The following is a 60,948-nucleotide window of genomic DNA, read 5'->3' as shown; positions in this document are numbered from 1 at the left end:
GGGTTGTTTCCATTCTTTTGGTCAAGGTCCTATGGTCATAACTCTTTTATCTCATCATTATACACATGCTACCCATTCCTAATCCTCCATCCATTCTTGTTTAGATTCAATTTTTGTGGTTGGATATCTTTTTATTATCTTTATATCTTTGTTGTTTTTTGTTAAATAGAAAATCAATCTCACAAAAATAGTTAGATCAAGCATCATCAATGGGTAATTTCTTGGGAGATGGATCATAAAATACATGGATCCTTATCAGGAAGACTCACTGGCAGCTCGATGATTTTCCTTGTTGGTTCTTGATGACGGCGCAACAGGAAGTGCAGTCTAAATCCAACATTCTGTTAAGCGAGCTGGACCTCAAACAACGTCCCGACTTCCTAAAGATTAGGTACTACACTTTCAAGGCGGTTGTGGGTTACAAGGGCGCATCATGGGACATGCAGGCTGAGTTTGTGCGGGCAACATAAGAGATATGAGAAAAAAATTTGAAGGTAAGTCGGATCTTTGTGTTTTCTACATTTACAGTTGCGTAAATAATCCATGATAATTTTATAGAAAACTCCATTCGCGGCGGCGTATTACCACCAAGATGACCCCCACTTCTCAAAGATCGTATACTTGTACGGTTGGGCAACGTCAAGAAGGAAGGAGAAGTGGATATCGTAGTCCTTTCTGACTGCACAGAAAAGATCTCTACTGATGAACCAAGCTGAAACGAGGTTAGTGAATTCGAAGCAAATGTGAACTCTCCGAGATTATTTTTCCAATTCAAACGGTTACGATTTTCGGAAGAAGACAAACCTCCAGCTGATCGGGAGTCAACGACTGACGTGGGCATGTATTTCATAGACTTTGGCCCTAATGGGAGGCTGGTTACTCGGCTTGACAAGGGCCGGGTTTTTGGCGAAACCAATTGCAACGATGAAAGATGAAGCATGCCCCTCTACTCGCTCCCCTAATGCGAGTTCCGTCGCGTCAAACTCATCGATCCGTTGGTGGTCACACATAGCCAAGCGACCCAATTTCTAACTAAAATTTGGGGATGAGTAGGTCTTGATCTTTGCTACGCTAGCAAATATAGTAATGCCATAGAATTTTATCTCATTTTCACAGACCTACGTTTTGTGTGTTTTAGAAAAATCCCTCAAATTGTAATATGCATATTAGGTGTTGCTATTGGCTAAACTTGTTGATTTATATATGTCGATGACAGTTGGTATGTTATAGCAATAGTAGCATACCCTCTCATATTAGTATGCATCATTAGCAACCAAATGCGAAACAGACACCATGCATTAAGAGACATAGTTGTAGCAGGGATGATTTACCCAAATTACCAAAATAATTACATAGAGTTTAAATTCAAATCCTAAAGCACGCTAGTTACATACAAAATATGCGTGTCACCTTACTACAAACTATGCTAATAGAAGGCCAACCAAAAACAATGACATCAGCCATGACATAGATCAAAAACCCCAGCATTCAAGATCCATTATGTTTCTCTTCGATTAGCATCAACAGGTATCCAAGACGAGCGGCTACAGGCATTCCAATGAATACCTCTAGGCGCTGTGATTTATCGCCTAGGATGTTGCACAGTTCATAACGTTGTCGAATCGTGAGGCCCTCCACTGTGCCAACTTATAAATAAATATCTTGTCTTGCCTTTCCAAGGTCAAATATCACCTCCAAAAGAGAATTAGTCTCGGAGTGCAGATTTGCGAGAAATTCCATAAAGGTTGCATTAAGACCTTCATGCTTGCGTTTCTTACAAGAGCTGGACTTGTCGGTTGAAGTTTGTTTGTCATAGTTGCCTCAGTTGTTGTCCTCATTCACTACGTGTTGTGACATTGGAAACACATTGTTGGCCTCTTCATCCTCGAAGATTGGGTGGTAGTCTTTTTCATTGACTTCACTACTGCCTTGGAAGTTAGCACGCACCCGGTTAGCCGCATCATCAACATGTTCAGCACCTCCACCGCTCGTACGATCCTTGCCGAAGATGGACTTCCACGTTTCCCATAATGGCCATGGCTTTGTTCACATGAATTTGGCGACCTTATCAGCCTACAATGGTAAACCACAACAAAAGACAACAATGAAGAATTACTTAGTAGAAGGTTCCTAGGTTACAAATGTATACATGAAATTACTACTAAGCACTGAAGACATTGTACCATCATAACTGGACGATTGCCTCCCATTGGTTATCATTGAAATCTATCATGTACTGTCAATCTGAATTGAACCCCACGCCACTCCTCGCTAGTATTTTTGTCAAACTCGTGTAGCTCTTCTTCCACGTTGTTATCTTGGATGTGATATGGGGCGTGCCTTTGAGGTCGGTATTTAAGAATTCCTTATGCAGACTCTCCTTAATCTTTCCCAAATACGCTGCGCAAAATCGTTGTCAATTTCCATCCTCTAGCAAGGAACTCGAGCATTGATGTAGCCAAGATTTCCTCTCCCCGGACTATCCACATCCTCCAAGTTCGATCACCCTTACGAAATTTTGGGCGAGGAGAGCTCGGGCTTTCTACCCGTAAATGCACAATTCAAAACAAAAGTTTATTGTCTGATGTGTACAACAACATTTACCAAAAAAATAGGAAGCTGAACGACTATCAAACCTTCACATGCATGTATTCTTGTCATATGAACTTCGGTACCGTGGTGTGACTCAATCATTATACCTGCAAAAAATCCCATGAACTAAGCCCCATCAAATTGTAAACGTCGTCGATATAGACGACTAAGACAAAGCACATTACCACATTTTGGTACCGATTTTACCCAAACAAAGACAATTATATCAACTAATGAATGCAGGTAAAAAAACAATTGATCTCCAAACCAGAGAAAAAATTTCCTAACACTCAGGAAAGCATACTACAAATCTCTTGAAACTATCAACATCCTCCACATCGCGGTCAGTAATCGAATACCAAATAACACTGAAGTAGCACTGGCCTGAATTTCAAAACTCGAACACTATACTTTTGAAATTCGATGGGGGTAGGGAAAGATTACCACGATATGAAGCTCCAGTCGATTATCTTCTATGTGTGAATTCGATTGGAAGGACCTATATTTAAACCTGCGGGAAATGAATTATTTGAAAGAAAAAATGCCGCGTTTTGTTGATAATGCTCGAGGACGTGAAAATTTTAAATGCTCTTAGGGTTACTTTTGGCAATTCGGTGAGAATGGACCACCCATTAATTTGTTGTGGAATACAGTTTACACCAAAACAGAGCCCATATCTTAAAAGGTGAACACTAGTATCAAATCTTTTGCGGGTGGGCCATGCCCAATTAATACTGACCAAGTATTTATTCTGCCTACCAAATCTAACTTAGTGAACGACTCCTAAGAGTCAATAGTTAACGGTTTCGTGAAGCCTATATGTCTCCTCTCTCCCGATCAACTTTTTATTTAATCATCATCTATTCATTCTCAAACGATAATTGTAGTGCTTTCAACTTCCTATGAATTGATGGGTTTCAATAAACTTTTATCCTTATATAATCATTTTAGTAAATTCTGAATGCGAGAACCATACGGTTCATGCTTATGCAGCGGTAAACATCGAGAGAATGACCCACCAACGACAAGAATATGGGGATGGTGACCAAAGGTTGTGTTAAGAGAGCACTCTGAGATTCAAATAAGGAAATTTGAAACCTCATTCTTGGTCAATGAAGACTCTATATAATTAGGTTCACAATTTTCTCAAGTCCAAGCGAACTTCGCCTATAGCTCCCCTTTTTTCAACATCACTTATTAAATAAGTGGACTAATGTATTACAGTATGGTAAAACATATACTGCTTTTACATTGCAAAAAAAACTTGGTTTAATAGATTCACATAAAACTTAGTTTATTAGGTTTATGGTGATCAAAGTCCATATCAAGCCCTACTTAGCTAAGCTAAATTTTGTATTTTTACATCACAAACAATATTCGGTTTATTGAGCTTATTATTATCATAATTTGTCTGATTGGTGTCCTCAACTTTACTTAACTAGACTGGCAGCCCGATTTCGATTAAGCTCATTGGGCCCACAAGATTGAGAATCTTAAGTCAACTAGACATTTTACTTCCACCCAAGGATAAATATGACTTGAAAATATTGTGAGTATTTTTATATTCATGAAAAATAAAGGGAAAATAGAAAGTTAATTTACCATCATTAAAATGTATTGTTAACTTAAGAACCTTAAACTAGTGGTAATGGAGCCTGTTAGCTTATCCGTAACCGGCCCGACAATATAGTTAACCAAATTTAAGGAGGCCAAATTTTATCATAGTTAAACCCGATGAGAAATATTGTTTGTTGTGTAAAATAAAAAGTTTAGCTTACCCTAAATAGGATTAAGATATGGACTTTGATTACAATAAGCCTAGTTATTGACTTTTGTGTAGTAAAATTGAAAACTATATATGGCCATTGATTGCAATAACCCCAAAACAGGGAAAATGAGAAGTTAATTTAACATTAAAACTGCGTACATAAAACAATATCAGCTACAACGATGATTATCACTAACTTCCCTCCCTCCAGATAATGCAAGAAAACGACATTTCATTCCGTCCCCGAACTGCTATACCTGCATCCATACACTTAGGAGGCATTTAGTTGGAATGATATAATCACTAAATCAAAATAATTCAAACTTGCTAGTCTATCATATATTTGGATGAAATAATTAATTTTGAACTGCTTTAACCATCTTACCTTCAATGCGATTATGCAATCCCTATGTTTTAGGAAGTACTCCCTCCGTCCCATAATAGATATCACACTTTCCTTTTAGTTTGTCCCACAAAAGATGTCACGTTTTTATTTTCTGAAAAAGTTTTCTCTCACATAAATATAAAAATTATATTTTCTCTCTACATTTAACACACAAAATAAAACCTCCTAAAATTCTGCGTCGTCCCACAAGTGTGACATCTTTTGTGGGACGGAGGGAGATAATCGCATACTCAATCTCGTTTTCTCTCTAAAAAGGAACTTATTACCTACCATTCACTAGATTCAGAGTTTCTGGAATCTTGAATAACAGCATGATCACAAGGAGATGGAACAATCTGAGTTGGCATCACCCTAGTTATTGATCCTCCTCCCATTGCTAGAGACTGCTGCAATATCTTCAACATCAACTTTTTACTTAAAATTATTTTCTCATATATATTATAAAAAAAAGAAAGAAAGAAAAAGTCCACCTGATTATAAGAAAGAGGTGGTTGTGGTGGCAAGAAAGAAGAATGTCCCTCTGGAAAATGTGAGGAGAAGTACACATCTGAACGCATTCTCGCTCCAAGCTCATATTTTATTCCACCAATATCTTGTAAAAAGGGTGCAAGACTAGAAACCTGCATCCCTAATTGCAGTTGTTGGGGGTTCATGGCCCACCCATATGTGGGCCAAATTGCGGTCATTGACATCTATGATTCAGAGAGTTAGTCATATGATAGAATTTAATGTTGCAAATATGTCACAAGGGAAGTAATGGAAAGTTTTTTAAAATGATTTTAAAAACGAATTCATTTCCCCCTCAAATAAATAAAGACATTAAATTTGAAACAAGAAGTAGATATACCATTTGAAGTTGAGTTTGAAGGTTGTTTATGTACTTGACGGCATCATCCAAGATAGATGCTTGGCCTCTCTTGAAATGGAAGAAGTTAATTAATCATATATGAATAATATTTAAATTCGTACCCTTTACAAATTAAATTTGAATAAATAAAGATATCAATAAACGCACCTTACTGCAATTGGGAATTAATTCCTGGAGAGTTTTCAATTTTCTATTAATTTTGTCCCTTAGCAACCGTCGACAGATCACCTATTGAACAAGATAATAATAGAATTACTATTAATGTAAGATACATAAATTAACCTCGTTCTTAGCTTAATTTAAACTCTTAGATTTATGTCGAATCATATGAAAAGAATTCTTAAATATTGCAATTCAAAAAAGATGACATGGGAGCTTTTAAGAGGAGTATTTTTTTAATCGAATTAATTATATAGATCTTTAAGAAGTGGTAATACATAAAATAATTCCAATTTTTTCGCAATAGAAATGTAATTTTTTTGGAGAAGCCCTAGACGATCGCACCCGTTAATTACTTAAATTCACATTTATTATTACGTACTAAGGGCATGCTTGATAAGTTAGTAATACCAAGATAGAGAATTATATATGGACATTTCTAATTGTTTGATATTATAGTTAAGCTTAACTCAAAGCCCAATATAAGACCAGGGCCCTATCTAATCTTACCAAAATTATAACATTAACCTTGTTTATGTATCTCACCAATTTATCAAGTTAAGCTATGTTATTTAATATACAATACAAATTTAGATAATTTCTTTTTTATCAAACAACAACGGAATAAAATCATATCTTTGCATATCTTGATATAAAGCCCGTATTTCTTATCTTATTTTACATATCTTCTCATATCCCATCTTTTTTATCAAACGAGTCAATCATCTAAATCCTCAATTCTTGCAGGATATATAATTGTGATAACATATATTGTTATGCATGTATAAAAAGTAATATACGAGACATGCATCAATAAATACGATAAGTTAAAAGTTCCAACTAGAAGTTTCTCCAACATTCGAATACTAAATTAGTATCATTAAACAATGAAAACCCCAAGCAAATAAATCTAAATGCCATATCCAAGATATTATCCGGGGGAGGGCTTCTCAGTTATAACTTGTTTTTATCTTATAAACAATTATCATATATAATTTCATAAATATTTTTTTTATTATTATGGATTAGTTAAGGTCCATACCTATGACGTATGGGCTGTTGTCATACCAAGAATATACAAGTATGCGAGTGTGGACAACAAAGAATATTCTCGCACACGTGGTATTTCATTCTTGATATACATGCATATGTAAATCGAATATATATCTAGATTTATATCAACATATGCAATCAATCTTAATTTACTCACCCTTCTTCGTTGCATTGAACTTTTTCCTTTTGAATGTTTGCTTGTTTCAGGTTTCTCTCCTTCTCCGGTTTCCTGTGAGTAGAATAATCAAATTCAATATTTTGGACATTTTATAAGCTCCTATGGCAAGTTTGATCCAGAATGTTGTTATTGCCAATTGTAATTTTTAAGAAAAGAAGCACCAAATTGGAGGTTTATCGGGGCCAATGCTGCGAGCTTCAGGAATACAATAAATACGATTTTCATAAAGTTGATCTTTACGATGATTTGATTGGGATATTCAATAATAAAAAAAGGAAGGGGTGGATTAGTAGGTTCTATTTGTAACATGATTGTTGCTTATAAGATTATATGTTGGATTAATGAATTTATACTTTAGAAAGCTTATATTAAGAAATACATATAATTATAAATTTATCATCATCCAAACACTGATGATGAAACTAAAAGAAAAACATAAAACAAGAGAAATTCAGAGGACTTACATTGTTTCTTGAAGCATGCATGCTTGGGATATTCATACTACGATATATAGATCCACGGAATCTTTGAGAGATATATTTTGCTTGATTATCTTGCTCAGCCGTTTACGTTTAATAGTTTGAGCCATATATATGGAAAGGTAAATATATATTAATTATTTAGACATTGAATTTGGTCTGACCTATTTTTATTGAAAACAAGTCTTACTTCTATTATTCTATATTTTTTTATTAAACGTCAGTGAATTAATATGTAGTGCTGCTCACTTTGTAAACTTTTGTAACTAATAAATCACAAGTTAGTTATACTTATTATTGTTCAATTGTTCATCAAATGTTTATACTAATAAATTTTTTGGATAAGAGGAAAAAACCTGACGTTGTTATTCGAGAATACGTATTAGATAAACTTGAATTGTTCGCATACCATCAAGTGGAGGGGATAAGGGGTGTGGCACTAATTATTTTGGTTTAAAACTAGGGATGTCAATCGTGTCAAATCATCCGAGTTTCGATTAACTCATTCAGATTATCTAGGGACGTTTTTTCAATTTTATTTCCAACCTGATTTCTTATGTATTTGGTGTGGGATGTGCACAGAACACTTTTATCCAAGCTTATATAATCGAGGACCTTGGACTAATGCAAATAATTTAATTGATTTTTAAATATTACTCCATTTATATTAGCTTCGTTAGCCAATAACGCCAATAACATTTTTGTTGGGGATGGCATGCGTTTTAATGCTAATTTGATAAATTAAAATAGAGATAGAAAAAACATAGTAGAAATTACGGGCGTATCCAAAAATTCAATATAGGAGAGGCAAAATTATATATACATAATAAAATTGTTACTTTTGAGAAGAGCATTTGGTATAATTTTATATATATACGTAAAAATTTGTAATAAATATACAATTGAGGGGAAGAGGTGAAGAGGGGCAAATGCCCCACCTGCTAAAGGGCAGGCTCTGCCCTGATAGAAATATTGTTAATGAAAAATAAAATACTCCATAAACTAATTTGGTGGATGAAAAAAAACCATGACTATTTTTCATGGACAATTAGTATCATAGTATCATTATTAAAATTTGACTTGTTACTATTACAAAAATATTGATATATCTTGAATATGACAATATTTTTTTATTAAAATATATCTATAAATACAGATATAAACAATAAAATATGCACTACTAGTGTTTGCTTTTTGGCAAAATTAATGTTCATGTAGGATAGGAGTATTATTTTATCAATTTGGGCTGCAGCCTAAAAAAGCCCAACTCATCCAATTTGGGTTTCAGCCTAAAAAGCCCAACTCATCTTTTGCGCGTGAACGGTGGGTGCAAACTACAACGGTTATAAATGCTATAGTTTTCAAATTCAAACCGATTTCCACGTGAGGCGCACGTGATCTATCACCCGCTTTTGATCCAACGGTATAGATAATCGCGTTGGCTCAAAGCTAGTACAAATTCAAAAACCCTCCCACCATCTTTAATTAGGGCTTCTCCAATCTCCAATATATACACACATCACACTCACCAACGCTAACCATTTCCTATCAATCTTGAATTTCTTTCTCTAGCTGCACCATTCCAAGTCGCGATTGAATGGTAATGATTTGTACTCTGTGTTAATTTTTTTTGCTCTTCTGCTGTGATTTGTGATTGCGGATTTACGTTTGAGTTGATATGAGCTACTCCATGATTTACGGTTTGTTAATTTGTGATTTCCTGTTTCAATTTTAGGCTTTGCCGAATCAGCAGACTGTGGATTACCCTAGCTTCAAGCTTGTGATTGTTGGAGATGGTGGAACTGGTAAATTTTTACGTTTGATTGCCTCGCACTTGCCATCTTGAATCGTATTTGTCTGATCTTCTCTGATCTCGATTTGGATTAGATTTTGATTTTGTTTAGATTACTGTTTAATTACTGTTTTGAGATCTGAGTTGAGATTAATTCAGTAATTACATGATATAAATTGTGAGTTTTTGGATGGAGTAATGATAGCCTGGAGGTTTTGGATGCAATGTGCAGGGTTTATTGTGTGAGATGTTCTTACTTTTTTTGTTTTAGATTTATTATTAATTTGAGCTGCTGTGTTTTACTCATAATTTTAAGTTCCATGACTGGGAATATGATTTTGCATAAATGGCTTGTGTTTTTTTTTACCATCTTTGAGTTTTTTTTTCCGTGATCATACAGGAAAAACTACATTTGTGAAGAGGCATCTCACTGGTGAATTCGAGAAGAAATATGAACGTAAGATCAATTCTCATTGGTTGTCATGATCATTTGCATAAAAAGGTCTGTTTGCAAAGATTATGTTAATGGTTTATGTCAATGGAATTTTCTTTTTAACAGCAACAATCGGTGTGGAGGTTCATCCATTGGATTTCTTCACCAACTGTGGGAAAATCCGATTTTATTGCTGGGACACTGCTGGTCAAGAGAAATTTGGTGGGCTTAGGGATGGATACTAGTAAGTGAATTGATTCTATCAGTTTCTTTGTATGATTTTGTAATGACTGTTGAACAAGATCTTGATAGACTAACGTTTTGACTTGTTCGAACTGTTTCAGCATCCATGGACAATGTGCCATCATTATGTTTGATGTGACAGCTCGATTGACTTACAAGAATGTTCCAACTTGGCATCGTGATCTCTGCCGGTATGTGTTCTGACGTGTTGGCTGAATTTGTTGCTATAATTCATGTAAACATTGATTTGCTAATTCTTTTCAATTTTAGGGTCTGTGAAAATATCCCAATTGTGCTGTGTGGGAACAAAGTTGATGTTAAGAACAGGCAGGTGAAAGCAAAACAAGTTACATTCCATAGGAAGAAGAACTTGCAGTACTATGAAATCTCAGCTAAGAGTAACTACAACTTCGAGAAGCCTTTCTTGTACCTGGCCAGGAAGCTTGCTGGGTATATAAAGCGAAGACTATTGTATTTTGTCTCAAGTCTTTATATGCTCCATAATATTGCAATTTGAAATTTTTTTTTGGGCTGCAGTGATTCTTCCCTACACTTTGTTGAGTCACCGGCCCTGGCTCCTCCTGAGGTTCAAATTGATTTAGCTGCCCAGCAACTGTAAGTCCTCTGTTCTATCCTTGAGATATGCTCGAGTACCACTTGAAACTCCTCTGTTTGTAATCCATAACTCTTTTTTGTAGGCATGAACAAGAACTTGCTCGGGCAGCTAACGAGCCTCTTCCTGATGATGATGATGAGTCCTTTGACTAAGAAGGATAGCTCCCAATTTTTCCATTTGCGCTTGTTGGGGTTCGTGTGAGGGTTTCGTTACTTGAGTTTGAGGGGGTTCTAATGGAGATGTAGATTCTCTTTAACTGCTTCTGGTGGATCGTTAATTTCATATGGTAGTGAGAAGATACTTTTTTATCTTCTGAAATATGTCAGGGTATTATTTGTTATCAACTTGGCTTTCAGATGAGTAATTGATATAAATATTTGCCGTGTTTTTGTGGAACAAAACACAAATTGATATCCCAACCAAATTTGAGTAATTGAAATTTAATTTGGAAAAATATGCCATTCAAATTTGGTTGAGCCTTGAAAACTGTGATCAATTTAGCTGTGTTCAGAAATCAAGTTGACAAGAAACATCTATCCCAAATTCCTACTCCCTCGTCTCCAAAGAGTATGAATATTTAGTTTGACATGGATTTTAATACATCATTGGTACAATAAGAGAGATAGATAAAGACAATTTTTGAAGTATGGTTAGTGGAGAATGGGTATACTTCATTAGAGAGAAGAGAATTTTTAAAATTAGATTGTTCATACTACTTTAGGGACAGATTAATAAAGAAAGTGCATATTTTCAAGTATGGAAGAAGTATTTTTAGGGAATATTAGAATATTCATAATATTCAGTATTTTTTTGACTTTTTACTTTGTTGCTTAGAATATAAAAGGTACCAATGTTTCCCTCGTAAATTCCTGATTTGTATTTAATTTTGTGTATTAACTTAATTCGCATTAGATACCTTGCGTTGGTTGTATTTCAGCTTCTCTTCGCGGTTGAGATTTAGTAAATCCAGAGAAAAGTATATAAAACATGATAAACAAATTCAAATTTATTAATCATTCATGGCGAGCCTAACACAAGAACACAAATTTTCACATTTAAATTGTTTTTGGAGTTTTTCTTGAGTTTTTCTCATGCTACCAAAATGTTTTTTTGGAGTTTTTTTTTTTCAAATTGAGAATAAGTTCATCGCTAGCTGCCCAAAAACCAGTCTCTGTGACTGTAAACAAGACTCACAACAAAAACTTGGTTGAGCACAATGCTCTGCAGCTCTCCATCTGCATTCAAGTACTAAAATTAGATTGTTTTCAAGGGTCATCTGATCCATCTCAAGCTGTTAAGCAAATGAAGCATGACTTCACACTCTGAGCAATGTGCCTAGTAATCAGACTGGCAGTTATTCATTATTTTCATTTCTCCCAAGTTTAAAATGATCATGCAAGAGTGTGTTCTTATAAAGGCTATAATTTCTACTTCAGAAGATAACTTGTTACACATACAGTTCTAACCAACTACTATACTCCTAGATGGCATGAACAGAAAGTCAGAATCTGCTCTGTAACATGTACTCCCTCCGTCCCAAGGAAGATGACCCCTTTCTTGGGCGGCACGGGATTTTATGCAACTTTATTTTGTGTGTTAAATCGAGAGAGTAAAGTAAGAGAGAGAGGATAAAGTAGAGATAAAGGGGTTTCCATTTTAAGTAATGGGTCATCTTGGTTGGGACAAACCAAAAAGGAAAGTGGGTCATCTTTAATGGGACGGAGGGAGTACTATAATTTTTGTTGGCATGATATACCATTATGGAAAAGGTATAATTTTTTCAATTTTAGTCGAAATGTAATCTGAATCGGTGCACCTAAAATAAATAAGAGGAACTTTGGTAGAAACAATCCTCTTATCATTTACAATACTCAGGTAAAGACACTAACATATCGAGATAAGGCTGGGAGAAAAGGTAAAACTAGATTAGCATAAACTGTGATACCAGGGAGTGGCCACAACCGTGGCATATCAGTGATAGTAGACGACTGAATCGTCCAAAGTTCAATGCCAAGAGAAAGGTTGCAAACTGGCATCATCTTTATACCATTGGAAGCAAATGATACATGCCTCCAACTGAAGCCCTGGAAAATGAAGTACAGGATTCAAGAATGATACAAGAGCAGCCAAAGTCCCATGGAGTAAATCATAGTTACAGAAGTTAAATTATTGATGCATTGCATACAGAATTTATCTAAAAAGCAGAATTTATCTAAAAAGCAGCATCCCAACTTTATAAGAGTCAACAGTGATCAGATTAGATACTCTGTAAGTAAAACTTAAACGTAGAGCCAGAAATGCAACATTGATTAAGATTCCGATATGAACAACTAGCCATTATATTACAGTTCAAAGTCAACTGTAAACTTCAAGATTCAATTTCTCAACAGATCATTAAAAGCAAAGCTGTCAAACTGTTGAAAATTTGTAATGATGTTAGGCAGGGCGCGATACTAAAAGTTAATGGACATATGACACCAAAGGGTGCAAATAGAAGTCTCTTACGTGATCAGACAGAACAATAATTGGCATCTCGTAAACATCAGACATGAAATAATTGGCTGGTGCACCAAGTTTAGGCATGAGCACGAGCTTCACTCCCTTCATTTCAAAATAACTAGAAGCATTAGAAGACAGAACAGATCATCAACCAAAATAGAGCCTTGGGCAAAAATACACTACACTGATCATCAATTAACAATTGACATGTATCTCTTAATTACAAAATGTCAATCCGTGCACAGAAATAGATAGAATATACATCTTATTGCATTCATGTTTCTTCTTACAATGCTGACAAAAGAGCAACTTTTACAATTTTGCTTTAAAACAGGGCAATGATATATGAACATTTTGTACAATCATCTAACAGTAATTGCAGTTTTAGTGGAAATTAGGTGCTTCAGCTCCTTCAAATGTTCGTCATTTGAAATGTGGAGCATAATACGAAGATTTGTCAATAATGCTTCCTGTTCCCAACTTAAGGGACCAGAAGCATACAAAGCTTCCAGAGTGCTGCGATAGGCATGCAACTCTAAGCTACGCATACTGACCTCAACCTCCTCTTTTGGGGGAAGAGAGAAACTCTCCCTCTCAAAGCCTGAACCATTAAACGACTCTGCATCACTATGGGTGTCCGTCTCTTGGCAATGCACAGGCATAAAATAACTAGAATAGCTTTTAAGACTCTGGTTAGTAATGCTACAACTACCAACAGAACAGACATCACTGTCAGAACAATTTAATTCAGAGTTTCTGAACCCTGAATATCCAAGCACAGCATTTTGCTTTTCCCTCTCCATTTGATCATATCCATTTGATATAATATTATGGGAAGCATGCGTGTATGTTTCACCCAAAATTTCTCTCGGGTAAGCAACAGCATGTACCTTTTCAACCATTCGCTGCTTTCGGTCTTCTTTCTCAGCTGCTCTAAATTTTTGTACAGGTCCTTCATTGGCTTCAACAACAGAGGAAATATAAGGTGACATCCTCTTTAAGGATCTTGAAGAGATAACAGCAGATTCCCGCAGTGCAGCTTCATCTTGGAAGCTTCCACAATCATCTCCAGGTTGATATTTAGATTTTGAATTGAACACTGGAACCTGGAAGTTCATATTCGGAAAACAATTTGACTTTGATGGCTTGCTCACTATTACATCACTCCCAGCTTGAGCAATCTGCAAACAGGAATATGGTGATCAGATTGAGTAAATTCAAGATCTAAAAGAACTTGATTGTAGTAAAAGAGAAAAATTAAATGAATATTTGGAGCAAAAATTTATCAAATAAGTGCAATGAAGAAGTTTGTCCACAAATTTCAACAGATACGATGAACATGCAAAGTCAATATGAGAAGAACTTAACAGATGAGGGCAAAAGAAATCCACAAAGCGGCACAAGAAAGCACACAACTAGCTAGAAACAAGAAAGCCTACATCTAAGGTGAAATAGAAACCAGACATACCTTTGTCAATTGAAGCCATTTAACATCATGCGCTGCCTGTCTCGCTCTGACCTTCGTTCTATCAATAGCCAATTCCTTTGAACACCCAAGTAGCCTCACTAGATATTTTTTCTTACATGTCGAAACCTTGTGATGGATCTTATTATTTCTATTTTCGTTTTTGCCTCCTAGAACATTCAAGACCACAGCAATCTTCCAAGAATATTGATGGAAGACCTCAACAATGTCTCCTGTTATGAAACACTTGGCACCTTGTAGCGAAGAAGGGCAAGGTCTCAATAACTTCCTCGAAACCACCTCCACCAGCGGCTTATTTTCCATACCAGGATAGCAAACATATTGGATAGTATAAGTATCCCTGCTGCAAGATAGAATTTCTGCAGCACGCCACGAAGCTAATACCTCCTTACTCTGCATCACCTCAACCGTGTCCCCAGCTTTGAATCTCATAGCCACCTATCTTCTTTAACAGGTATCAAAAGTCTGTGAAATATAAAGAATATGCAAATTAGAATTTAGAAACAGGGACATAGGTTAGAGGATCAATGGAGCCAAATCTCGGTGGTACTAAAGGTATGTAATTCCTGAACGATCATAAAAAATGCATAAAAACTCCCCAAATAACTGTCACTTATTAATCGTTTTACATTCTTCAAACTACAACAGAATTTATCAGAAAGAAGCCTAGATTTTTCGTAGTTGTGGAAAAAAAATGTAAATTTCGGTGGATCAGTTCATCCGCAGGCATATACCTGAAATAATCACCGAAATGACTTATTTTTTCAAAAAAAATAAAAGAAAATAGTACTAAAACACAAAGAAAATACTACTATGCCAATTTTCAAGTGCAAAATTACCAGTCGATTGATGAAAAGGACTGGAAAATTTCCAATACATCCATATTATTAAACTAATTTGACTAACAATGGCAAAAGAGTAGGAGACGCTAAATCTGGAACTAAATCTCTAATTAGGAAACAGTAAACAACGGAATTAGAAAGAAAACTTGCAGATGATGAGAAATTAGACAAAACCCCTAAATTGAATAGCTAAATTTCGATCGATTTAGGGATTGAGAAATAGCATAACTGAAACCTCGCAAACTGAGAATATCACTAACCTTTTCGAGAAATTAGACAGGTACAGACGATCACCAAAGTCCGAATTAGGGAGTTCAAATCTCAGATGCTTGATGAAAAACAGATTTTTGCCCCTCAGTTTTACGTCCTAGGGTTTGTTTTCGTGAGCTTTGAAGAAACAATTGGGGGCAAGAAATTATAAAAAAATAAAAGAAAAAAGAAAAATATATATTGAGGATGGGGGTAGAATTGTCATATGAAAATGTTGGCTCAGAATAAAGTAGGGGGTGCGTAATGCACGCCGAATCGAAGCTACCTAATTATATGTTGATCATATAATCTCACGCTCCTGTTGTTTAGTGTGATTCACTTTCCACATTTTAACTGCATTAAACAAATATATGTACAAAAATTGTTACTACAAATAAAAATATAGAAAAGAAAAGTCCAATTCAATGTGGAGGAGAACGCTTTGTCGTGAAAAAAAATGAAAGAAAATGGAGAATTAGAAGATGGTCAAAGCAATTTTGATCCGATTAGTAACTTATTAATAACTAAACCCTTAAATATTCGACTAAGGTCCATTTTAAAAAAAATATATATAAGAACATTTTATGGGTTTTGTACAAAGCATTATGTTTGTTAGATTGGTCCAATACATTATGAATTGCTCAAACTTTTGCCAAAAAATAACGAACCCATTAAATTTAGATGGTGATAAGGGTTCCAACACAGATTTCGGCCAATATCGACGGCGAAGACAAAAAAACCTTAAGGTTATCTCCACAATTGAACAATTGTAGTATGGATAGTTTCTAAGTGCTTATCTCCATGCATACAAAAACATTGAAATATTACACACATAATATTAAGAGAGAAAAGAAAAAGTGATTGGGGTTAGATGTCTTAATCGAGTCAGATACGAACTAGAATTCAAGTGACTTAATCACCAATAAATACACTTCCTAACTTACCAATAATAGAGTCAAACTAAGATCAAGAACTTCTCAATTACCTTATTGTAGTCTCATCTCAATTATTCATTTTTACCTAATTTAAAGCCCCCAAACCTCATTACCTAATCTCTTAATTGTACCACCCCATAATAAATATACTCTAATAAATAGATCAACCAGGAAATATTACTGGGATTGAAATCCGAAAACTACATTTCGGGTTGGGCCATGACCCGTTTATTTGTTCGATTTTCCTGAGTCGGGACCACTCTGTAAAAGAATATTACCAAAGGCTTTTGTGATACCCAACAATACAAATATGCCAACAATCTTTTTCAGTAAAACATAACCTAAATGGAACACAAATCGTGAATTTTAGTATACATTTTGGTGCAATGTGCTGCGATACAAATAGACAGTAAAATATTACCTAAGTGATGAGTATGTAGTACATCCATACAAGTTAGTACCACCGGGGATCAAAACAGCATTACGGTGATTGATGAGTAAATAGATAATGCAACAGTGGTGCCACGACCCCGACACTCAGACTGTTTCCCAGCAATGCATAACTGCACAGATTGAAAAATATTCTGATCATGTATTTTGTCAGAAGAAATTAATACTTAGTATCTACGGTGGTTTTTTGTAACCGCCACTCTCTTGGACGCAAATTGGCTCATTGTGACCTTATACTGGGGCACACAGAAAGTTCAGGCAAAGCATCTAAGTCACGGATACAAACACATGTGGTAGATGGTTTCTTATACATGTACATGAAATTAGAGCTAATCATCCAAGTTTATGAGAGTCTTTTCCAATGTGTTTCTCAGATTCACCGAAGTCCCAAATTCGCAGCATCTTGAATAAAACCATCAAAATTAAAGGATCATAGTGCCAAAGAAGAAGGAAATCTTAGTAGCATTGTGTCCTAAAGGTTATCGCATTGGAGACTAAAAAAAGGTCTTGTGTCTTAATGTTTATATGATTGATTTAAATTGCAATGAGTAATCATGTGACATTAATGGTAGATACGGAGTATTATGATTTGAAGACAAACTGCACTAGGATGAAATTATTCACACTATTATTTAAAAATTCAAAAGCAGTTGAAGAGGGAACACCTAATTTAAATCACTTCTTTATGTCAAATTATCGTCAATAATTCATTCATCATTTCATTAAGTTCCAGATGAGTGAGAAAGAGGCTCCTCAAAGATGCCTGCTTTAGCATATTATGTCAAACAATGATATAAGAAATGTAAGGCGCACCGTTGACGAAGGCTAACATGTTGTGGAAATTGGAACTCGTCCGGAAAAGAGTGGAAATTGGCGACCTGCAGTGACGTTGGAGAGAAAACACTTAAGAGAACAAAATTTATGTTGTAATAATACCAAAGCCCAAAGAGCTCAGAATTGAAGTGATGCATCAGAGTAACAAATGCATACCTCCCTGGGTGTAAAGTATCTAAGTTGAAGCTCCTGCAAGGAAGGTAATTCAATTTTCTTCTTTCCCTGCATGATATAATAAAAGCATACGGTTGCTTTAATACTGATAAAAGCAAACAACTGTATCTGGTAATATCAGAATCACCAGTACTCAAAAAAACAATGCAGACATATTGTATGTGCTTGTATCTAAAGTAGGAATATTGCAATTAAAATTAGGTGTATACCTGATGCAGACTTACAGGACAGGTAGCCAAAAGGGAACCTGTCCCCTTCACGTATCGAAAATAACTTTTGGTGAAGCAACAGCAACGTCTTGATTCGGGGAAAACAATATCTAAATCAGTCAAGGGAACAATTCAATGATATAAGAGTTACAGAAACAGAAATAAATGTGAACAAATGTTTAAGAAGTATCAAGACCAAAGAGGCGAGCATACCCATGGCACTTCCCCATCTTTCTACCAGGCTAGATGGAACTAAGAATGGATTTGAAGGTTCAACACTAAATTCACTTTCTTCTTCAATACCCTCAGATATTTTAGTTAGGCTCGATTCCAAAATAACTTTGCTTGATTCCAAAAAATCACATATAGGTCGAGTAGTTTCAAGTAACTTATTCCAATATCTATCCGATTCAGCTTCTTCACTTGTTACCATGCTTTCTTCGTACCCAAGTATAGGGCCTGGACCCCAAAGTAGCACATTATTGTACTGGGCCTTCTGGAAACAAAGAGGTTTCCGCTTGGCCTGTAGTTCACAGTGGATTAATCCTAATGCTGAACATTCAATAAGAGGAATGAAGCTGAAGAATATGTACAGGACTTTCTCTATTTGGGCTACAGATTCTATGTATAACTGTGTTAAGATTTCATATCACGTGCTAGGTACCATCTTTACATGTAGATGCACAAGAAAGAGGTGGGCAGAATGCACGTGAATACACTAGATGTACAAAAGTAATTGGATTAAATAGAAAATGTGTGGTTTGTAACAGGGGGGAGAGAGAGAGAGAGGCGGACCAGGCAAAAATAGCGAGGCCGAGAATATGGCACACCAAATTGCAGAGGACTTAGAATGAATTCTTGTGTGTCAAAATGATTTTCTCGCAACATGGTGATCATCTTTTCATGTGTATCAGATGTCTGCATAAAGAAATAGAAACAAATACCAAACTGAATAGAGGGAAAGTATATATGGATGACTTGTTAAACAAAAATGATATCACCTAATTATATCCTCAGGTTTAATAACAATAACAATGATAATGAGTAATAAATACTAAAAAACATAAATATATATCCTCTTGATAAATAAAAGAAAAGACATTGGAAAATAAAAGGAAAAAACATCCACCCACCTACAAATCCAAACCAGAACAAAATTTCTTGGATACATTGCAATTTGCAAGTAAAAGTTGTTTTTTTATTAGAAAGGTGGTTCAAAAAATTCATTACTACAACCATTTTCCCTTAATGAAAGGTACACATAAACCACAAACCTCAAATCCAACAACGTTCTCCACAAATAGCATAACTGGGGGTCGTGAACATTGTGGTATTAGTTCAAGAATCTTCAAAAACGAAGAAGCTCTAGCATCACTTGAACCCTTCTGGAGACCTTAATAAACAAACTTTTAAAAAGCTATAACACAAAAGGTAAATAGGCGCACGTATACAATCTGCATATTGTAGATCAAATCAGAAATCAACCACCTTGTCGTGTATAAGGTTGACAAGGAGGAGACAGAAGCCACGCATCAACCTCATATCTATCGAGGTTAGCAGCACTCAAAGTCTGAATATTTCCCTGCAATCACACCAAAAACAGATGGCCAACACCACAAGCAAATAATTAATTAGCATCAACTTCACACACACATGCACACTAACTTAAATCATCTGTTCAGTAATTAACATCTCTAACTTATAATCATACTGAAAAATAAAGCAAGCAAACTAATGAATTGCTACAGGTATGATTTAGAATTAAATTCAAACACGCACGCACGCACCAACCTAAATCACAATGCAAAGACTAACATCGCTAACTAATACTTATACTCCCTCCGTTTCGCCATAATTGAGTCATTTTACCATTTCGGGAAGTTTCTTTATAGTTGAGTCATTTCCATATTTGGTAATTTTTTTCTCTTTCTTACTTTATTCTCTCTACTTTATTCACTTTATACTTTATTCTCTCTACCTTTTCCTCTCTCTTACTTTTTTATCTATTTATTTAACACACCCAACATTCATTTCTAAAACTCCGTGCCCAAAAGTTCCGCCTCAACTATAGCGAAACGGGGGGAGTAGTAAATATACAAAGCTAGCTAACTAAATGAATTAAACTAATATTTCTGCTTATCGTGATAAGCGACCTGGTACGGACGGTGGCCGAAATTGTGCTCGTAAACATCATTTGCGACGTCGTTGATGTCGAATGCTTCAATTACCACAGCATCCACGCCAGCCTCCATCAATGAATATCTCTATCGGAATCGAAAGCAAAATTAAGCACAAAAAAAGTTGTAACTAAACACGAAAATGAACAATCTTACCAATCCACCAATGCCACTGTAGAATTCGAGTACCCGCCATGGCTTCTCCGTCTCTCTGCTTAAACCCTCCATTTTTTCTGTTGGGGGCGCTATTGTCCGGTTCGTGCAGTTGGTCTTCCTTCAAATTGGATTGGCATAGTTATGGGCCACTTTCAATTTACTGTTGGGCCTTCAGCAACAATATCACCTAATTATGATCCAACAATATTTATAAGAGATAATCTATTAGTCAATATTCCTCCTGCATAGTATAGTATGCATTTTCTGTTGGGCGCATGTTTTAACACATAATTGGTAAAGTAAGAAGTAAAATATTATTAACGGAGAATGAGTCTTATCTCAATAACAAATAAAGAGTTTCCAAAATTAAAATGTGTGTACTATTAATGGATGTTTGGTTGATAAGATAAAATAATACCAAGATTATATCTTGGATTAGTCAAGATTGAATCTTGGATTTAAAAAGGTGTTTAGTTGGAAGGTTAATTTTAATATAATTGAAGATTTTTTTGGTTTGAAATTATATACTAATATCAAGATAATGTGTATTTACTAAGATACCCTTGACATTACTTCTCCCAAATATTACGTCTAATATAGTTTACAAATTTACTCCAGAATATAAATGGCACGTATATTTTTACATCTTAATTAGTTGCATTTTTCAATCTCGCTACATCTTATCATTTTATTTTAATAACTAATATTTATTTATTTTTGTTACATTTTGGCGGGTCATGAAAAGATATGAAGGGGCACGTTATTATTCTTATGTTTCAATGTAAACGAAAATATAATTTTTAATTAAACTCAACATTAGCTCCTAAAATATTCAGAATATTTTGAAAATGAAGAGAATTTTTTTCCAAAAGAAAAAACTGATAAGAAAATATAGGAATATGATAAAAATTTGTAGTAAATAATAACAATAATAGTCATAAATAAATAAATTATTATTATTATTTACATGTTAAACATGGTGAGTGACGTGAGTCTAAACAATAATCAAATTCAAACACAATATTGAATCTTCAATTGTATGGACCTAAGCTCTAATTCGATCATACTGTATTAAATTAGAAACAATTAGCTGCTCAATATAAAGCTTCACTAACTTATTGAATAAATAAATACAATCTGAAATATCGCAGATCATTGTATGATAGAGGAGGGCAGCCTTGATATTTACAGAAAAAGTAAAGGGTAGATATGGAAAAATGATTGATCTTGTCATAAAGGTTTGGCCATGATGGAGTATCTCCTGATTATGCATCATTATTTCAATCTTGTATTGAAACATGGATATAATATTGCCTACCAAACATGGGCTAAAAATAATCTTCAATATAATATGCCCAACCGAACTGGGCCTTATAGGATAGACTAAAAAGGTAAGAGGGCATACTCTTGTGCGACGGAGGGAGTATGATACATTGAGTTATTAACGTTGTCCAATGACGATGTAATCTTTTTCTAGATAGATCGTATTCGTTTTGATTGAGTTATGAATGTTGTCTAATGACAATCGATAATTTGTGACCGTCGTAGCATTTGATTTGCAGCAACTACATGAAGAGAAAATATAATAAATAGAGTACTTCTCAAGGACACCTAATTTTTGGAGATCATGTCTTAAGTAACACCACAATTTGGAGCTTAGTATAATCCATGAATTTTTTTTATGAAATGTAACATAATATATAATCAATATGCATTGTCGCTCTAACTCCCAAGGATGACCTAGTTTTTCTTAAGGTTGGCAGAAAATGCTATGATTGCCACCTCGATCTACGCAAATTATTTTGAAGAAAAAAATGTCAAGCGACGTTATTGTTAGGATTTTTACAGCTTAATTTATGAAATTATAATTTTACCATGTAAAAAACTCATTCCCCTCGTTTTCACCATCGTCCGTTCACCCCTAATTGCCCTCTAAAATTATTTCCTAGATCTGCCATGATCATGAGCAAGGTTTGTGGTATGCGGCCCTCCAATATTATTTTTTAGATCTGCCGTGATAGTGAGCAAGGTTTGTGGTACACGTGATATGAAATCAAAAATTCATAGCTTGCATACTATTGATTCGAATTTATATACTACTACAGTTTTTTGAAATTGCAAAAAATGATGTGAAACATATCAATGTTTGGCTTTGGAGGGGTGGCTTTGTGGTAGGAGTTTACTATACGTACATTTCACTGATTGTTCTTCTTGGAAATGGGCCAATTAGTAGGCTTGTAACAAAGTCACCATGGCCCACTAACAGATTCATTTAACAAATGTCCTTTATATATGTATTCTCTTCATAAAAATTAAAGGGGGATAAGAAAGTAATCTTTTTTGTAGCACTAACAATAAATTGGATGGAAATAAATCCTTTTTAGTTATTTGTGTTTTGACTATAACAGTAAGTGATAAAAATCCACACATTTTTTCCTTTAAATGCACATTTTTGGAGGGCCATACACCACTTTGAAGTCATGATTATAATTTTCCCCCGCCAAGGTTATAAAAGAGCATGAAATTTTGAGCTTTGAATGACAATAATTGCTACATGTATCTTTTTTTCTTCTTTATATTTTGTGGGGTTAAGTATACTTTATGATTTAACATTCGAAAATATTTTTCAAATATATTTGATTTTTTAATTTAAAATACCTCTAACTGAGTTATAACCATTTCAATCTCCATTATTATTTTTAAATTGTCTAGTTTATTTTCTCTCTTAATTTATTATTTTTCATTTTTCTACTATTTCCTTTCAATTATCTACTTATTCCTTTTCTATCTGATACATTAAGGTGGTGTTCACTTTTCTAGATAAAATAATACCAAGATACAATCCAGAATTGAGTTATGAGATTATTTTAGTCATAGGGGGTTAGCTATGACTAATTATCACATGATTATTCATCTATGATTGAATTATGGAATTGAATCAACCAAACAAAATTTAATCCGAGATACAATCTTGTAAACCGAACACCCCGTAAACATCATTTTAATCGTGTGCTAAAAAAAATGTCTCGGTTAAATTTGATGGGAGAGAGTACTATTTCTGCACTATATTCATGGATAGAAACATGGCATCCGAATATTTTGATTTACATTGAGAAAACACATATACGTGTAAAGCCTACTTAAAAAGGAGGCAATAATCTCCCCAAAAGCTATATATATAGTGTAGTGCTTGCAGATACCAATCAAGAATTTGGTTGCTTTTTGACCAATTTATGTTATATCTATCTCAACCTCTCATTAAGCATGCTTCTCAAGAGATGTCAACGAAAACAACATTAAAGATTATATATCACCTCTTAAAGCTTTAATTGGAATCCAATGTGAATGGTCACCAATTTCCCTTCAATTTATTTTATTGCTAAAATTGAATATGATGGAACTGATATGCATAATCATTACAGTGCAAGTTGATAAAATAAATTGCGAGAGAAAGAGAACACTTAATTGATCCTTTATCTAATTGTTACTCTACAAAAGTTTGAATTTTTTTATGCCAATATGTCATATTTAATGTACTGAAAATTGATATAAGTTGTTTGGTGGTCTAATACGTGAACATGATCGAGTTGCATATGATTTACTTCGTCTGCGGAAAAATGCTTCCAACTATAAAAATTGTTTATTAATAAAATCAAAAAATTATATATTGTATAAAATAGGAAGAGTATGCAGGGGGTTGTTTGGTTAGTAAACTTATATCTCATGATTAGATATGTGCTCAACTTTGTTTCATTCAAATAGAATCTTTTTTCTTTTTTTGTCTGTCCAATAAAAATAACACACTTTTGTTTATGATAACTCCTTTCTCTTTAACAAGGTGAGTCTCATTCTCCACTAACAATACTCCAGTTACTCTTTCTTTCCATCCCTCTCTTACTTTGTCAATTATAAAACCCGTGTCGTCCCAAAAGTTTTTATTCTTATAAGATGGAGAGAAATCACACAACTTAATCGTAGATGAATAATCATTTGGTAATTAATCATAACCATCCTCTTCAAGGTTTAAACTAAAATTCTCTTATAATTTAATTTTAGATAGATAATTTATGATAATTAGTCATGACAACTGAACCATATTTAAAGTGTATATATGTGTTATGTGTATGTTATCTCAAGGTCATATAAGGATATGTAATTTTGGTAGTTTGATGGAGTGTCATTTTTACACATAATTTTGAAGTACTCCCTCCATTTTCTCACAGTTGAGACGGAACTTTTCGGCACGAAGTTTAAAAAATAGATGTTGAGTGTGTTAAATGAATAGATAAAAAAAAGTAAGATAGAGAAAAAAAGTAGAGAGAATAAATTAAAACGTGAATAAAATAGATATAATAAAGTAAGAGAGAGTAAATGAAGAGTGAGAAAAAATATTATTATATATGAAACTGATTCAATTATAAACAAACTTTTCAAAATGAAAAAATGACTCAACTATGAGGGAACGGAGGTGGACAGAACCTCCACAAAACTTACAATGACTTGTAAAAGAGGATGGAATATCTTTAATTATGTAATCATTATTTACTGACATGCATATAGATTGACGTGATACATTCGCAAATCTAGCTAGCTCAATCATTGTGAACTTATTATACCACTACTATTAAATAATTTGACAAAAATATTATAAGTACTGTTTATTTATAATTAATGTATTCCGGTTTTTCTTTTAACTGGGAAAATAGACTACGGAAGTTAAGCAACCGTTCCATGGATGAGGTAAATATGGAATACCTATATATATTTTTTCAATAAATCTACAATATTTCTTTACATGAAGAAGGTATTCTATATTTACCTCATTAATTAAAATAACTCTTAATTAATTAGTTGATGGAGGGAGTATTTAATTTGTTTATTGGCCTATCATATATTCCATGCATCAATTAAACTAAAGATTTATTTTATTTCAAGTTCATATACGCCATCGAGTACATTTTATTTTATAAGTATGCTTCCTTGTTAATTGAAACATTTCTTTTTTTATGAAGTTTAAAAATAATGTGTTAAAAGATGGTGAATAAAGTAAGAGAAATAAAGAGAAAATAAAGTAAAAGACAGAATTAATTTTTGCCAAAAATATAAATGACTCAATTATCTTGGAAATTCTCAAATAGAAAAATGACCCAATTAACATGGAACGGAAGGAGTACTAGTTGACGTATAGTCCTCTTGTTAGTTCCAATTATTAACATTTGACCGTCACAGTTAATTAAGACAAGAAATATGAATTTTTTTTGTGACAATACAATATTGATATTATAATTACTCCGATCAGAGCAAGAAGAAACAGGAAGGATGGCTACATCTTACAAAATTCAAATACTACTACAACTTCCTACATCCCATCATAAAAATTGCAACGATAGCTGATCACCTATCTAATGCTAATCCCCTAATTAAGGAAATCAAAAGTAAGAAAAACAGAAAGATAAATTGGGAAATGCAGGCTAATCATAATCTTGAAAGCATAGTCATATATCGTCGTTCACAATCCCATTCATTCGTATCATGCTTCAGTCTTGCTCTTAGTTTCTGTGTGAATATATAAGAAAAAATAAATAAATATTGAGTAAAGAAAATTATAACCCCCATTGCAAAAATTCAAATATAAAAATATGAAAAAGAAGAAAATTACCCTTAGAAGAAAGTGTTGTCAGTGATTTGCCTCGGCGCATTGCACCTGAAGCATTCCATCCTGCTCGCAAAATTGTGCTCGTTGCATGCATACCTGTTCAATATTTCAAATTGAACTTAATCTATTCATTTTTTTTTCATAAAATTTCATCCCTGAGTCATTTACCTTATCAACCATAACATGTAAAATCAGAGACCAATTAAACAAAATTATTGGTACGTAAAGTACCTGGTGCATATCCAGTCGCCGGATTTCCAGGCAGCGCGGCCTCCAAGAGCACGGCCACGCGACAGGTCGGACTCGAATCCTCGTTCATCCTTGGTGGCACCACACGTGAAGCACGTGGAGCGGCTGGCGAAGTTGTGGGCCCCACAGTTGGCGATGGCGCAGTACCAGTCCCCAGGCCGCACGTCCGGCCCCGTGATGAACTCGGCCCCGGGCTTTCGGCCCCCGCATCGCTGGCACGACTCTCTCCTCTGGAAATTGTGGTGCTGGCAGTTCCGACAACTCCAATCGCCCGGCCTGTTCATCCTTTCTCTGATCCTACTATAATTTACACTTAAAACATTTCAATATATATAGTTTGACATGTGTATATATGTAATGTAACGAGATTTAACAAACATACCTTCAAATAGATGAAATTCTACAAATTTTGGGGAAATTAATTAGCGTGGGAGGAATAATAATAAATGTGAGATTTTGTGAGTATTTGGTGTAGGGCATATATATACGGGAAATTGGCTGCAAAATTCGAGGACTGGAATTGCATAAAAAGAACTAAAATTTAAAGACAAATATCAGATTGCCTCCATGCAGATTTTGTATACATTCACTTTTTTATTTATTTAGCACACTTCTCTCAATTACTTTTTCTTTATACTAATAATTGGTCAACTCAGCGCCTGTGGCACTGTCCAGCAAATTACAAAACAATCAAAAATATTTTTGTGTTATAACATGTCAACTGAGAAAAATATTCCATCTTTATAAGTTGGCAAAACTCATTATATTTCATGATTCACCTCCCCATTAAAAAAAATACTTACAATTTAATTTGGTGATTGTTTTTTTAGCAGACATATACTAGTATTTGGGATTATTGATTTTAGTTGGTTTCTTGAAATGAAAGAAGATGGAATTCAAATTTAAAATAGTAGGAGTAGTAGTAGTAAAAAGTAAGGGAAATGGTATTATAATTTCGATAAAGATAGTAGAGAGAATCGGAAGTAGTCTTCGAGGAGCAATTTGACCATCTTTCCCTTTTCTTTTAGCACACTGCTCCTCCCTTTTTTGCTGTCACGTTTTCTTTTTCCCTAACACACATTTTTCCCTTTCTCCGAATTAAATTTACACACATATTCGGCACACTCTTTGCGAGCATGAAACAAAAGTATTGCACCCAGCTATGTGAGTAAGTACTATTTGTTTCTTATTCTAATTGTTTCACAAATTGTGATCATGATGATTTATAGGTTTGAAATCAAAACCCAATCTATTATTTTTATTACATTTATTTTTATTAAACTATCAATATTAATATAGAAAAACGACAGTGACACTGTCATAACTATGATAAAAGAATAATTTTGAAATTAAATTTTATTATATAGATAGATTTTCATATTTAACTTTATCAAGATTCGCAAATGTTTATTCAATTAACTATGAAAATCTTTGTTTTTATACTCCCTCAGTCCCACGTTACTTGAGGCGTTTCTTTTCGGCACTGGATTTAAGAAAGTTTTGTTTGGTGTGTTAAATAAAGTAAAATAAAGTAGATGAGAGAATAAAGTAAGAGAGAGTAAGGTAAAAGATTGAATAAAGTAAGTGTGATTAGATGTTTTATTTTTAGCAAAAAAGAAAAATGACTCAAGTAACTTGGGACAACCTAAAATTGAATACGACTCAAGTAACTTGGGACGGAGGTAGATAATTATAAATTGCAAAGTGATTCAACATGAATAATATTATTGGATTAATTTAAATACAGGAGTGTGTAAAAAAGTAGAGTTATATGAATGATAATAATTACAAGCATTTTCTTTTGCAAAATATCGCTATTAAAAAATGTGAAAACACAGAATACATAAATAAAAATTCATTTTTTTCTTATTAGTTCGGTTTCATTCCTTGTTGTTTATAGTGTTTAGTTTTTGATCAACCAAGCTTAATTTTTTTTTTTCCCATCTAAATTATAAGCATTTTGAATTCGAATTCGATTCAACCACCACTTATTTATTTCTCAAGAATTTAAATCTAAACTTTAACTCCATCCAATGAAAAATACTGTTGCCAAATCTAAATTAAAAATTAAAATATTGAAAATAAAAAAATAAATGATTACTTTCTTAACCAAGCACATTACTTTACTTATTATTATGAGTAGTGTGAATATGTTACATAAATATTGGGCTTATATTGTAAAATGCCCAAATCCGTTAACTCAAAAATAGTAGCGCTCAGATTCCCCAAATTCTGTCTGTCGTCCAAAGTGTAGACCATTTCGGCATATCCCATACATAGGTATATATATTTGCGTAACCAGAAAGAAAAGAAAATTTGAAAACGCATTTAAAATAGCGGGGATAGTTTGTTGGAGCAATGTTTCTCATTCTTACTCGCATGACAACAATTTAAAAAGATATATACAGTCACAAGCCGATCTTCTAGAAGGAAATCAACAAACACAATCTTAGTTCTTGGCAATTTCGATCTCTACCTTGCTTCTACTCTAATCCTTCTCTACCTAGCTTTCGTTAAAACATAAATCAATGCTATAGTTCTGTTTTCCATTCTTTGTGTTTCTGTTCAAATATCAACCTGCCAATTCGGAAACTGAAACTGGTTATATGCATCTCATCTCCCAATGTTGCTTGTATCACTGTTTATATATTTTTCTTATTCTAGATGTTGGTCATGGCTCCACAAATCTTATTGGATGCTTGTTCAATTTGCAGTCGCCTTTTAACTGCAACTTGGGGAGATAAACTTGAAATGGACTTTGCTTGTAATATTATATTGTCGATCAAATATATTCAAGTTTTGTGCTTTTGCTGGAGAGCGAGCTAGCTGATGATGTGGGGAACATTGAAGTTGCATGTCCAAATATGTTAATCCTCTGTTAGTTCAACTCTCTATTTCCAGGTATGGTATTGTTCTAAAGCATCCACAACAGCCTTTGCTGCTTCGGAAGCAATGCCACATTTCACATAATCTTCTTGTGGAATTTTGTAAGCCTTATTTCGATCCATTATCCTACTAATATTTAGTGCTTGCTGTATTGACTTGAAAGAGTATCTTCTTAAATACTCCAACGCACTCAAATCCCACCACAACTCGTAGTTGGCACTGACATCGTTGGCCAGCCAGTTTAGGGAAGTAATATCACTTCATGCGGGCGGGCTATTGCAGTCTACCAAGCTCATTGGAGTGACTAGACTTGCATTGCTCAAGTATGCCATTAGCTATAAGCATCCCGGTCGAGATGTGCCAAGGACAATTAAACGATAATTTCCAACTCAACTCTTCATATATTTGGAAACGAAACCTTTCCCTTCCTTCCTCCAGGCATAGGTCTCGTCTCGATACAGCCTTATTGATTCTAAACTCAATCTGGATCAAGTTTGGAGACTCTTTAAACCTGTATTTTCACAACTCCGACTCAGAGGCGCCTCCATTTCCAGTGTCGGATGACGAAACCTCTAGACGACCACACGTAGGTCCATCCAACACACAGTGCAGAGCGTTTATAAAACATCGATCCAATCACTTTTGCTTTATTTCATCACTTACTTTACTCTCTCGTTATCTCTCATCTCATACTTTCTCATATATCCGTGCCCAAAAGTTTTGCCCCAACTTAATTGGGACGGAGGTAGTACCATTTCTCCAATGAGCTTGAAAATAGTTTGAAGAAATCAGGGATCAAATTTTCACATATATGATGATTAGTTTAACTTTGCATCTTCTTTAGCAAACACAATTACAAAACAGAATCCGTCCATTTGTACACATATTTACATACCCCATTCTAGTCTCCTAGCCGTGGCAATGAGCTACCGATCGAAAAACGTGATTCTAGCTAATTAATAGATACCTTCAAACTCTATATTATTAAGCCCTAAGTATATGAAATCATCGATCAAAGAGTAATTCTGGAAGAAGCTGACCTTTTCGATCGAGTGAGAATTGCCATGAAAATCTAAGAGAAATTTTACCTTGAGATATCACAAATTTTCTTCTTTATTGTGTTACAGTCACTTCTCCTAAATTTAATTGGTGGGCCTGATTAGATTTCAAAATTACAGAATTCTCCCACTTTTAATAATTAGGTATTTCCATTTCCATTTAAATTTTTCGAAATTTATACGTGCTTCTTATTAATTTTTTTTTTTTTTGCATGGATGTATTCATGCAAAATATTTATATTAATTGGATATTAAATACAGTATGCTACTATATAATTCAAATATGTATGGACAATAATATCATACTCAAGTGAAACTTGTTAAAGTTAAAAAGTAGAGTTAATTGAATTTGAGTAAGATTCTGTCTAATAATTTTGATCACCGAATTGAATTACTAGAATTAAATATACTAGATTTATGGCAACGTTTTAATAATTGTATTTAATTTACAACAATGATTGGGATTGTTACATTTATAAGAAATCCAATTAATTGTCTACAATCTACATATATGTCTGAAGAAAACAAGACATGAAAAAACATTTGACGGTAAGACAGGGACGTGTGTTTTGGTAATGTTCATGGAGTCTCTTTCTCTCATAGTAACATTGTTTCTGCGGCGCCACATGGATAAATTCCACCATCTTCATCATTCCATTAATTGGCCGGTGAAAATTATGTAGATTGCCCTTCTTCCATTGAGGCCACCGCCCCGCCGGGAATATCACACAGTAGGGGAGCATTAGGATTCTATTACACCCTAAGCGTCTTTTCTCTTCTTAATATCAACCATTAAAGTGATGGAATGGATGGACTGGATTAAAAGGGCCAATCTGATCCCGTGTTGCATTATTAGTGCATTTTCGTGCATTAAAAGGGTAAAACAGTAAAATAACATACTACACAATCAGTTTCGAAACGGCAGGTCCGAAATTTACGCTGCATTTTCATCGACCTCTCAACTCCCCCCTCTCTCACTCCATCCCATCAACACTCTCTTCACAAATATTCTCCCCTAATTCCACAAAACCCTAGCCGCCGCTGTGTCAGTTGAAATCAAGTTCTACCAACGCTGCCCGCCGCGAACTCTCCGTTGGTGGACCATTCCCGCCGTGGAATCTACGTCGGTGGAAGATTCCCGCCGTGAAATCACTACGCGCTCTCCGTTGAAAGTCGAAACATCTCCTGCAAAAAAAAGGTGTGGTTCTGTTTTTTTTGTTTGGTAGGCACAAACACTCCTAAACATCGATTGAAGTCACAAACACTCCTAAACATCGATTTTTAGTTTATAATCGAAATAATTCACAAAATTGTTTGGCTCGATTTTGTTGGAAAAGATGAAATTGCGGTTATTAGAGATAGGGTTTTGTTCATCCTTGCTATAACAATTAGTTCTCTCCTTTGGATCTGGGTTTTGCATCGGTTTACTTTACAGTAGGTGTGATGCACAAAAGTTGTTGTTTTTTTGTTGGAGACGTTGGTATTGTGAGTATTCTATTTACTGTATGCTGGATTTCTGGCCAATATGTACACTTTTCGTCATTTTTTGGGAGATACCACACTGAGTTATGGTTGAAAACTTACCGATTCTTGCCCTCTCTTCGCGCAGATATAGAATGACTAAAAGACAACGCCTCTACAAAAGCCAGCCAGAACAGAATGAAGGTTATGCATCATTCCATCATTTTTGTAGATTATTGTTCATTTTTGTTATGTGGGAGTTTGGCATGAAGTTGTTGGATGCATCCCTGTAGCAAGTGATATATTGGTATGTTTAGGTTTGTACATTACATCTTCAATTCTGTGCATTGGTAAATAGATGTCATGCATTACTTACTGAAACGCATAGATTATTTGGCATTTTTGTTATGTGGGAGTTTGGCATGAAGTTGTTGGATGCATCCCTTTAGCAAATGATATATTGGTATGTTTGTGTTTGTGCATTACATCTTCAGTTCTGTGCATTGGTATATAGATGTCATGCATTACTTACTGTAACGCATAGGTTATTTGGCATTTTTGTTATGTGGGAGTTTGGCATGAAGTTCTTGGATGCATCCCTTTAGCAAGTGATTGATTGGTATGTTTGGGTTTGTACATTGCATCTTCAGCTCTGTGCATTGGTAAATAGATGGTGTGCATTACTTACTTAAACGCATAGATTATTTGTTCTAAACCATGGTTTTACCTGCTCTGGATAGGCTCCAAGCACCGTCGGTCTGAGTTTGATCAAACGGTAGACGATGTTATTCCCATAGCATTAGCTCAGAAACTTCGGCAAAGGTTAGCCGAGGAAGAGGCTGCAACAAGTTCACGCAATGAAGACTTGGAGAAAAAGAAACCCGGGGGGAAGAAAGCCGACCACCTGTACTGTCGAAAGAACCCAACCGAGTTCATATCATGTATACAAACCTGACTCCCCGGCATAAGGAAGCCGTGATCGAACTGGGATTCGGCGCTGTCCTAGAGTTCAACATCAGGGAGTTCCCAAGTTACCTAGCTTACCGGGTGTTGAAGTCGTTAAATCTTGCTCGGTGCGAGATTCCATTATTTGGTGGTGAGCGCCTAACACTAGATGAGGAGGATGTCCACCTTACATTGGGCTTCCCGAGAGGGCGGATTCAGATTGCACGCAAAGAAGAATATCAGTCAAACTTCGAGTTCAACGATATGGTTGCTGCGCGGTGTAAAAAGTCTTGGTACAAGCTGAACGCGACAGATGTTGCGAATATGATTAAGGATGAAACTGATGGTGGTCCGGTCTTCAAGCGTCTATTTATGTTCTTACTCGAGAATGCCTTGATGGAGACTCCGTCAGACGGCAATTGCAAGCCAAAGATACTACACTTTATCGACGATGTGGAGGCTATCAGTGACATGAATTGGTGTGGTTACGCCTTATCCGTTCTGGAAGTCACTTATCCGGGCTGGGCCAGGGGGGAAACTGCATACTTCACCGGACCAATCCACTTTCTTTTGGTAGGTTATAGTGTCAGTGCATTATTTGTTAGAGTGCATGCATTACTTTTTGCTGCATTAATGAACCCAATCTGTTGCATTATAATAGCCTTTACTGTGCATTGTTTTTGTGTCAGTGTGCGTACGTGGACCGTGTGGTTCACATACGGAAGCGAGTCGAGCGTGCCTGGCCCACTATAAAGGGTTGGACAGCGGAGACCCTCAAGCAAAGGGAAGATGCGGAGCTTGATCAGTTCGGAACTGGGAGGTTACAGAGCCGCATTGACAAACATCAGTATCTTACCGACGAGGAAGCAAGGAAGGTGGACGCTGTGGAAAGGGGAGTTAGTGGAACCCCCAGCAGGTACAAGGCGAAGAGACTCAGAGATCATTTTGTCGCTTCGAGTTCTTTGATGGGACACGCCATTTCGAGGTGGGTCGACGATTTTAAGCAGATACCTATTGAACTGCTTGACGATGGGTGCTTCCGATTGGGGAGTCAGATTGGGTTGAAGTTGTTAGGGATGGAAGATGAAAAGTCTGTGGAAGATGAGAAAATCGTGACAACACTAACACAAGCGAGGGAAGACGAGGAAAAGTACAGTCCCGAGTGGATTGCTGAAATGGAGAAGATGATGCAGGCATACGACAAAAAGAAAACAATAAGCAGAGGATTTGATAGGACATCGTTCGTCTTGGATGGCTTTGAGTGTCCGGACCCTTTTGCTACGCAGAAAGAACAACGGGCAGAGGGTTGTTCTCTGGAAGAGGAAAACACTAATAGCGAGGAGACAGGAGATGATGGTGTTGGAGGTGAGCATGAAGGTGTTGCTATTTTTTGTAAAGTTTACAACGCAATGTATACAGAGGTTTTTGCTTTATTAAATCATAATTCACGCATTATTTACTTATGTCGGGAGACAAGCCTAATTCGGTTGGTGGATCTGGAACGACATCTGGGACAGCCGAAGGTGGTGTGGAAATCAGCCATGGGGTAGGAACATTACATCATTGAATGTGTACTCATTCTTCATTTTTCAAAATACTTAACTGTGCGTCCATTGTGTACAGCTGGCTGTGGTTAGAGGTGAAAGAGAAGGAGGAAACAGAGATATAGTCAAAACCAAGAAGGTGAAGGAAAACAAAATCTGGAACGCAGTGAGATTCCATCTGATAAGAAGGAGAAGGAAAAACGAGCTGCCCATACAAAAGTAATTCATTTAATAAATATTATGAATTACAACTAGTTGTTATGTTGTTCATTATTTGACAGGTTGCATGCATTGTATTCAACTGTTTAGTCATTAAAAGTATTATGTTGGAGTTCTCAAAAATATTAATTGATTGCATTATATAGGTTGTATTAAGCATAACAATATATGGTCCTCTGTATGCATTAAATGGTGTTGGTAGTGCGCATTATTTAGGTTTTTTCTTTAATTATACAGTACTTATTATGCATTAAATGGAACCTTACTTTTGTCCATGTAGAAAATTGGCCCAGCTACTGAAAAGGGTATTGAGATAGGTGTGGGTGAAAAACCAAACGAACCTGAAGGTCTTGCTGGAAAGGTGGGTGCTGGAAAGGTGGGTGCCGGAAAGGGAAAGAGTGTTGCTGCAAAGGTTGTTGCTGGAAAGGGAAAGGGTGTTGCGCTGTCGGGCTTGGACATTCCATATGGTGATTGTGAAGTGACTGGACATGAGGTATGTTGTATTTAATATGTGGGGTTGCGGCTGAATTGTATTAACCTTACTTTTGTCCATGTAGAAAATTGGCCCAACTACTGAAAATGGTATTGCGATTGGTGTGGGGGAAAAACCAAACGAACCTGAAGGTCTTGCTGGAAAGGTGGGTGCTGGAAAGGTGGGTGCCGGAAAGGGAAAGGTTGTTGCTGCAAAGGTTGTTGCTGGAAAGGGAAAGGGTGTTGCGCTGTCGGGCTTAGACATTCCAGATGATGATTTTGAAGTGACTGGACATAAGGTATGTTGTATTTAATATGTGGGGTTGCGGCTGAATTGTATTAACCGTATCACCTATTATTGCAGGATCCTAGGAAGCTGGCATCATCCCATTTCAAGAAAGCCAGTTTGGCTGCCCGTTCTCCATTCAACAACCGGGCGGTTACACTAATGGCAAAGCCAAACTATCCGGACAAGTCGCTATACTATTGGGTACTGAGCACAGCGGAAGTGAATAAGTAAGTTTATAGTTTTGCTCGACTATTTGCTGGGAAATGGGTTACTTATGCACACTTTATTACTGTGCAGGGAGACGGTTGTCTACGTAGACGACTGTATCAAGACAGTGCAGCTTGAATTCGCGTCGTTGGCGCCGTTCAAGAGCGTGAGCCCAACCATTGTAGACACTTGGAGCGCCCACTTGAATAACATGGAGAAGCTCAAGGCTCCAGAAACAGTTGCTAGGGTCTTCTTCTCGACAAAACCATGATTAAAAGTAAATAAATCAACCACTTTTTTGGGCCATTAGATCTCTAAAATGGAGGGCCAAGATTAAAAAGGACATTAGAACATAATATTAGAAAAGGATATGAATACATCCCTCACACAGTATACTGTATATTTGTATAACTCTCAGCACTGTAGAGTGTAGACATGTATCAATATTAAGTCACTCTTGTTATATATGAGGCATCAATATTTAGTCATCGAATGCCTCATTCTTTTGTAAAATATATAAAAGAAATAGTCTCATCTTTTTATCTTCGTCTATATACTAAAATTAGTTTTATAATATTAAAAAAAATGAAAAAGTACTCCTAATTTATTATTTACTAGTATCAACGCTTGTGCTATGCACAGATTAATATATTTTTAAAATATTAATTTTAAATTTTAAATTAATTAAGTAAATTAGAATCAATATTAACAATGAACAATACGAGTAACAATTTTAGTCATATGAGAATAAAAATCTATACAAATCAACATTGAAGCATAATAAATTTGAGACAAATCACATAATATAATGTCTAAATAATAAATCATGGAGTAGGAAGATAAAAATCTATCACAATAAAGAATTAAATACAATGGATAATTACTCATTATATATAGACTTACAAATAACTGAAATGAGAAATATATGCAACCAACTAATATGCAAATAATAAATGCAACAAACTAATTATGCTGATAACTATAGTCGAGATATTCATGCAACCGCTCCCCTTCTTTACCCCGTCGATTTGGCAGGCCAAACCACCTCTCTATTTCCACGAAAAGGAAATACTAATAAACGTAAACAAATTAGGCTATGAAGGAACTTGAAATCTACTCGAAGTCAAATTATGTACTTAAGAAAAATAAATTAATGTATAAATTAAAGAACTATCTCCTAAATATCAGAAACTCCCGACTATGGGACATGGTAAGATTCTCTTAGTAATGCAAATCTCTTTGTACGAAAATTAAAGATATGGAGGAGTACTTTATTAAGACTTGTTTACTTTGCAAATTACTATCAAGAAAATAATTGTTAGATAAATTTTACTATGTGTTATAATTAGTGATGGACCTTAAAACAATATCAAGTAGCCTGTCTAGTCTAAAGCTACAATAAAATAAAGAACAAAATCAATAATCAATATGTATTAAAACGATCATCCGTAGAGCAAAGCATAAGATGTAGAGACCCATAAAAGTACACAATCGAACAATTGACACCGCATAATTTTATGGAGGCTTCCCTAGCCATCCAAATCAAGAAAATAAGCTATAGTGACTACAAATTAGCATCAATCAAAGTGACAAATAGAGAATAAAAAGTATTTATTTATCTGGGAATGGAGAGGGAGGTAAATATGTCTAATGGGTGAGAATATACATAGCATAAATAATTCCATGAATGTAACCAAAAGAAGCTTCAATAAGAAGCAAATCCAAAAGTCAACCTGTTAATTTCACCAAAATCAAATATAAATATAGTAGTAATTGTATACTATCAAAGAAAACAATATTAATTAGAAAGAGAAATAGAAGTACCCCATAGCCAAACTTGAGGAAAACACCGAGTGGAGGAAAAAGAAAACGTTTAGAAGAGAAATTGAATCAAATTATCTTTCCTAACCTCCCACTCATTCACGTATATATGAAACATGGAAAACTAATCTCCACTAATAAGAAGAAACGTGGGAAACCAACTAAGCAGGATTATATATTTATTAGAATTAATTTCTGAATATTATATTAATTGCATTTACATCCCTCAGCATAAAATATTATTCAAAACCTCCCAAACTCTTCATTTATATAATGTATAGATGTATAGATTTTAATCTTTAATTTTTTATACTTTATCCATAATTTCTCTTTCTCCTTCCTATTTCACAAGTTTTTTTTTTCCTTTTTTTCTCGTACTTTAAAATGTACTCCCTCCGTCAATGATTAAATGTCCCATATCTGGCTGGCACGGATTTTAAGAAATTATTCGACTTTATAAAGTAAAGTGGTATAAAAGTTTGTGGAATGTGGGTCCACTTTTATATACTCCATCTGTTCACGAAAAATATGACACATTGTGAAAGACACGGGTTTTAATGTGGAATTGATAAAATGAGAGAGAAGTAGTGTTAGTGGAATGTGACGTTCATATTATTAGTAAGAGAGAAGGAAAAAGTAAGAGAAAAGTTGTTGAAAACTTTCATTTTTTAAATGTGCTCTATTTTTCGTGGATAACCAAAAATGACAAATGTGCTTTGTTTTTCGTGGACGGAGGGTGTATTGGTTTTGTAATAAAATGTGAGTGGAATGAGTTAGTGGAATATATGATCCACTTACCAAATATAATAAAAGTGATATAACACATATATTGGCGGACAGAAAAAAAAATGTGAGACATTTAATAGCAGACAGTTGGGAATGAACAAAGGATCATGGTTGAATTAAGACGTACATGGCATTAGATAAATTAAATATTAGTAATAACAAACTAAGAAAGTAAAAGAGGAAATATACTGCCTCCGGTTACTCATTAATGTCTTATATTTGATTGATAAAGGTTTAAGAAATTGTCTGGCTTAAATAAGTTAGTGGAATGTTAATCGACTCATTAATAGTTTTAAAAGTAATGAACAGTACAAACATTTAATAGGAAGCTAAGGGAGTATAAAACTAAATTGGTTCCTTCTTGTGTATGTGCATATATTTATGTCGCCATAGAAAAATTATTAAGTGAAGTAATATTATCACATCTATTTTCAGGAAACCAGTATTTTAAAGTTAAAATATAAAATTTTGCTTAGTTCAACCCATCGCAATAGTTTAAAAGGGATATATATGAGGTTTGATTTTCAAATTCCACTGTTGATAGATGGTTTTCATTGTTTGAATATCTTCCAATAAAGTTAAATATGATTCGAATTTCAAAATGCATACAAAATAGAATAATAACAATAGTTAATACTACTATATAGTGTTATTATACAATTGAAGATTTTGAAGACTTCGTAAAGACATACATATCCTATGACAGAAAATTTGAAACGAAATGTTAGAAACTCCAAAGCCCGTGATAATAACTCCCCTCCTCCTCATCTTCACACACCCGGGCTTCATAATTTGGGTCCATATACATTTCAGTGGGCTCCTCAAACAGCCCAAAATCCGAAACGCAGCCCGCATTTTGCCCACCAATATTCATGTCCACCATTTTCCAAAATGATCCATCAACCAAATCCACATCACCCGAGGCCTGACCCTCAAGCCCATCGCCATAGCTATTCCCATAGCTCTGCGCCACCGCTTGGATCTCGGACCGAGCCAGCCCCTGCCCGCCCACAATGGCGGGCGGCGGGTCGTCCGGGAAGTTGAAGCTGGCGGAGGGGCCTCGGAGGCAGAAGAGGGCCGCATCAAAAGCCCGTGCCGCCTTCTCTGCCGTGTCATACGAGCCGAGCCATATACGCTCCCGGCTGTTCGGGAGGCGTATCTCGGACACGTACTTCCCCCATTTTCGCTTCCGCACGCCCCTGTACTTAGCTTCGGCCTTTTCCATCTTCTGACTTATTAGTCGAGGTGAAGTATCTTAACAATTGAATGCACCTCGTCTTCTATATAAAATTAATTAAGAAGTGCATGGAATTAAATGAAGAGATCTAGTTGAGGAGTGTGTGTATGCACAATGCATAATGCATGCATGATTACCTATATATAGTGATATATAATCATGTGTGTTTATGTATATAGATAGTGAGAGGTTTGGGGGGCACAGACCATATGATGTTGAAGTTGAACCCAATCACAGTCAAAATTGAATGTCGGAGCGCGTTGACTCAAGTGATTAAAAGCGTTTAGATGAAAATAATAGAGATTTACCGATTTGACAACACACGTATAAGAATTTTTATTTCCATTTTGAGGAATAAGAGTATAAGACTACTAAGTTACCTGTTTTGGTTGTTAGGATTTCCTGGATTTGATAGCATTGCAGTTTAGATATATTCATGGTGTAACCGGCTTTCTAGATTAATCTACTTTCGAAATTTTATCCGTCTCCAGAATCAGTGAATTTTATATTTTTGATAAATTATTCTTCATAAAAAGTTGGACTTTATTAATACTAGTATCATACCCCGTGCGATGTAACTCAATTAATTTTCTATTTGCATTAATTCAAAACAGTGAATTCAGACGTACCAAAAGAGAAACAATATTATTATTTCAAGTTTTAAAACCACAAATTTATACAAAAGCAATTTATTGTGCCAATAAAAACTCATAACAAATGTCAATAAAAATAATGTATAAATATATATTGGAAGACAACCAAATCGATCAAAATCATCAACAAAAATACAGTAAAATAATAAAAAAATAAATAAAAATAAAGAATGATAGTGGTGGACAGTTATATAGGTATTGGGCGGGGCAACAAAATATATTAGGTATTATTAAAGGGGAAAAAGAAAAGCAATTCATAAAACTTTACACTATCACGATTTATTAAAAAATAGTATTTAAATTTCTGAAATATCAAAATCTATAAAAAGATAATTAATGTTGGACACAAGAGATAATTTGTGGAAATGCAAAATTAATCTCTGAAGGGTCTCGGCTCTCATCTTATGTGCATGTAAAATTAATAATTCAAAGTAAGGGTATAGGATATCTCACGGAAAAATCATTTTCCGTGAGATATCCTATACCTTTTTCTGCACTGTTGAATCTTCCATCATTTTCTCCAATGCATCCACTGACAAGAGGGGGTTACCTATTCATTCACATATAAATAATTTCGCTAATTTCTATTATCAGAAATTGTGAAAGAAAATCTTTTACACAAGAAATTGAAATGAGAAACAATCTGAAACTGCAAACATGATTAGCTGCTCAAACCTCATGGTTTATGGATAGAAGAAGCAATAAATTTTCATTATACTATGTTACATACTTGCATATAAATAACAACAATATTTTTTTTTCAAACATTCTAGATGTGCTAAACTTACCAAATGACTTTTAAAGAATATTTTAAATCTTTTACCCAATACAATATTCTAATTTATTTTTTGTCAAATTATATTTTAGAGATGTTTTATTTTTACCCAATAACTTTACTGTTAAATCATTTTTCAGATGTGTATGATACTATTTATTCAATGACTTTTAATGGTTATAATTTTGAAAGGATGTTATTTGTTAAATGATTTATAAACATTGTAATAGTATATTATATTTTAAACTATTTTTTTATTGGTATTGTAATATAATTTATAATTTCATCAAAATTTTCTACTATATACAATTAAGCAATTTGCTTTACTTATGAAAAATTTAATTTTATTAGTAGGTAAAATTCTTTTAAAGGTAATCACAAAATGCTTATATCAATTATTCTCGATTAGATTAAATTTGCTTGATATGTATTTATTTCTTGAGTATTACATATCTGAAAACATACCTTTAATTTTAAGATCTTCTTATTCTAAATGATCAAAAAAAGACAAAACATGTAAGGGTCTTACTATGACTAATTTCAATGACAAAACTATCGAGAGATACCCACAACTATTATCAGTGGTAGAGCTAAAATTTTTCTTGTTCTTGAACCCTCCACCGCAAAATTCCTGGCCTCGCCACTAATATACAATCTCAATCAAATCTAAACGTTTGAAGTGCCTTAAGACGACGTATATGGTGGAAAAATAATCTCAATGACAAGAATATAAGTTGGATGGTTTCGATAAAAGTTGAGTGACTATTAACAGAAAAAAAAGAAGATAATGTAATGTGTTTTTATAGTTGAATCATTGGTGACTAAAGTTTGGTAAGTCGATCACTGTTTTGGGTATTGAGCAATTTAAAATTCTTAGGTTAGTTGTCTCACCCTTTGGGGTGCCTACTAATCAGTAATGAGAATAATCACTGGATCCGCCGGTGGATACCCTTAGTCTAATAATAATAAAAAGTTTGGCCAAACTATTTTAAACCAGACATGATCATGCAGCAATAATGGGCTAAACAACATCTTTAGAGCAGGCCCATTTCCGATACCCCAACTACTAATAAAGCCTTATATAGTACTATTATCATATTATTCATATGGCATATAAGCTTTAGCCTACTTGATACAAATAAAACAGTAACCATTTTCACACTTTCATAAATATATATTCCAATTCATTTATGTAAAAACTACGATACAAGAAAAAAAAGAGGATAGCATACAAATATATAAAGATCACCTTGCAAAATCAATTCTTCGCCATCAAGAAATTCTTTTACATGTTGCCATATATTTCTTGGAAATCCGAACCACTATTACTTGATGCATATATAAGTACATTAACTACATAAAATTATATCACGATAGTATTATTTTATAATACGAGATGAGAACAACGTTTATAATTATATATAATAGAGAGACTTAGTTTGTAAACTTAAATTCAAAAAATTCCTAGCGCCCACATTAATATTGAGCACGCATATATATTTGATCATGCGAAAAAAAAGAAACACAATCAAAACATTCTCAAGCCAACCAATCTCCATCCATTCCTTCAATTTCCTCGATCTCCATGCTGCAATTTTAACAACAAAAAAGTAAGATTAATTAATTTAAGCATCGATCGATCATGAAAGTTAGACACTATAAATTACGAGATAAGTATAATAATATTATATTCCAGCACAAATATAATAAAATTACACTCGAGGCTATAAGAAGTCCACGAAGAAACGGAACTAAGAATAAATTGCATAGTAGTTTGAATTAATATTGTCAGATTAAATAAAATCACACCATAAGTTTTGCACTAGTATAAAGTCATGAGTAGGAAAATTGTGCTAGGTTTAAAGCATTAAACCTATGTTTGATGGCGAGAACTTCTCTAGGGATAAAATTCTATGCACTTGAGAATTGAGCCTATTGCTGGTTTACCATAGGTATCTCGGCACTATTCATTTACAACGTCAGATATATTGATTCAAATCTAGTAAAAAGAGAAGTACTACTATTATACAATTATACAATGTATTTGGCTACACTAATTTCATAGCTTTACTATCCAAAATAAATGAAAAAACAATTGTTTTCTAATTAAGACTCAACTCCTTTAGAAATTCAATGTAAAATCTGGTTAATAAAATTCACTAACTTCCGTCAAATCCCAAATCCAGGTATACGTGCGTGCAAATTGTTCAGTGAGAATCAATTTAATTAGTCAGAATAAAAAAGTTATACTCATTTAAAAATTTCCCCAAAAAAATGTAAGAGAAGAAGCCAGAAACGACCGATCACGGATCCTTATCCGATGAGTGAATAAATGGATGAAAAGGCAATCTTGTAATCCACCGCCAACCGTAAATGAATGAATTAATTGGAAAGAAATGTTACCATGGCAAAACAGAGGCCTGAAGGAAATCAGGGTGATGAAGATGGTGCAGCTCCAAACAGCTCTCATTCGCAATCAGCCACGCCGGAAATTCCACAACTTCCTCTTCCCTCTCCTCCTCTCCTCCGATTTCCAAGAACTCAAAGCCATCCGGCTTCTCCAGCAATTGGGGAGGAGGAGGAGGAGGAGGCGAGTAAACCGAACAAGGCGCGGTGATGAGGTCATGCAGGTTCAGATTCAGCCCCAGCGCCTGCCTTGGCAGAGCAAAATCAAGACCCTCAAAATCTCCCATAGGCGGCGGGGGGGCCGGATAGGAACAACACTCATAAGGCGGGTTTTGCTTCGGTGCAAAATCGCAAATTCTGGCTTGCGCCTGTTGGTGTTTCATGGAGGCGCGGTGGAGTTTGAGGGCGGCCACGATTTCGCGGCGGGCTTCGGCCATGTTGAGCAGGTTTTCTTGATAAGGTTTTCTTGTCTGAAGCCTTCTTCGGACTTGCTTCTTGGGTGGATCTGTTTCTGTCATGGTTGTGGTTGTTGTTGAGGAGAGATGGGCTTGTTTTACATCATTTTTAGATTTTGGTCTCTTCTTCATAGATTCATAGATAGATATAGATCTCTCACTATAATTACAAAGGATTGGGAAATTGAGTGGGGTGGAAAGTGAGAAGACAGTGGATCATCCTTTTCTATTTTTCCAGCCCACTTTTGCAGCCGAGGAGGAGGTAAGATGCTACTACTAGTGCTTGCTTGCTTATATACAAAAAAACAGATGCTCACTCTAGATATATACACAGCTCAAATAGAGTCTATAGTTTTAGCGGTGTCAAAATTCTACTTTTCCAATGTCAAATTCTAAAATTAGAATTATTTTTAAATATATAAATTGTGAAGTCATTTTTGGTACAATGAAAGTGAAATTTAAAGAAATAATTTTTTTTTCCTTTCTTACATTTAATAGGAACGAGGAATATATAAAATATGAAAATTTTATTTTTTTAATTGATTTTATTTCGATGCTGGATAAGAATTGAAGGAAAAAACAACTTCCTCCTTCCACCAAAAATCATCATATTTTACAATTTTGTTCTACACCAATAAATGTCATATTTACTGTTTTACTGATGTATTACAATAATAGATAGTACGATATTTTACTAACTTTATTTTAATTACATTTCACTATAAAATTAATACTCCCTCGTATTAAATTAAGTGAAGCGCTTGTTTTTTGCGCTCACTAAAAATCCTATTTAAGTTTGGCACGAGTTTTAATAATTATAAAAAAAAAGTTGATGAAAAAAATAGAAGGTGAATCTCATTTTTATATTACTATTAATTTTATAATAAAATATGAGTGAAATAAGGTTAGTGGAATGTGTGACCTATTACCATTTATAAAATATTCTAACTGGGAATCCTAAAGTGAGACGGATTAAAACGGAAATCGAGACTGCTAAAGTTGGACTGAGGGAGTATAAATAGTTAGTAGAAGGAAGATAAAGTAAAATAAAAGAGATAATAAGTAGAGAATATTATATCTCCTCTTTCTAATACTTTATCCACTTTTTAACTCTCTTATTTTACCTAGTCTCTTTCTCTTTTACTTTACCAATTTCTCATTAAAATTTGTGTCGTCCACAAATGAGACTATTTTTTCAAAGGAAGTATACATATAAGTGTAATGAATTAGTGGAGTATATAAGAAAGATGAGTTAGTGGAGTATGGGGTCCATTTACTAAAAAATAAATACTTTTTAAACTGTTAACAATTCCAAAATGGCAAAACTTGTACTCTCAGTGTCACATTAAAAATAAATATTTTTAATTTTAAATTATCCATTAAAAATGAAACTTTCCTATAAGAACTAATTCATTATTTTACGTTTTTTTTTCTCTCTCTTACTTTATTCTCATTAATAATTCACAAAACAACACTAAATAAAATCCCGTATCAGAAATCTAATAAATATTTTATATTTAATAGGATGGAGGGAGTAATATTTTCGGATGAAAGAACTACAAATTTAGTACTCCCTTTGTTCTAAGGAAGATGACCCCTTCTTTGAGCGACCTGAGATTTTATACAGTTTTATTTTGCATAATGATTGGAGAAAATAAGGTAAGAAAGAGAAAATAAAGTAAAGATAAAAATTTTTATTTTAAATAATAAATCATTTTTACTGAAACAAATTAAAAGAAAAAAGGCTTTTGCCTATTTTTGCAATAACTAGGTTGTTGGTGTTGCGGCGGGTTACTATTCTTATAAAGAGTTTCAATCAATGGGTGAAACAGACCCTGTTGCGGCAGCTAAATGTCAACTTGTGTTAGTAGTGTCGTACTTACTGACCATCTATTTAATCAGGAAGACATATTTTCAGAAAAAATCACAATGACATTATTGTATACCACTTATTTTAATAGGAGTACTACTAAAATAGTTTAAGACCCTAACAAGTATTTTCTAATTTCTATTAGAAAAAATTCTTTTGGTTACAATCTTTAAATCTTGCTGCCGTTGAGGTATATACGTACGTCGTGTTACGCGAATTATATATGACGTGGAAATTTATGTACTCCTATATGTCTAATTTTAGAAAAAACAATGACCACTTTAGTTCGTTTTCATACAACTTTAATATTTTAAAATTATAATGTTGTTTTAACTCGGTACATGAAGTATAATGTATGTTATTTTCTATAAATAAATGTTCTTGATCTCATCTAGTAACAAATTTAAGAAATAAAATTAGTAAAACTAATAAAATTGTCAATTTAAATTTTACTACGTACCCCCTCCTACCATCAATAGTTGTTCAATTTTATCATCTTTTGTCCATCAATAAATATTTCATTTGTACTTTTACTCCATTTTGATAATAGGGCCTATGTTCCATTAGTTTCATTTTATTCATATTTTATTATAAATTTAGTATAAAAAATAAGACTTATCTATACTCTATTTTTTTCCATTTATTTTTTATTATATTTTTTTAAAATTTGTGTCCAATTAAAATGAGGCGCTTGATGAACAGAAGGAAAATTTCTCTTCAAGATCTTGTGATTTTGTTCCATAATATAAAACTATTATAAACTCATGAATATGAATGTTGTTGTAAATGATTGATACAATTATATATCCAATTAATATAAATAGATATATAAATAATTGAAATAAATCTATCAAAGAAGATTCCTTGAAATATAGAGAGAGAATTGTGATTTAAAAAACTATGTGAATTTTATAAAAGACGAATTAATAACTATTTGAATTATAGAATTATAATTTTTCTAGTTATGATCGTCGATTATAGAGCAACACCTAAAAATCTCACAATAGAAAACCAACATGATAGTACATGTCGATTAAATAGAATTTTCTTATCATACTCATGTATCGACGATGAAATCAATCGATTCTACCCGACCTGTCGCCTATATGGTCCTGTGGACATGCCTGATACTGTGAAAATATTATTGCAAATTAAAACATAAACAACCTAAACCTTTTATTTTTGATGCCTAATTTCAGAGTTTCTAATGTTTGTATAATCGCCAGCTATCTATTAAGATAAGAATGTTATGTCACGTCAACTTTGACATATATAGTGATATGATCACTTCGTGTAGCAGGGAAATTAGTTACTAGTGGATCTGCAGAGCAATTAATTTTATCGATGGTCGTCGTAATTTAAATAAATCATAGTAATTGATGATTTTCGCCCAAATTTCAAATCCTCTCCATTCACAAAAATATAGTGCTAATTTTATCCTTTTGAGTCATCTACTAATATTACATCAATTTTAAATACAGAAAGTTTTTAACAACTAATAGTCTTTATCTCAAAATCTACTAACACTACTTTCATTATATTTGTCATCTCTCATACTTTACCATTTAAATATTAAATCTCGCGTCATTTATACAGCCGTCCGCTTTTTGTGGACGGAAGGAGGATTAAAACTAAGGCTTAATATGAACTCTTAGATTAAAAAATGGATGGTGGAGATCTAAGATTTTCGTCGGACGTTTGTAAATTACATGTAAATAGGACATTAGGTAGTAACATGGTCCAATCAATAATAAATAGTGGAGATCTAAGATTTTCGTCGGACGTTTGTAAATTACATGTAAATAGGACATTAGGTAGTAACATGGTCCAATCAATAATAAATAGGACATTAGGTAGTAACATGGTCCAATTAATAATTGTAATATGATGAAAAAACACACACATTTTATTAGAATTATATACACTGCCCTCGAGACATTACATGCACTGTACGTCTGTACCTAAGGCATCACATATACAAGTATACAACACTTATAGCATTAAACACAATTAATTGTACATAGGGCATTACATAAATGCACTTAGGGCAGTGCATAATACTGCTTGCAAAATTCTAAAACACAATATTAAATTTTTTTGGCATTATGTACATTGAACTTGGGGCATTAATATGCACATTGACTTAATTATGGCATCATAGCAATGCGATACATATTCCAACTTTGTGCAATTTTTTCATCAGAGCACGTGCAATTGAGATTTCATTAGAATTCTTATAGAATTACCTTTAATTTGATATATGATGTGTGAAAAAATAATTTAGTCAAGAAAGGTATACTCGCTTCGTTCGCCATTAAATATAACACTTTGACGCGGCATGTGTTTTAAAATGGAAATTAGGTGAAAAAGTTAGTGAAATGTGGATCCTACTTTTATATACTCCATAACATGTGAGTGAAAATGAGTTAATGAAATCTAGGTCCATTAAATAGTAGTAAAAAATAAGTGCGACATGTATTGGTGGATGTACCAAAAAGGAAACTAGTGATAAATAAGTAATGGCGGTGAAGGGAGTATAAAATTTAGTTTAGGATTTCTAAAATTTTACTTTTAAGGATTGACTTTTATCCCTAATTTACCTTTACTACATAAAATAAATCATATAAAAATGTCACATGGCACAATTTAAGCGATTGATCATCATAATCTAAGGGTTCCTGTTTAGTCTTGGTTTTGATATAAGAATGACTTTTGTTTACTAATAGTCATTTTCTTGAATTCTGATTTGGCTGCCAAGCTCTCATAAATAACTCTTGTCTCTTATTTTTGGGTTCTCTCCGAATTTTAACTTCATTCCACTCATTATTCATCTGTTTCTGTTGGCAATTGAAACTAAAAATATAACATATAACTGTCCCACATTGATGTCAAGAGAAAACTGAAACTAGTATATAAGTCTCATGGGCCCTCCTCCTATCACCAATTGGTTTTAGAATGGAACCCATGGATTTCTATCATGGTATCAGAGCGGGTCGCCGACTGTGGGTCAAATTTAACCCAGCAGTATATCTGGGCCGAAACAAAAAAAAATGACTAATCCAGCAGTATATCTGGATTTAAAAATTTGGGCCAAGTGGCCCAACCGATCGAAAAAAATTGGGCCAATTGTCCAATCGATTAGAAAAAAGTCCAACCCCTCCAAGGTTCACCTTGAAGGGATTGAGGGAGGGTGTTGGCAATTGAAACTAAAAATATAACATATAACTGTCCCACATCGGTGTCAAGAGAAAACTGAAACTAGTATATAAGTCTCATGGGCCCTCCTCATATCACCAATTGGTTTTGGGATGGAACCCATGGATTTCACACGAGAATATCACACGAGATCCGGAGGAAGATTAGGAGTGATTATATCTTGCCAACTATAGAAGATTTGGGATCAATGTAATTAATGTAAAATAGGTTTACCTTGTATAAAGTCTCCTAGTACCTATATAATGGTGCTAATTGTACAATTATCATATGAATGAAAATACAGCCCCTTTTTCTACCGACACAGTTTCTACATGGCCTCAGAGCAGAACGATCTTGGCTCAGAAAAATTTCATCACAGCCGATAATACCTTTCCCGACCCTTCTCCAGCCAAAATCAAACTCAGAAATCAGACCCTACATCAAACATGTCAGAATCGGAGGATACGAAATCAAACCCAGACCAGATAACAAGTCTAAGGAACAGCAAAAACATCACTGTTGCCTTTAAACTAAATGGAAAGAATTACCCCCTTTGGTCACGATTGATCAAAGTGAAGATTGGAGGCCGAGGAGCCTATTCATACATCCAGAACGACCCACCGAACCCAGGGAGCAAAGGGTTCGACGAGTGGGAGGAGAATGACTTGGTGGTATTCTCGTGGATCGTCGACAACATCGAGGATGACATTATCGCCGATTTCGCACACCACCAAACGTCCAAAGCACTGTGGGACAGCCTGGCGGTAACATTCGAGAACAAGGCGGACCGATACCTCATCTACAACCTGGAAGAACAAGCAATATACCTCAAATAAGGCGATCTGGATTTAGAGACATACTACCGAAAGATCCACGGACTGTGGATCAACATCGATCGGTGTCAAAAACAACCAATCAGTTGTTGTGACAAAGGAATAGATCAATTCCGAGTTCACTCGAGCGAGAAACGGCTAATCAAATTTCTGACGGGCCTGAATCGGGAGTACGATTCAATTCGGAGAGAGATACTGAAGGAAGAACCGACCCCATCAGTCGAGGCTGCCTACGGAATGGTGAAGAAGGAGGCGGCTCGACTCAACATCATGCCACCGGCTTCCTCTCCACCAACCAGAGGAGCTCCTGGAGGAACCGATTCATCACTTGGGGGGGAGATCGGACAAGGATTCGCCGCCCAAAGCCACCGCCCACCAAATCGCACCGGCTTGCCACCGCCGCGCCCCGCCGCTGCAGGCCGCTCGGGAAATCTTTCCCGGCCAGACACCTCCAAATTGTGGTGCTCTCATTGCGGAAAGCAAAAGCACACTTACGAAACCTGCTTCAAGAGATTGGGGTATCCGGAGTGGTGGGAAGAACGGCAGAAGGCGAGAACGCCTCAGGCCAAGATGGCCGTCGGCGTGAATGACGACGGACAGCAGAGGCAGATCGCTGTCGGGAACCAAAGGGAAACAGCCGGAAAAGGAACGCAGGTGCCCCGGAGACCCCGACCGGCGGCAGCAACGTGCGGGGCGCCGGGAACTTTGCCGGACGGACGGAGACGGGAGTTCAAGGGAATAGGGGCGCTGAAGGAGGTAAAGGGTTTGGCATTTTTATGTCAAGCCCTAATTATTTTCATAAATATGAATTGCCCCCCACCCCCCCCAGAATAAAGTTTTATTACATGATGCACCCCATTTATTTAAAAACCGACCCCCAGACCCTATTAAATTCAGAAAAGACCCCTACAGTAGCTATAAATGCCATATTGATCCTCATATATTCGATTTTATATCTGAAAACCCATTTGCTCCGTTAGAAAATATCTCCGTTGCATATCATGTCCAAAGTGGGAATGAAACACAAAAGGGTTAGATTTTTGATTGTGGGGCAACTGATACTATGACTCCGGACAAGAATGATTTTATTGGGCTAGATGAAATTACTAAGACCTATATTAAAACTGCAAGTGGGGAATTAATAACTGTAGAGGGTTCAGGCACTATTGAGATATCACCTACTCTACGACTCAGGAATTGTTTATATGTCCCAACTTTATCTCAGAGATTGATGTCTATAAGTCATGTGACGAAGGAATTGAATTGTACTCTGCTAATGCATCCCGATTTTTGCATATTATAGGATATTCGGACGAAGAGGATTCTTGGGTGTGGCACTGAGAAACAGGGACTCTACTATGTGGACGAGATAGCTCAACATGGCAGTGCGATGCTGGCTCACGGATCCATGAAACAAGAAATTTGGCTGTGGCACCGAAGACTAGGACACCCGTCCTCTGGTTATTTTAAACTTCTTTATCCAAAACTTTCCATTCCTACTGATTTTTTGTGTGAAACTTGTGTTTTGGCCAAGAGTCACAGACAGTCTTTTAAACTTACAAACACTCGTATGAATTCCATATTTTACTTAGTACATTCTGATGTGTGGGGGGCCGCACCTTTTTTGGGGGGAAGCGGTTTTCGGTACTTTGTTATATTTGTGGATGATTGCACTAGAATGACTTGGATTTATTTTATGAAACATAAGTCTGAAGTTTGTGAAAAATTTACCTTGTTCTTTAAAATGGTCCAAACCCAGTTTCAAACCACCATCAAAACTCTTCGCTCAGATAATGGGAGGGAATTCGTGAATAGTACTATGACCAAGTTTTGTAAGGAAAAAAGGAATGATCCATCAAACCTCTTGTGCTTATACACCCGAACAAAATGGGGTGGCGGAGCGGAAAAATAGGACAATCCTAGAAATAACCCGAGCCATGATGATTGAATCAAAAGTCCCTAACCATTTTTGGCCAGAAGCCGTAGCCACATCTGTTTATCTCATGAACCGCCTACCCACAAAAATCCTAAACAAAAAAACCCCTCTTGACATCCTATCCAAACATACTAAAATTCCCCAACACCTGAACCTTCAGCCAAAAGTTTTCGGATGTACCGTCTACGTCCACATACCGAAACATGAGAGAACCAAGTTATCCCCTTGTGCAAACTAATGTGTATTCGTTGGGTATGGGCTAAACCAGAAAGGATACCGATGTTTTGATCCTAACACCAGAAAAGTCGTGACCACCATGAACTGTAATTTCTTGGAAACCGAATTCTTCTACCACACCCACCTTAGTAGTCAGGGGGAGAGTGATCCAGGTAGTTCTGGAGACTATCTAAGTTGGGTGGTGCCACTTCCAAACTCTTCAATTGAGGATCTAACAGAACCAGTTGTCACTGCCGCCGAGCCGGTCTCGGCCCCAGAGTCACCTCACCCGCGACCCGAAGGTCCTCTTTCGACGATATCCGAGGTAATCCCTGAACCAAGGCCCAGTGAAAATACAGTTTCTACTGACCCTAGTGCAGAACCCACAGGGGAAAACATAATTGATGGAGATACTGGGAGGTATATTCTTCCATTTCGGAGTACAAGAGGAGTTCCGCCTAAAAGATACTCTCCTTAGAAGATTGGGAAGAAAAGCCGGTATGGGGTAGCAAACTTTGTACAAGGAAACCTGACCAAGATGGCTCGAGCGTTCGAAGCTGCATTGTATGAAGAAGAGGAGATCCTGCAGTCAGCTGAAGAAGCAATGAGGCATAAACATTGGAGAGATGCCATGTTCATAGAGATGAAGGCACTAATGAGGAATAACACATGGATGAAAGGCAAGCTACCCGAAGGAGTAAAAACTGTTGGGTGTAGAATGTAGATGGGTGTTCACGATAAAACGAAGACTAGATGGCACGATAGAGAGATATAAGGCGAGACTTGTGGCGAAAGGATACACCCAGACTTATGGAGTTGACTACGCTGAGACCTTTTCACCAGTGGCGAAAATCAACACTGTAAGGGTGTTATTCTCGATTGCTGCCAACAAAGATTGGCCACTACATCAGTTTGATGTGACTAATGCCTTCTTGCATGGAGAGTTACCAAAGTCGGTCTTCATGGAACCTCCACCAGGATTCATTGGGGACTTTCGAGATGGAGAAGTATGCCAGTTGAAGAAGACACTATATGGATTGAAGCAATCTCCACGAGCCTGGTTTGGAAGATTCACTGAGGTGATGAAAAAGTACGAGTATAAACAGAGTAATTCTGACCACACATTGTTCATCAAGAAGAAAAATGGTAAGATCACTTGCTTGATTATATATGTAGATGACATGATTATTACTGGAGATGATGAAGAAGAAATAGCTGAACTAAGGAAGAACTTGTTTAGCGAATTTGAGATGAAAGATTTGGGTCTCCTTAAATACTTTCTAGGCATAGAAGTTTTGAGATCTAAAAGGGGAATCTTCATCAACCAAAGGAAGTATGTATTAGATTTGTTGGCTGAAGTCGGGATGCTTGATTGTAAACCGACAGACACTCCAATGGCTCAAAACCATGGACTGCAGATGAAAGAACAGGCAAAAAGGACGGACAGAGGGAGATACCAGAGGTTGGTAGGGAAGCTGATCTACCTATCCCATACCAGACCAGACATTGCATATGCTGTGGGAGTTGTAAGTCAGTTTATGCATGCACCGCAAGAAGAACACTAGGAGGCGGTTTTGCGCACAGTCAGATATTTGAAGGGAACGGCTGAACATGGACTACTTTTTGAGAAGCATGGGCACTTGGAAATACATGGATTTACTGATGCTGATTGGGCTGGGAACCCAACTGACAAGAGGTCAATTGCCGGGTACTTTACCTTCATAGGAGGCAACCTTGTGACATGGAGGAGTAAAAAACAGAAAGTAGTGGCGCTGTCAAGTGCAGAGGCAGAATTTCGAGGAATTAAGAGTGGGATGACCGAGATACTTTGGCTAAGAAAGCTTATGAAGGAGTTGGATTTGTGTTCTTCTCAGACTTGCAAGCTATTTTGCGACAACAAGGCAGCGATTAGCATATCTGAGAACCCAGTCCAACATGATCGAACGAAGCATGTGGAAGTTGATAGACACTTCATAAAGGAGAACATTGAAGCAAAGATTGTTGAAATGCCATATGTCAAATCCGAGGACCAGCTGGCTGATATATTGACAAAGGCGGTGAACTCGAAATCATTTCGAGGAGTACTATGCAAGTTGAGTATCGGAAATCCCGTTACTTAACTTGAGGGGGAGTGTTGGAAGAATATCACACGAGATCTGGAGGAAGATTAGGAGTGATTATATCTTGCCAACTATAGAAGATTTGGGATCAATGTAATTAATGTAAAATAGGTTTACCTTGTATAAAGTCTCCTAGTACCTATATAATGGTGCTAATTGTACAATTATCATATGAATGAAAATACAGCCCCTTTTTCTACCGACACAGTTTCTATGTTTCTACAGTTTCGATGAGAAGGGGAATTGTGGCACCAACCTTGAGTCTTGGTGCTAAGTCTCCAGAATTAGCGTTTCTTCTCAAACTTCTAATTAGATTGAAACTCTTTAAAGGTGATTTTATTTGTTACGTCCCAAATTATCCCCGTAATCACCTAGAATATCACTATCAAAGCCCCTTTTCATGCGAGGATGCATATCACCATTGTCTGTCAAGACTCATATCAACATTGCATCGATTGTTACTATAATATTACAAACTGTTCGACACCCTACAACTAAATATAACTTGATCGGTTGTCTCTGACTCATTTATTTAAGTTTTTTTTTTCTCTTTAACAGGAGATGAGTGCCTTTTTACTAACAATATATCAACCTATCTTTTTTCTCTATTTTACTTTTATTGTATCAATTATTTATTCAATTTTGTGTCATCCATAAATTAGATTATATTGTATGAACGAATTAACCATATTATGATAAAAATATGAAATGCAATATGGAGTATAATTATTGGAATATGGAGTATAATTATTGGAAGGTGCTGACGTTGGTGGGACTAAAGAACTAATCACCGTTGCAACAGCCTTCTATTTTTCTTTAGTATTTAATTGTATTTTATTCTTCGTAATGATTAATTTCTGTTAGAAAAATATTAAAATTGATTCTCCAACATTCAAAATTTGAGAATAGAAAAAATACTCAATATGATTGGAGTGAGATGTGAAACCAAAATCTTGGAAATTTTTATATATATAAAAAAATGAGACAGCCTGTATACGAGGACAGAAATGCCCCATACCTTCATCTCATTTTTCAATTTCTCATTTCATATCAAGCTCCTTTCTTGCCCAAGTTTTCTTTTTCTTCCTTTTGTGTATATTTCAAATTGAAAGAGATCGTACAAATAATAAATAAATAGTACTGCTATTAAACATAAAAAGATATAATTCCGTTTATAACCAATCGTTGAATTGTTTTGTTTTCAATTAGAATTCACCTTCACCCATTCACGATTATAAATTTACATTAATTTGAAAATACATTAGACGATATGATGGGTTGGAAGCATGGAATCCGAATTTAAAAGAATATAGTGATATTTTTTTAAAAAAATTAATGAAATTAAACTGACGATTTAATTGCTCCAAATTGTGAAAACAGAATTTTAGTGATGACAAAACTAAGCTGACGATTTAAATGCTCCAAATTGTGAAAATAGTGCGGATTCTGCATGTTGGTTCTTTTCTGAGTTATACAGCTACATGGCTACAAATAATTATTATACAAGTTGCATATATTTTTTAAATTTATTTTCAACAAAAAAATTGTAAACCCCCCCCCCCCCTCCCCTCTCCTCCTAAAAAAAAGTCCTGGGGCTCTGGAGTTTATTTCGTGTAGAACTCTCTTGTTTGTAAAAAAAATTATTGACGGACGTATCTACATATCGAATTCACATTTGGCTCTGACATTAAATTTAATACATACTCCGTCTTACCTTCTGAAAAGGGTAAGATTTAATGTGGCTGTCTTAATATACATACTTGCGTGACTAGTATATTTATTCACTGATATGTTTGTAGAATTTGATTTCCTGATTTAGATTGTATCTTCCACACATGCTTATACAACTTAATTATTTCTCAAACTCTTATGCAGAAGAAAATTATCAATCCACCCACCACAATAACGTTCTCATTGTTTGAGCCATTAAAACGTGCTTGTCTTAAAGATTAAGTCCGGCATGTATAAATATGAACTAATTCAAACAGTGAAACATCGGATAATTCATTAAATCTTATTTGATGGTACCCGCTACTTGGATAACCGTAGTAATTCTAGAGTTAATACGTGCAACAAGATTCGACTTGTTGAAGGGATACATTTATTAGATAAAAGGTTGCCACAGGTGATGCCGTTTGCTACGATAATTTATCATAACACTCTTCTGTTTTAAGACTTTTTAAGGGGATGAGTGACTCATTTTTAACATGGTATCAGAACGAGCTAATTCTATGATAAATCTCTCTGATGTTCATTCCAGTCCACACACACAAAGACGTGTTAAAATATCTAAATCTTTTCCCAGATCAACTTAGTAATAATCTTATTGCATTTTTATAAAAGTGGATAACCTTGCTCCTTATAACCCCTTCTAAGAATATGAACGGCGCATTTCTAATATCATTCACAATTGGTCACTACTCTATACTTTTCCTACTCCATCAAACTCGTTTGAAATTTATATTGAATCAAAATTGCAATTTAAACTACTAGTAACCTTTCTGCATGGAATTATTTTTGTAATGGAGTATACATGACGAAAAATGAAACTGAAAATAGAAATATTGTAGACCAACTGATGGCTGCAGCGCCAGCTCTAATAGGGATAAAATCTGAATACACCACCGCCTTCAACTATTCCTTCCCTTAATTCGGATGTACACTTTCAACTTTCAACCAATCATACACAAGACACACACTCTCTCTCTCTTTCTATATATGTATATTATATATTTGAAAGAGAGAGTATATATAGTGATTGGAAGGTATGGATAAGAGAGAGCGGTGGAAAATGTCTGTATTCGGTTTAAACACAAGCGACGCTCAGAAGCTTTACTAATCATCCACTTACAATTCATCATCTCCTACCTTTTCTTTTTCTTACTTTTCCTTTTCTTTTTATATTCAGAATATATCAATGAAATTTTTTGTTTTGAATATAGTTACGAAAGCTACTTAATTTACTAAATTTAGCAGCCACTCTTTTAATAGTACATACTAATACAACATCACCATTTATAAAAAGACTGTATCAGAATTAACACTGTGTTGTTTCAGTTAGATTACAATTAACTGATGTAAATCACTCTTTTCAGATGGATAGATAAGGCTAGGCGATGCAGTCATTGTGTAGACTTAGTTATATTTATATATGTTCTTTGATTCCCCTGTCCATGACCTTTATTTATTTTTCTCTGTGTAGCTTCTAGAAGTATTTTTTAATTCGATTTTGCATCTTAGGTATTTCAATTTATTCGACTAAAAGTTAATATATGAATTCTAATCGTACGTTGGGTGTGCATAATTAGTTGATCGTCAATTTTTGCTAAATTGCAATTTGATTGGGTGAAATAAATGAGGATTAGGCATAATACGTGGAAAAACTATAGAATATCAACCAATGTGTATCTTAGATTATCTCTAAATTTCATTTAATTTTTTATTTTTATGTGAATAACACTAAATATGGAGAATAATTATAAATATGGTGCTACTGCATAGATTTTAAAAATACTACAAACAATCAATTATTATTTAAATACTGTATCAAAACACGAACAACAAATTACAATAACAAAAACATAATCTAATCCTGTAATGATAACTAGATCCAATATTATTAAAGTACGAAGAATTTATTCTAGTTGTATCGTCAGTTGGTTGTTTTTGGATTGTATGTTAATTTAGATTGTATGCATTGGATATTGATTGTATGTATTGGAAATGGAAAAATTGTTCAACAGGGGTGGAGTTGTTCGCGTTAGGGTCGTAGTGGAAAACCTACAATTATCCTCGAAGTTGTAGAAGAGTATACGATCTTTGGAAATGACATGATTATTTTGGATGCCCAGCAACAACAATGGTGACATCAACGTGTTAGATTCATCTATCTTTTCTATAATCTCACTCAAGGTATTATTCCTCCAACTCATAATGTTATTCAAGAAATGAATATTTAATGCGTGTAGATAGATAAAAAAGTTCAAGAGAGAAGAAAATAGATAGTGAATAAGTAAGAGCGAGAAAAAATGTTAATTATTAGTACTCCTATTATATATGAAATGACTCTCAACTATGATGGAACTTCCTAAAATGGAAAAAATGACTCTAACTATGATGAAACAGAGGGTGTACTAATTATACTTATAATTTGAAAAGTTATAAAAAAATAACCTTCCATTTTATATTTTACAAACATATATATTAGGTTTATAATATATTGATATTACAAACAATAGATAAATAAATTTAAGAATTCAAATAATATAAGAAACATTTTGAATTTTAACACATGCTTTGAACTTTTTTTTATAAATATGTATATTTTATTTTAATTAAAATTAATTTAAATTAGATTTTTAATGCATTTTCATCTTAAACTAATTTTATACATTTAATCCATAATAATATTTGAATTCAAATGTATATATTTAATAACCTCATAATTACAAGTACATTTTATAAATATAATTAATTTTTATTCTTATAAGATTTAATCGCGTGTTAATTTTATTACTATTAATTATCATATTAGTCTGTAACAGTTAATTCGTAACCTATATATAATTGATTCAAAATCAATTAATCTGGTTCAGTTACGATCCAAGTATACACGAATTGAATTACTTATACATAAAAATGAAAAATAAAAATTGGAATCCAAAAAAGCAAATTGAGTTAGATGGAAAAAGTGGACCCCATCGGCAGGCGGCAAGATTCGAGGAGTCAAAATCAACGGCTACCAGTGGATGTGGTGATCCACGTGGGGCAGTCAGTTTGCCTCCAATCAGAGAAGAGAAGCCACGTGGTCGGTATCAATGGGACCACCAACCTCCTTCTCACCTCACCTCAGCAGGAGTAATTATTTACATGTCTTTTGAAGCTCCTCCTCTTTTTTTTTTTTTTTTTTTTTTAACTGCGTGCACAGCAAGGAATAACAAGACTGTAACAGTCCGCCCTTCTATAGTACAATAAATGCGGCGACTGCTACTAAAACGGACTCAAAGGAATGAACAAAGGCTAGGGTTTTCATTTAAAGAGTTTTGACCAAGAATTTAATGGAACTATCAGAGCATTTAAAACAACAACTTAACCTAAAAGCTTAAATAAGAAAAAGGAAGGTATCATAAATAACGATCAAGAATCTCAAGAGTACGACATAGTTTCCAAGATAAAAACCACAAGATAGTCTGATGCCTCTAAACCGAAAATAGAGTGCAAAATATTCAAAATAAACATAAGTGTATCAAAAACTCAGCGGAAAGCGACCAAGAGAAAGAGTAGCTATGTATGAAGACAGAACTACGCTTGAAGTTCAAAACAACCATCTTAATTAATTATCATGCTTAACACCCGCCACCGCTCGTCATCGTTCAACCTGCACATAAGGAAAAACACATGCATGGCTGAGTATTTTGAAATACTCAGTGAGCTCATTGCCAAAACATTTTATAAGTTATGCCACCCTTACCAAGTGAACTCGAGTTTTAAGCAGTTATAAGAGAATATCACGAGTATCACAAAATATATTTTCCAATAGACTGGTCAGTCAAAATAACTCCCCATTTTTCCTCAACAATTCAACAATCACAATCATTCCATAGTGCGACGAAAGTGTGGCCACACTTTTCGCCCACGAGACCGGCCGACTAGCAAGGACGGCTCCCGATCCCCTCGTGTACACAACCTGCTAGGGTTTGCGGCCCGTACTCAGACCCGAATTCGTTTAACATATCCATAGCCCTATAGCCCAATGGAGCGAACTCTCAAACTGGGCATCAGGCGCACAATATCACAACAAAACAGACATAGGCATGACATAACAGTTAAACCACCCTTATTTCTCCACATTCATATATTTGCACATAAAAGAGTTTAAGAGTAAAGCCCACCTCGACTGCTTAGGTTTCAAGTATGTTCTTTCCTTTGTTATTCGGCTTCGCAACTGAGGTTTCACCTTTTTAATCACTTAGGCACATATCACAAATCAGATTCAACACAAACTCCTAACTCATGCATGTCTCTACACTTTCCCTTTTCCCATCGATTTATCTTATAATTACCAAACAAAGATTATGTTCATCATATGACTTTCATTCGCATCTCAACTCTGAATCTAATATCAACATATATCGCACAAGGGTGTTTTGCCAACACACAACACACACACACACGCGGCGCACACACACACGCACACATGCATACATATTCCCATATCCCTTTTTATCCCACTTTCACTCAAACAAGATGCATGAGGGTTCAAGAATACCGATTAATCGGTTAGAAAGAAGAGGAATCGAGTAGAAACGAAGAAGATGAATATAAAAATACCTTATGAGAAAAACAAACGGTAGGAATTAAGTATGAGACTCGGTTCTTCAAGATTCTTGGATCAAACTTCAATTCTTCACAAAGGATGAAGGATTATTGGAGTAAAGTAGAAAAAAATTGGGAGAGAGTGGAGACATGAGAGGGGACGAAAATTTGGGTAGGGGGCGAAAATTATGTGATGGCTAGGGTTAGGTTTTTGGCTCCTTATTTATAGAGTTCAATAAAATCTTTAGGTAAATAAATAGAATATTTGGTAAGATCTCATTCTCCACAAATAAATAAATAAATATTGTGAAGTAGGGAAGAAGAATTAACAAAAATAGACTAGGGTATCAAGGCTTGAAATTTTCGAAACATATGGCTCCCAATTAGCCAAGATTTTGTTTTGGTATATTTTACGGAGTAGAATAAAATATCACGGAGTAAAATAAAAATGAGAATTCTCCCAACTTGGGATTGAAATAGGTGTTCCCTATGCCTTTTAAATAAGGCATGGATTTTTAATATTAACTAAAATAAGATAAGCTAAGATCTCTTGAGGTATTGAAAGATTTAGTAGAATATTTAAATTTTAGGTATGGAAGAAAATCAAATAGGAGTTAACTAAAATAAAATAATTCTTTCCTTCCCACAATAGGTGATTTTTGAAAATCACCAAGAAATAAAGGGGGGCGATTTTTCTCTCTTTAAAAATAAGGAATAATTGGGTCTTGGATTTAACTTGGATAAATA

At 34.8% G+C, this 60,948-nt stretch overlaps 6 protein-coding genes and 2 pseudogenes across 11 annotated transcripts; 1 reads left to right on the top strand and 7 right to left on the bottom strand.

Moving 5' to 3' along the window:
- Positions 1–1,393: 1,393 nt before the first annotated feature.
- LOC148933307 (uncharacterized) lies at positions 1,394–2,067 on the bottom strand (annotated as a pseudogene).
- Positions 2,068–4,461: 2,394 nt separating this feature from the next.
- Positions 4,462–7,573, bottom strand: LOC125217649 (transcription factor PHYTOCHROME INTERACTING FACTOR-LIKE 15-like). Of its 4 annotated transcripts, none has more exons than XM_048119170.2 (7): positions 7,489–7,573; positions 7,004–7,075; positions 5,782–5,862; positions 5,614–5,682; positions 5,237–5,458; positions 5,037–5,161; positions 4,462–4,630 (listed from the first exon to the last, which is right to left on the bottom strand). In XM_048119170.2, the coding sequence occupies exons 1-7, from the start codon at positions 7,522–7,524 to the stop codon at positions 4,612–4,614; spliced, it is 624 nt and encodes a 207-aa protein (XP_047975127.1). In that variant the 5' UTR covers positions 7,525–7,573; the 3' UTR covers positions 4,462–4,611. The 4 variants fall into 4 exon arrangements, with proteins under 4 accessions (XP_047975127.1, XP_047975126.1, XP_047975128.1 ...); XM_048119169.2 differs by having other exon boundaries at positions 4,462–4,617; XM_048119171.2 differs by having other exon boundaries at positions 4,462–4,617; positions 5,037–5,152.
- A 1,380-nt stretch (positions 7,574–8,953) lies between these two features.
- Positions 8,954–10,974, top strand: LOC125217989 (GTP-binding nuclear protein Ran2). Its single transcript, XM_048119576.2, has 8 exons — positions 8,954–9,103; positions 9,239–9,308; positions 9,696–9,752; positions 9,855–9,972; positions 10,073–10,162; positions 10,242–10,421; positions 10,509–10,586; positions 10,670–10,974. The coding sequence occupies exons 1-8, from the start codon at positions 9,101–9,103 to the stop codon at positions 10,737–10,739; spliced, it is 666 nt and encodes a 221-aa protein (XP_047975533.1). The 5' UTR covers positions 8,954–9,100; the 3' UTR covers positions 10,740–10,974.
- Positions 10,975–11,584: 610 nt separating this feature from the next.
- On the bottom strand, positions 11,585–15,895 carry LOC125217986 (uncharacterized). Of its 2 annotated transcripts, XM_048119574.2 has the most exons (6): positions 15,675–15,895; positions 14,555–15,037; positions 13,977–14,267; positions 13,093–13,188; positions 12,533–12,671; positions 11,585–11,822 (listed from the first exon to the last, which is right to left on the bottom strand). In XM_048119574.2, the coding sequence occupies exons 2-6, from the start codon at positions 15,002–15,004 to the stop codon at positions 11,737–11,739; spliced, it is 1,062 nt and encodes a 353-aa protein (XP_047975531.1). In that variant the 5' UTR covers positions 15,005–15,037; positions 15,675–15,895; the 3' UTR covers positions 11,585–11,736. The 2 variants fall into 2 exon arrangements, with proteins under 2 accessions (XP_047975531.1, XP_047975529.2); XM_048119572.2 differs by lacking the exons at positions 11,585–11,822; positions 12,533–12,671; positions 13,093–13,188 and having other exon boundaries at positions 13,335–14,267; positions 15,675–15,879.
- Positions 15,896–16,872: 977 nt separating this feature from the next.
- On the bottom strand, positions 16,873–20,753 carry DNMT2 (DNA methyltransferase-2). Its single transcript, XM_048119575.2, has 10 exons — positions 20,599–20,753; positions 20,419–20,529; positions 19,754–19,847; positions 19,540–19,658; positions 19,061–19,183; positions 18,479–18,788; positions 18,266–18,375; positions 18,039–18,104; positions 17,862–17,926; positions 16,873–17,161 (listed from the first exon to the last, which is right to left on the bottom strand). Exons 1-10 carry the CDS (start codon positions 20,668–20,670, stop codon positions 17,080–17,082), a joined length of 1,152 nt encoding a protein of 383 aa, XP_047975532.1. The 5' UTR covers positions 20,671–20,753; the 3' UTR covers positions 16,873–17,079.
- A 5,091-nt stretch (positions 20,754–25,844) lies between these two features.
- LOC125224287 (RNA-binding protein involved in heterochromatin assembly dri1-like) lies at positions 25,845–27,034 on the bottom strand. Of its 2 annotated transcripts, none has more exons than XM_048127664.2 (4): positions 26,886–27,034; positions 26,486–26,803; positions 26,258–26,350; positions 25,845–26,154 (listed from the first exon to the last, which is right to left on the bottom strand). In XM_048127664.2, the coding sequence occupies exons 2-3, from the start codon at positions 26,785–26,787 to the stop codon at positions 26,260–26,262; spliced, it is 393 nt and encodes a 130-aa protein (XP_047983621.1). In that variant the 5' UTR covers positions 26,788–26,803; positions 26,886–27,034; the 3' UTR covers positions 25,845–26,154; positions 26,258–26,259. The 2 variants fall into 2 exon arrangements, with proteins under 2 accessions (XP_047983621.1, XP_047983622.1); XM_048127665.2 differs by having other exon boundaries at positions 26,486–26,800; positions 26,886–27,026.
- An 11,880-nt stretch (positions 27,035–38,914) lies between these two features.
- LOC125218165 (ethylene-responsive transcription factor ERF017 pseudogene) lies at positions 38,915–39,415 on the bottom strand (annotated as a pseudogene).
- Positions 39,416–42,252: 2,837 nt separating this feature from the next.
- Positions 42,253–43,996, bottom strand: LOC125218641 (protein AAL-toxin resistant 7-like). The gene is made up of 2 exons (XM_048120358.2): positions 43,259–43,996; positions 42,253–42,443 (listed from the first exon to the last, which is right to left on the bottom strand). The coding sequence occupies exons 1-2, from the start codon at positions 43,846–43,848 to the stop codon at positions 42,395–42,397; spliced, it is 639 nt and encodes a 212-aa protein (XP_047976315.1). The 5' UTR covers positions 43,849–43,996; the 3' UTR covers positions 42,253–42,394.
- Positions 43,997–60,948: the final 16,952 nt, after the last annotated feature.

The sequence above is a fragment of the Salvia hispanica genome, chromosome 1 (genome assembly GCF_029641045.1).
Source record: "Salvia hispanica isolate PSC_SH4W2 chromosome 1, Shi_PSC_v1, whole genome shotgun sequence".
NCBI classification, from domain to species: Eukaryota; Viridiplantae; Streptophyta; class Magnoliopsida; order Lamiales; family Lamiaceae; genus Salvia; species Salvia hispanica.
The sequence above is the reverse complement of the archived record's forward strand: the minus strand, read 5'-3'. Positions and strand labels throughout refer to the sequence as shown.

Excerpts from the sequence above, each read along its gene's own strand:
- LOC125217649 (XM_048119169.2), bottom strand. The coding sequence starts at position 7,524 with ATGAATATCCCAAGCATGCATGCTTCAAGAAACAAT. Across the intron at positions 5,863-7,003 it reads GTTCAATGCAACGAAGAAGG|GTGATCTGTCGACGGTTGCT; the intron begins GTGAGTAAATTA and ends CTTGTTCAATAG. Across the intron at positions 5,683-5,781 it reads TAATTCCCAATTGCAGTAAG|AGAGGCCAAGCATCTATCTT; the intron begins GTGCGTTTATTG and ends TTCCATTTCAAG.
- LOC125217989 (XM_048119576.2), top strand. Across the intron at positions 9,753-9,854 it reads ATTCGAGAAGAAATATGAAC|CAACAATCGGTGTGGAGGTT; the intron begins GTAAGATCAATT and ends TCTTTTTAACAG. Across the intron at positions 10,587-10,669 it reads GATTTAGCTGCCCAGCAACT|GCATGAACAAGAACTTGCTC; the intron begins GTAAGTCCTCTG and ends TCTTTTTTGTAG.
- LOC125217986 (XM_048119572.2), bottom strand. The coding sequence starts at position 15,004 with ATGAGATTCAAAGCTGGGGACACGGTTGAGGTGATGCAGAGTAAGGAG. Across the intron at positions 14,268-14,554 it reads AATGGCTTCAATTGACAAAG|ATTGCTCAAGCTGGGAGTGA; the intron begins GTATGTCTGGTT and ends TCCTGTTTGCAG.
- DNMT2 (XM_048119575.2), bottom strand. The coding sequence starts at position 20,670 with ATGGAGGGTTTAAGCAGAGAGACGGAGAAGCCATGGCGGGTACTCGAA. Across the intron at positions 18,789-19,060 it reads GGCCTCGCTATTTTTGCCTG|GCCAAGCGGAAACCTCTTTG; the intron begins GTCCGCCTCTCT and ends TGTGAACTACAG. Across the intron at positions 17,927-18,038 it reads GATACTTTACACCCAGGGAG|GTCGCCAATTTCCACTCTTT; the intron begins GTATGCATTTGT and ends ACGTCACTGCAG.
- LOC125224287 (XM_048127664.2), bottom strand. The coding sequence starts at position 26,787 with ATGAACAGGCCGGGCGATTGGAGTTGTCGGAACTGCCAGCACCACAAT. Across the intron at positions 26,351-26,485 it reads GGCGACTGGATATGCACCAG|GTATGCATGCAACGAGCACA; the intron begins GTACTTTACGTA and ends AATATTGAACAG.
- LOC125218641 (XM_048120358.2), bottom strand. The coding sequence starts at position 43,848 with ATGAAGAAGAGACCAAAATCTAAAAATGATGTAAAACAAGCCCATCTC. Across the intron at positions 42,444-43,258 it reads CAGGCCTCTGTTTTGCCATG|CATGGAGATCGAGGAAATTG; the intron begins GTAACATTTCTT and ends TTAAAATTGCAG.